This window comes from Centroberyx gerrardi, chromosome 9, assembly GCF_048128805.1.
Source record: "Centroberyx gerrardi isolate f3 chromosome 9, fCenGer3.hap1.cur.20231027, whole genome shotgun sequence".
Lineage (NCBI taxonomy): Eukaryota > Metazoa > Chordata > Actinopteri > Beryciformes > Berycidae > Centroberyx > Centroberyx gerrardi.
The window spans coordinates 5,190,483-5,262,571 of NC_136005.1; the positions used below are offsets into that span (position 1 = coordinate 5,190,483).

Consider the following 72,089-nt stretch of genomic DNA (forward strand, 5'->3'; position numbering starts at 1 on the left):
TTTTCCTTTTTGTTGTCATTTAGCTGTGTCTTATCTTTTTATCTAGATTTGTTTTAGGTATTTTTTTTCTATTTCTTGTGTGTTTCTTTTGAGGTCAGGTCTCATTTGGCATCAACTTTGGAGGACTGCTACATATTTGATATTCCGTATAAGACCTGAGTTCAAATCCTGTCTCTATGACCTACATTCATGCATTGTAGGGGATTCAAAGAGATTGAATGCTGAACATATATTTGTAGAGTAAGATGTACAATGTCCTATCCCAAGGCATGCAGTTGCGTCAAAAATCTAGCAACCACGTCTGATGGCACCCTGGAGGTCCATTTGAGAATTGGCTGTGTGCTAATAATGGCTAAATATAACAACCAGGCTACAAAAATAGAGATACTTAGAAATGATTGTGTTGTGGGTGTATAGGTCAATTTAGTAATGATAAGTAAGTATAAGTAAAAGCGAATAGTCTGATAAGGTAGATATTTTTCCAAATTTAGATTATTGTAACAGTAAACTATCTTATCTTGAGCCCTAGCCTCGACTCCAAAACACTCTGACTTACATAGTGAAGAGTTGACTCAACCGGAACAAACACCTGGTTTTTGGCTTTAATAGCTAGCTAACTAGCCAGCTAACTGTCCTAATTGAGCAAAGCAATGTTACTGTTAACATGCAACTACCAGCACTGCTAACACTATCTTCTATTAAATACATTAGCTATAGCGCTATTCAGGTGTGCTAACAACAGGACAGTGATGGTTAGCTGACCAGATACTATGGGTAGGTACGTAGCTGACTTTTAAACCAAAATTGATCAGGTGTATCGGTTGCGAAATTATCAATCAACAATCAAAAATAGCACAGAAATGAATCACGTCTATTAGGCGAAGTTCTACATTTAGAAATGTAATCAGCTGTTCTTAGCCACTGTAGCCAAAGAGCTGACGACCTCCAATATGGCCACAGAGGGTGTGTTATGTCACCTGAAGGCCCTCTGTCTGTGTCTATGCAAGCTATGTTCCCGCTGTCCTTGTACTATGTGCACCAGAATGCACTTGTGTTAAGAGGTTATATGTCTGCATAAATGCCACCAAGACAAAGTCCTTCTGAGTTCTGATTCTGGTCTACAGTGAAGGTCTGTGTCTTGGACTGTACCAAAGATGGGGTTCCCTCGGGGCGTGTTCCCACCAAAGGTGAAGACGTGGGAGTGGTCAGCGGTGACTACGGTGAGCGTATCACATTCCCTGGTTAGCCGCGAGGCTCGCTGAATGGCCCGGTCGAACATCACAGCTTCTGTCAGCGCCAGCTTGGCGATGCCGTCATGGTGGCCGTGGTCAATTCTCCCTCGTAACGGAGGACAATGGGACAGTGAATTAGACAAGGCTCAAAACATTAGACATTTCACTAGAATAATTTTAACAATGGAAAATGTTTTACAAAATTAAACCAGGCTCTCGTTAAATGAGGTGTCAGTTTTGTTCTGTTTTGTGCTTATAGAGTCATAATATAGGCTATTTGAAGATTAAAACATTTCTTGTGCTTTTGTTTTTATGTTGGCATATCGCTGCTGTTTGGTAAAATTCAAGTATCTGACTACATTTGTCAGACATCACTGAAGGAATGCCTGATTTTGCATTGATGACTACACTGTATTCTGGAAATCCTACAATGGGGTTTTAACAGGTTTCAAGGTGTCATAGCACTCACTCAGGCATAAATGACCATGTTACCTTCAAGTGAGAAAAACACCAAAATTACAGTTATGTGTTTTTGATACTGCATTATGTTTCTGATGAAGAATACGCTTAGTGAAATTCTAAGTTGCACTTTGTACAGATATTGTTGTCATTTACAATGAATGGTTAAAGGTTTGATTCTCTAAACAGTTACATATTGTCTGCCATCAGTTACTGTGGCTGTTTGCCTGAAGTCATATGGCTTTACTGTCATGGTGGTACTTATCTTCCACAAACAGGAAGTATCCTTTGGGGTTCTTGCTGAGGATCTGAATGGCCTTCTCTGTCATCTCCACGATGGACGGGTCACGTGTGCTGTTCCGAAAAACCTCAAACTTCATGTCCTTTGGCTCAAACAGGCCTGGAACCACAAGAAGGAAGGACAGAGAGATTTTGAGGTAAAGAAAAATGAAAGGAAAAAAATGTGGCAAAGCTGTTGATGTCATTTACCATTATACATGTGCTGAATACTGATGTGCTATTCAGCTGACTGGAGTTTTAGTTAGCCTGTACAAACATTTCCTGGAGGCAGAGCTTCTCTCGAGTCAGAAATAATCTCATTGGTTGAGTTAAACCTCAATGGGCGGAGCCAAAGGACCACAGTTTTTTGACTAAGATAATGTTAGACTGAAGCCCAGCGACAAAGGCGAGAGGTAAGAGAGGACGAAGCTAATATTATGAAGCCTAGCACTCTGCTACTAACTGAAAAAGTACAATCTAGTCATACGTAATTATCTACGTTAGCTAGTTAGCCTAGCTGACCTTCCAAGTTCAAACTAGCCATATAGCTATCTAGGTAAGCTGGTTAGCTAGCTGCTGACCTTCCAAGATCGTGAATGCTGTGATCATGAAGGAATTAATAAAAGTCGTTGCATGTGTTATATTTATGTTCCTAATTGGCCAAGTTTGCCAGTTAGCTAACTTGCGTTCTGATAAACTGTGGTTCTTTGGCTCCGCCCACTAAGGTTTAACTCAACCAATCAATTTAAGAGGCTGAGTGCCGACCTGATTTAGAAGTTACAAGGGGTGTAGGGACAATTGTGTGGGTATGTCAGGGTATGACTGGGATTATTAAGTGGGCAGCTTCCATCACAGAAACATAATTCTCATCTACTTACCCTGCACATTGAGAAGTTAATGTATATTTAACTGAATACCCCAAAAACCCCTTCTAATCAATATGGCATGTTTTATGCTTGTGTAGCCTATACAATGCTTAGCTTCAGTCAAGCAATCCGACTGGTCCAAGACGCCTTCTAACCTCATGATAATTCCCATGAGGCTTTATTGGCTGCAGTGCCAGTTTTTGTGGTAACCAGAGAGCTAGCTTGCAAACGCTCTTCCTTTTGCCTCTTTTTATTCAGATGTAGGAACACTTCTGTGGAGAAAAGGTTTCAGAAAGTGCACATCCATTGGTAACTGATGCATGAAAGCAATAATACCACAGTGATGATGAATCTGGAGACTTCAGTGTTGCCAACAGAAACTTGGCTGCGTCTGGTGCCTACTGCATTACTGTTGTACTCATCATCACAGCAAAGTGCTCTCAGGCTTTTACTGCTGTCGTGAGAGGTGATAATACCAGATATGTGAATCCCATGGTACATAATTCAAGTTTCGCAGCTAAGATGCCACTTTCAGAAGTTCACCCGTCTCCACCTGATAACATGTAGACACAGAGGTGTATTGTGTGTGTGTGTGTGTGTGTGTGTGTGTGTGTGCGCGTGTGTGTGTGTGTTGCGGGTCGGTCTGCGCTGTAATAGCTGCTGGTTTGTTTTGTCTGACTCCAGGCCTTTGTATTATCACAAGGAAAAAGATAAATTGCAGAAAACTAATATCTACCGACCCAACTCTTTCTTTACTGTGTACGCTGAAGAGAAAATTACATTTGATATCACTTTATAAACAAATTCCTGCCTGCGGATTATGTATGGTGTGTTGTCTTTCTGCCTGCTTATCTGCCCTACCTACTGTCTATCTCTCATGTGTATGTGTGAGTGTGTGTTTGTGTGTGTGCAGAGATACTGTATGTTCATGAGTGTTGGTCTATCTGCTCGACCCACTATCTGTCTGTGTTATGGCCTCTATATACCAATACTAACCCATGAGCCGGTCAGTAGTTTTCACATTGATCTCATCAAACTGCCTCTTGTGCCAAACATAGTGAGACCTCTTGTTCTGAAACACAAACCAGACAAATACATCTGTGACTATTTATCTCACGATATTTGCCAATAATTGACACATTAGGCCTCATTTATGGAGCCAAACCACAGTTATGATTTATGAATATTCAGTCTTGATGCCAAAATCAGCGGGTTGCATTGATTTTCTCCATTTGTCTGACTTAAAAGATAAAACTAATTTCTATCAGTAACCAGAAAAGACACTCCCACAGTCTTACTGTAGAGCAACTGTGAGTTTTCACAGTGGCTGCCTTTCATTGTACATACAAAAAAACAATATGTGGGCAACAAAATCATGCATGAGTTAATGTAAGGAATTGAAAGGAAGGAAGCATGTGTCATTTTATTTTTTTTTATCTTTGAGCAAAAGAAAATCATCCTACTGGTTTGGCCTTCAGCCACACGTCTATGAGGTTCCTCCTGTCTTTGCGATCCCCCTTGCGAGAGTTGGAGGTGGGGTACTCGGGGTCCGGGGTGCCTTTGGGTGTCATGTACATCCTCCCTCCACCCAGAATCACCTTATAGGGGCACCAGACAATGGAATCATTATATTGAACATGACAGTCAATACATTGAGGAAACCATACTACAGCAACAGTGAATAATGCAGTGGTTTTCAAGAGTGCTGCTGGTTTTCTATCCTACCAGGTAGTTAATTGCATTCACCGTGGATCCTAGGTGTGAAATCGTCTCTGATTAGAAGACTAGCATGAAAACCAGCAGGGCTCTTGGAACAGAGTGTCCATGTGCCTACAGCCTTTGTAGAAAAGGTCGAGAGTTTACAGCAGCAACGTGCACATCATCTGTGTGTGTTTGATGTGTAGATCAGCGGTTCTCAACGTGGGGTCCGGGGACCACCAGGGGACCTTGAGGGGGTTCCAGGGGGTCCCCAGCAAATTGATGAATTGTTAAAGTTCACCATTATTTCATTTAAAAGAACTTAATACAATTATTGAATGTAGAAGAATGACTATTTTGATAGTTTCACTGTTATCTCTCTACCTACAGATAGTCTTGGACAAAATCATATCTAACAATAAAAAACATTCTCAGATTTGGGTCTGAGAGACAAAATCTCATCAAATGGGGGTCCGTGGCTCTAATGTGGACTAAATTTGGGGTCCTCAATATGAAAAAGGTTGAGAATCATAAGCAAGTCTGATTTACAATCTGATTTACTTGCATTGTGCATTGAGTAAGCCAATGATATGTGTTAAACAGTGATGCAGTAGTTAAACAAAAGGTGCATAAATTATTAACTAGACTAGAGTATGTTTTACTTTCTAAAAGACAACATTTTCATGCAGCTTACATCAGTTAGATACTACTTTCTTTAATGCATCCTTTGAATCCCAAGGAGTTGTATCGAATGAAAAAGATGAATAAAGTGTGACAAATCTAATGGTGGGTAAACTGAGTTTCCCTGTTCCATGAGATCACTTCATTCTTTAGCCTTGAATGTATGTCTTGAAAGTATGTATGCACTCTACTCTGAGGTCATGTTGTTTTTTCTTCTTCACTCAGTGTGTCAGTCCTGTATTGTGCAACTGTCTTGTAATGTGCCAGCACCGTTCGACCAGGTCAAATTCCTTGTGCACCCGTTGCACTTGGCAAATAAATGTGACTCCAGGCTCTGATAAAAATCTTATTTAAATTAATCTGATTTACCTGTGAGCAACGTGTAAAGTGACACTACATAAGGGTTAATTTCCAAATTGCTCAATAACTATCTGGGGAACACAACAACAAAGGACTTTGAAACATATCATGCTTTGTTACAATGTTTGTGCTATCAGTTGTAAGAGTTAAAGGATAAGGCCGGTGTTTTTTAGTGCATTTCTTACCGTCAACAAATCCTATGAAAATAACAAAATCAGCAATGCTCTGGGCAACATATTTCATCATCACGATGCACCGGGCCAGCCGGCTTTTTCCTCAAACAACTTAATAAACCGGCTGTAAACACTTTGCGATCTCAGGAAAGTAGCTCCGTAGCACCGATAATAGTCCCCGGCGTAATGAAGAATTTGTTCCCATTTAAATTTGATTTGGTAATAACTACAACAGTCTGACTTTTCGTGGTAACAGTTAGCGATTTTTAAAATTGAAACTACGTCTTTGTGAGCTGTATTTCAAGGTTTTTAGCTTACAATTGGAGCCAATGACTTTCGGGTTGACGGCTAAAAACGGTACGTGGGAAGTCAGAAAGTAACGGGAGTAGAGCAAACGCATTGTTGATTTTGTTATTTTCATAGGATTTGTTGACGGTAAGCAATGCATTACAAAACACCGGCCTTATCCTTTAAGAGAAGGAGCCATTTTTTCAAATTGGGCATATCTCATTTTGGAATGAAAAACTTCACATTTTAACTGTCAAACGGCAGCAACGCGTTGCTTCTTACGTACATCGATGTCAACGTTGGAGACCAGCTGGGTGGCGATGTCGACGCAGCCCTGCCGGCGGGCGCTGGAGGGAACGTCGGCGTCGCTGTACCAGCTGCGGCTCACAGAGTGAGCGTAGGCAGCGGCCGGGGAGGCATGCTGGACACGGGTGGTGGTCACGATGCCTACTGATTTACCTGACCAACACACACACACACACACACACATCAGAATCACAGCTCTAATCGGCAAATAGAAGAAATGTGCAGGAATTTGTCAAATTTTTTGACAAATTGACAATTTACAGAGGACAACCTTAAATATGCAGATAGGAGTTTTAGTTATACAAACATTTCTCTGAGGCTATAACTCAAACAGTGAGATTTTTTTCTGCATCCAGAGCAGCTCTGCCTCCGAGAAATGTTTGTATAAAAACTCCAACCTGCCTTAAATACAGTATAAAGGGACAATTCAAGGCATACTGCGGCAGTCTGTGTAGTGTATATGACACAGAGACACAGAGACACAGATACTGAAAGTAAGACACACACCAAAAACAAACATCATTTTACTACACACAGTGAGTATCAGATTTCTCATAAAGATAGTATAGCTAAGTGTATAGGCTATAAATAGCACAGCGATAGACACATGTGCACAGACACCGATTCAAGCATGATCACAAACAAAAAATTGAACAGAATGCTGTTTAAAGCTATATGATCCCCTATTTGTCTAGATATAGGCCTTTTGTGAACCTTGACCCATAAGTGCTGATGATCGGGTAGCTTGGAACTTGCTTATCAAATGATTGTTTTATTCCTTTTTTATATCTTATATTAAGGCAGATAATGAGGCTGGGACATTGCATATCTTGAGATAAGAATTTATTCCAAACAAGTCAAACTTTTCCATCACACAGTACACTAAGAGATAGCAAGTGTGAGTGTGGAACATTTCTCTAATGAAGCGTAGGGGTAAAGGATGGAGCGGCGGGCGGGTTTGTGACTGGAAAGTTGGCAGGATGGGGAAGGTGAATGATTGACGTTCGCTCGTCCTTCAACAACAACCGTAGACGTGTCCTTACGCAAGGCACTGAACCCCCAATCCCCCCCCCCCGATCTGCTTAGTGACAAATAGTTCCCCTGGTTTTCCACAATTCCGGGAAGAACGTGGGCTTTGCCGCAGAATAATAGTGAAGTCACGTAATTATGCAGAAAATTATCAAAAATGTTCCTCAGTTGCTTATCACTGCCTCTAGATGTCACTAAGGACGGCTGACGGTTTTATGTCCACTTTACCTCTTTATTGGCTAAAATACCCTTTGTGCATATAAACGTGTCACACTTTATCTGTTAGCTTCGACAATAGTTCTGATTGATTAAAACATTAAACCTTTTGATTAACAGGTTATACAGGGCTTTAGCAGTTTTAGCCACAATCTAATCTATGGGTTAAAGTTCCCATATTTATGACTGTGTCCCATGCACTTTGAATTGTTTCATTTACTTTTATTTGTTTTTGCACCTTTTATTAATCAATAAGCAATTGATTTGTTAACGATGACATTTTTCTGACTGCTTATAGGCCTATTCTGCTTTTTCAATTTTAAAAGCTTCAATTCTACAGTAGTTTATGATTACTATTATTTTATTTACTAGGCAACAAGTTTGTTATATGTAAAGACAGTTTATTTCTGTAGATCGTTCTCCTCTGACCTGTGGTATTTTCATTCTCCTCTGTGAATAAATGGTACTTAATACATGACAACATGACTTCTTTCAAGAAATCATCATAAAGCAATGAAGAAAATCTTGAAACAAGAAACTTTCTCCACGACAATTTCACTTTTACCAAGTAAATGTCCTGAAACAAGTCACATTATCCTGAAAAAAAGTCAAATTTGTTGAAACCGGTAAAATTATCTGCCAGTGCAGTGAGATGATTTGATAAGCTTGATAAGTCTGGAAACAAGATAATATCTTACCAAGTTTGTCAGTTTTTGCAGTGTGGACACTATAGTGCCAAAACACCTGAATTGGAAACGGTGCATCTGCTACCAAATCAAACCACGTGCAAAGAACACAATGATAGCTATTAGCTGTATGCATAAACGGGGAGGTGTGCCTAATAAAGTGGATACTGAGTGTATGTGAAAAGGTCCCGTTCCATCAGCGGTTACCTTGTGCTTTGGCGCGCCGCAGCACTGAGTAGACCTCGTTGCCGAAGGTGGTGTTGCACTCGTAGGCCACTGCGTGAGCGCTGAGTCCTACGGTCTTAGCGTTAGCCTTCACCCCGCAGTGGTAGGCTGTAGCCGTGCTAGCGCTGTCCGCTACCTGCTTATCCACACTGTAGGTCTGCAGAGACAAACACAATGAGAGAGAGGAAGTGGGCTTGGCTATAGGTTGAATCACTTGTGTTATGTCAATTTGCGATAAGAAAAAGGACATTCATTTATATGAAAATGTCAAATTATTATTAGTTCAAATAAACACAGCTCTTGGCAACACCCAGCAGGTATTTTGCAGGTGTGTGAGAACAATGATGCGATCTCATGAAATCTGAATTTTTATAATCAGATGTCAGAAACTGCACAGAACATGTGTAACCATAGTCTTAGAGAGAGAGAAATATAGGATCCCAAAGGTCTCTTTTTTAACAAAGATAGTCAGACATAGAAATGTGGGTTTTCTATAAGTTAAAACACAGCAATACCATCGGGGTTGTGGTCCCCATAAACTGTTTTCGGGGGCCGTTCAGAACATCTTATCAGATGAACGTGAGGCAGGCCGGATCACACAGCAAACACACTGGATATTCAGACACTGTTCCAAAATGTCCAACGTTTAACCGAGTGTGAAAACAATTGAGGGATTATGCTTGGCCCCGAGGCTGGATCTAACTTTTATCTGACCGTGAGTCTATTTTCACTGTTCCCTGCTTTCACCGCAATGTCAGCGTTTTCAGTTAAAGTGTTGATTTTAGCTAAACCCTTTAAAACTCTTCTAACTCTTTGCCTGCAAAATGTTTGAGGACTTAACCACCAAGCTGGAGTGGGATGGAATGAGACAAGATGCAACATGTTAAGAGGACAAAGCATGTGAGCAATGGACACACACACACACACACACACACACCCACCCACTTCACCACTGACCCACCCATCTATATATGGGCGTATTATCTTGCAGTATCTCTCTCTCTCTCTCTCTCTCTCTCTCTCTCTCTCTCTCTCTCTCTCTGTCTCTCACCTTTTCTGCCGATGCCTACTGATTTACCAGGCAAACACACACACACACACATGTACATGACCCATATACCCACCTGTATGTCCTCTCTCTTTCTCTCTCTCTCTCTCTCTTCCTCTCTCTCTCTCTCTCTCCCTCTATCTCTCTCTCTCACACACACACACACACACACTCTAACAACACCCAGAGATGACATGAGTCCGTTCTCTGAGCCTGTCCACTGATAAGAGTGGTGACAGATGTGTGTGTGTGTGTGTGTAGGTGTGTGCACGTGTGTGTGTGTGTGTGTGTGTGTGTGTGTGACTGAAGGCAAAGAGGTCGCAGAGTGCAGTAGGGCTCCATGGTGTTAACCAAAAAATATTTCCATTTGTTTCTTGTGTAAACTTGTTTCTGTGGCTTGTTTTGTTTTTCTTAATTGTGAAGCAGTCTGTAAAATGTCTTTTGTGCTATAATAACTGCTATACTAAAGTAAATGATAATATAATGCAGTTTTTCTTTACTTTTTCGATCACTATACTGTAATTTTTGCACTTTTTTTTTGTTACCCCTTAAAAAAAATGTCTCAAATGGGCATTGTGGGAACAGAGTGGTATGTTAATGCTGTGGATTTGCTCTGTTTGAATAAAATGAAAGCTTTTCCTCACTCTATGTGATTTGTAGGCCGGGGATTCTGCGCAGCTTGCTCTATTTTTGCTCTTTATGTTCTATACACAAGCATAAATTACAGTACATCATGGATATGGGTAAGTATGCCTATTTTGCACATATTTCCTATCAAATATTGATATATGTACAGCATATATCATCCCACTAATGTCACTGAATACTAAGTTCAAGTCATTAAACTTGAAGGCGATGTTTGTAACCATGGAACGAGACAAACATGCATGCAAAATGAACATCGCTCTCACACAGAGTTGCATAGTCTACAATTCAAAATTTTAGCTATTTCACTTATTTTTTAGCTATTTAACTTATTTTTATAGGAACATTTGAGATTGCAAAGCTGCCGCAGGAATGCAATTAGAAGTTAAAATAGATATAAAAATATAAATCGGAATGTTCATTCATTGGTAAATGATGAATACGTATAATTAAAACCAAAAGGAATATGGAAAAGAAAACCATTTTTCAGGCAGTGACCATCGAGAGAGAAAGTAGACCAAATATTCTGGTAATTAAAGAGTAAAGCCTATGCAGATGGTCTGAAGTGGTGCGTTTAGGCGTGTAGGTAGAAAAAAAAATAGACTTTAAGCCTAAAAAGATGGAGCAGGTCGGAGTGATGTGTGTGTGAGGCAGAGCCAGTGCAGAAAACAGTGTTAATTATATTGAGAGTGTTTCTTTCAGAGAGAGATGGACGACTAAAAACGCAGCTGAGTCTCTTCTGGTGTGGACCGGGCTTGATGAAACACTGCTGCCTTTTGCAAACTGGAAATTGCAGTATAGTCCATGTTGGATATTTGGATATGTTGTCGACCGTGTTGTTGGCACCTTAGACAGAGCGAGGTATGGGAAGCTGTCCATGGCCAGCACCGTCTCCTCGCCGGACCCGCCCTCCATCTGACCCCGCAGGATGCGAGCCGCCGTCACCGTGGACACGCCCATCCCTGGGAGGGAGAGAGTGAGTGACAGGTGAGGGTCACCGATAAGCTCCGCCCATATTGTTTGGCTTTACCAACTTAGCCTGTTGAGACATACTGTTTGGTCTGAGGTTTTAAAGACACCATGAGGAATTTATTTGAGCATCTAAACGTTGGAGGTATTTTCACATTCATATTCTTGAAGAGTTTGACATTCTGGAAGTTTCTTGACCCCACAGAGCTCAAAATACAGCTGTGTGTCCAGTTTGGAAACATTACAAATGTGGATAAACCTTTTACAGTCTCACAATACATATTAAAATACAAAAAAAGCTCAGACTATAACATTCAGAGTGAAGAAAAAATGTCTTCAATCCAATAAATCCCTATGTAAACAAAGTCAAAAGAGGGCAAATTTGCAAATGGACTGGGTTTTCAATTCGGTGGTTTGCCAGGAGAACTACATTTTCAAACAAAATCATTACTGACTCTTGCAGAATACAAAATATATTGTAATACTCTAGACTGCTATTACACTATTCTGCTGTATGCTAGCTTCTGATATCAGTTTCTCCTGAACAATTTGGGGACCCACTCTTCTCTTCCTGTGATCCACCGCTCAGTCCCACCCCCGGGCTTAAAGAAACCCCTCTCACTTTGTTGCGCTTAACTTTCCCCTAAACACCACAGTTACGCAACTGAGAACAAGCTCTGGCCGGCGTTATTGGAGCATGATCTGGGAGATACGTGAAGAAAACTCAGCCACGACCACCCAGAAATGTAACTAAGTAGGTCTGATTAAGAGCAGAGATTCTGGCAGCTATCAGGAAACAACTCTTAAATCTCTGTGCCTTTAAACGGCTCCCCTTACAAAAACTGGTCTCATGCCTCACCAGCTGTTAATATACCGCCCGAGCGACGATTATTTGCGAGAAATTCTCCGATCAAATCCGATCCAGATGGAAACTTTCCCCTAATTGCCGTGGAAATCCTTTCGCTAGACGGTGCAGCCGCTGAGTGCCAGGCTGCTGCAGGAGACCACATCTGGAGATGGCATGTCTCTTCACCTACCGTCGCCCAGGAACAGGATGATGTTCTTGGCCCGGTGCTCCCGTGGGCGGAGCCTCAGCGCGGCGTCCAGCGTTTCCCTGGCCTGAGCGTCCCAGTAGGCCGGCTCCTTCTCCCGCTCATACTGCGCTGCTCCATGGAAACACACACACACACACACAGACAAGAGAAGGGGATGGATGTGTGTGTGTGGATGTGGGGTTGATCTCAGAGGTTTAACAGGTAGAGAAAAAGAAGTGTGTGTGATAGTGTTTGGGTATGTGTGTGTGTGTGTGTGTGTGGTGTTTGCATGTGTGGAATGGTATAAGGGCTCAGGTATAGGAGAGCTTCAAGTGCATTTAAATGTGTGTGTGTGTGTGGGGGGCTGTTTGCATGTGGGGAATGGTATAAGGGCTCAGGTATAAGAGAGCTTCAAGTTTGTTTAAGTGTGTGTGTGTCTGTGTGTGTGTCTCTGTGTGTGTGTGTGCGTGTGTGTGTGGTGTTTGCATGTGTGGAATGGTAAGGACTAAGGTATACGAGAGCTTCAAGTGTATTTCAGTGTGTGTGTGTGTGTGTGTGTGCGTGTGTGTGTGTATGTGTCAAATGGTAAGGGCTCAGGTATAGGAGAGCTTCAAATGTGTTTTAGTGTGTGTGTGTGTGTGTGTGTGTGTGTGTGTGTGTGTGTGCGCGCGCGCCTGTGCATACATGCCTCTCCCTCTGTCTTTCCCTGACACTTTGAAATATAAGCATGGCCTGGGGTGGGACAGAGGAGAGGCGAGAAGGGGGTTTCTGAAGAGGCGTCAAAATTACAAAAACAGAAACAAGAAGAAGAAGAAGAAGACGCTCTCGGTTGCTGTCCGTTCACGCCCGCTGACAGGCGGAGGGCGAGGGAGGGAAGTCGAAAAGGAACATTCCTCCGGCCACGCACCAAAACAGCGGAAAGGCAAACAGTCCGTCCAACATTTCATAACACTTTACATAAACAGGTGGACACAGACAAAAATACATACACACGTTTGTGCACGGACACTGACACAGACTCCTCCATTACACCTACACACCTGAGCTCTTACTCACAAACCAATGCAGAAGTTTAAGCCCTGAGGCAGACGCACACTCCCTCTCTCTCTCTTCTCACACACACACACACACACACTCATCCTTTCCCAGCATGCAAACCTCTCTTCACCTCTTACTCACCCACTCCCGGAGGCTGAGGTTACCTGCTCGCGCCGCTCTGTGCATCCAAATGTCCGCCCACAAAGTGCTACTAATATCCCCTCCGCGGACAACAATAATAACTCTGTCGTCTCCTCACCTTGGCTGTCCGCGACGGCCCGGTCGGCGGCCAGCAGGACGGGGCCCAGGAGGAGGAGCAGGAGCCCGGGGGTCTGCATCCCTAACCCCAGCAACCTGGAGCCTGGAGAGGTCGACACAGCCGGCTTTTCAGAACAACACACCGAGACAGAAAGACAAGAGGCACAGAGGGAGAGAGAGAGAGAGTGTGTGTGTGGCAGCGAAGCCCTCCGGCCCTGCCTTTTTAAAGCCCCGCTGGGTGTGTTGTAAGGAAGGGCCCACGCCAGCTCATAGGCTTAGAGCCACAAAAGAGAGAGAGTGTGAGAGAGAGAGAGAAAGAGAGAGAGAGAGAGAGAGAGAAGAGCCAGGAGAGCGAGAGAGAGACAGAGAAGCAAGGACCACACAGGAGCGCTGTAGCATCGCAGCCCCTCTCCTCGCTTTGATTCCTGAAAAAGCACCACCCCCCCTTTTTATTGTTTTAAAAGGTTGCTTTCATTTATTTCTGTCTCTTTTCCTGGCTGCCTCACTCTGAAGTGTGTATGATAGAAATTTGAATGGCCCTTTGATGTGGTAAATGCATAATGGGTCTTTTTATGCAGCAGTTGATTTAACGGGGAGAAAAAAAAAAAGTCTGCCCAATTTGTGTTGGCATTCATCATGATACAAATCATAACGGTTTCTCTTTCCATTTCTTTCCCCCCCATCCCCTGGAAAAACAGTCCAGGGGAGAGAGGGAACGAGGTCCAACGTATTCTCGGGAATATCATGATTGAGTCATGATGTGCTCTGCTTTTCATGTCGGGAGCACGGTCATATTTCCATTTTCCCCTCTCTGAATCTTTGCATTTAAAAGACCCCAATATTTTCCCTCTCTCACCAAGTCAACTTGGCCGGTTTTTCCGTGGGAAGTAAAGCGGGGATAGCATTTTTCCTCCGTGAGGTAGTGGAGACCGCCTGCAGAATGAAAATGTCTCTCTTTTTTTTACGCAAACACAACAGTTTATGTGTGAAATGAGGTGAGTTGGGCCAGCTTTGTTCCGTGCGGCCGGAGGAAGCGAATTCCCGGCGTGCGGCTCTCCGCCGCGCGAAACCCGGGAGGCTGAATCTCGTTACCGTTCAGCGCTCCACAAGACCTCTGCTCTCTGCCAAGCGCTCACCCATTGCCAACAGGGGTTTGCAGTTAGTCACATGTGCCTAATCAAGACTCCAATAAAATCATAGCAGCACCCTGGGTAAAGAGGCCTCACATGACGCGGCCCACACCACATGAGCTGGAATTACCAGCGGCAATGTGCGAGAGCGGGAAAACCTGTGGAGGCACGTCTGTCTGTCCATTTGTTATGGGTTCGCCCCAGAGAGAAAGGCTGACTTATGTTGGGAAAGTCGATTTAGTTCCCTCCGAGACAAGTGTAAATAGCCGGTGGCTGTTTTAGGTCTCAGCGTGGATCATCCATCCACCAAAAGGTGCTTAGGCACTTTTGTTGGTTGATTACATGGCAAGCTTGAATGCTCGTGGGAAGCCTGTGAAGTCACAGGAATTTAAAAAAACGTGAACCAACCACAGCAAAACAACAGTTTAAGAAGTCTACTCCCAAGAAATACTAGTGATTATTTTGTTAACCAAGGACTTAGCTTATCTACCATCTCTTCAAATGTACAATCATTTGTTTCAGTTTGTGCTATTTGTCATTTTTTGTTACTTTTTCCAAGAGGTAGATATCTCATTTTGAAAACAAATCTCTTCAGGATTTGTGCCATATATCATTTCTTCTTTCCCCAAAGTAAAACGGCGATGATTTAGTGACCGTGATCCATCAAAATAAATCACACACTGCATACAGGAAGGATACAGAGATACCCATCGATGAAAACAGCCCTTTCCTGGCCTCGGATGTACAGGGAGTGCATATGGGATATTTATAGTGTAGCAGATGGGAGACTTATGTACACTACAGAGATCACGAAGCACAGGAAAATGTACAGTGGGAGGCCTTTTTTTCTCTCTCTCTGTTGTCCGGTCTGTTCTTTCTGACCAAGCAAAGCACCTGTTCACCATTCAGTATCTCTAAAGATCCAGTTTGTTAAAGCATTACCATTTTGTCAAACAAGGACTTAAGTTACTGTCTACCCCTTACAACAAACTATTATTTGTTGTCATTTTGTGATATCTGTCATTTTATGAGAGTAGGTGACACTTTTCTTTCAAATGGTGAATATTTCATTTTGGAAGGAAACTCTGCAGTTCTAGTACTGTATTTATCGTTTTTCTTCTTTTCTTTTCTCTGTTATCTGGTCTGTCCCGTGAGATTTATCTTCTCTGTTTTATCTGTGGATGCTGTTTTTCGTTGAATAAAAAAAAGGCGCAGAAGACACAAAAGTCATCAATTAACGGCGAAAGAGGCTGGAGATGACCTAAGACGCTGGAAGTCTTTGTGTTATTGTATTAAACTTGCTGAACCCGGGTCCTGCAACCCCTCCTTCTCTGAATACGACAAGCACCTACACTCTAAAAACTAGGGGTTCATTGTTTTTTTTTTTCCTCAGATCCAACGGGAGCCAATAAGTTCCTTTGAGCTCCCCATATATAAGAGGTTAAACGTACCGTCAGGGTTCATGACCCTTTCTGAAGGGGTTCCTCAAGGAATCTTCTGGGGCTCTCCTGTATGATTTAAATATAAATGTTCCTGGAAGCCCTTTTATTTTTTAGAGTGTATGGAAACTCGGCCGGGTTATACACTTAAACCCCCCCCCCCCCCCCCCCCCCCCCCACTCCCCTCATTCCAGCATCTGGATCTTGTGTTAGATTCCCCTAAAAGTAAATTACAAAGGTTATAATCCCCTCTGCTCCCCTCCCCTCTGCTCTTAACTCACCAGCCTCCTTTAACCTATAGATTCTGGGAATTACAGTGGTTAGCCAGATTGTGCGTCTAGATTACAACTCGTGGAGGGAAATGTTTAGGTTCAGGTTGTCAAAGCGAGGATGTACGTGTGGGTGGCGGCGGACCACACAGCCACGGTTTCAAAGATAGGGCCAAATCCTTTTCCTCGACTTTTAGAGGATGGGTTTTAAAGAGAGTTTTTGTGAGGCAGGATAGAGATGGGGAAGGACAGATAGGCATCTACAACTCTCACCATCAATATCCTCGGCCCTCTCTGCCTGAGATGGTATGTGTGTGTGTGTGTGTGTGTGTGTGTGTGAAGGGAGAGAGTCAGACACAGGGAAAGAAAGAGGGGGAAGAGAGGGAAGAGAAAGAGAAAGACAGCCAGCTCTAAAAGAGAGAAAAAACAGAGACAGCACTGGTGGAATAATTAAGCTAAGTCGGCCAATGATGCCTGTGATCTATTTTGGCCTCGTCACAAATATGACCCCCCCCCCACCGCCACACGGACACACACACACACACACACACACACAGAGTCCCATCCACCTAAAGAGACAGACGAAGAATAAATCTAGATCAATTTAAAGGAAGGACCATAAATGACGTAACGCCGTTTATGTGCAGCGCTGCTGACTGAGATCCCATCTCACGACAGTTGGAAGGCTAGTCATAAAAGCTTTTTACTGCTGGCACGCAGCTTGATTGGGGGACGATTATAAACGAGGCACCAAGAGACCCGCGTCCCGCCTCACGACAACTCACAGCCGCTCCGGCCAGAGATTGCTACCTAAACATCAAACGGCCCGAGGGTCTGACAAGTGGCCCCACTTTAGGTTTAATTGCACTCATAAAGGAAATATGGAGGTTAGTTCATCCTAATGAGGCTACAGTGTGTGTGTGTGTGTGTGTGTGTGTGTGTGTGTGTGTGAGAGTAAATGAAAGAGAGTGAGTGAGTGAGGAGGAGAGAGAAAATGTGTGAGAGAAGACAGAGAAGAAAGGAGAAAGAGGCTATGAGTGTGAGAGAGGAAGAAAGAAAGTGTGTGTGATTGTGTGTGTGTGTGTGTGTGTGTGTGTGTGCGTGCCAGCCCGTCTGCCTGTCTGTGATGTCTTATAATTGTTCATGGTTTGTTTTGTCTGACTCCAGACCTACAGTACATGTTATGACATGGAAAAAGTAAATTGCAGAAAACCAATATCCACAAGCTTGATTTTATTTGTACTGTATACATTGAAGAATATATTACATTTGACATCACCTCATAAAAAAATGCTTTCATGGGCACAGAGTGACCGCATGAAGTCTTTGCATACGATCATTGGTGCAGCATCATTGTTAGCAAATAGGAAACTCTCACCTGAGCAGCCGCATCCAGCGAGGAAAAGCAAGCAGGTCAGCAGTATCATCTCGCCTCCCAGCCTTTAAACCTCCTCGGCTGTCAGACCCTGTTCTCTTTTCCTGACCCTATTCTGCTCCTTTTTTTTCCCCTTCTTCTTCTATTCTTGTCTCTGGACTCCAAATGCCCAGTGACTCCACGCTGCCTCTTATACCTCCTTCCACAACAATGGCTGGCAAAGTTTCTCGCCTCCAAGGTATCCAGAGAAGTAATAAATGACTGATGGAAAAAAAACAACAACTTATTTTCCTTCCACCACTTCCATTTTGTAGCCTTGGCTTGCATCTTTTGTTTCAGAGAGAGGGAGAGGAGGAGGGGGAAACACACACAGACACACACACACGCACCTCCACCACCACCACTCACCTTTTTACCAGTTTGCGTCAGAAATATCCCTCAAATCAGAGCAAGCCGGCCCATTTCCCTCCCCACGCTGCCCATCTCAAATCAAAGTGTTTTTCTCCGTCTGTTTCTTTGCGGACACATGCCTGTCAGCAGCTCACCCAGGTTCGGGGCTTTGTAGTTTGCTGCAGGAAATGTCTTTGAATGGGTTTCAGAGGAGCCGAAGTGGGACGCGAGGTTTGAGGGATACGGGGAAGTAAACAAGTGTGTAGATACATTAGAAAGACGAGCACGTGGAAATGTACATATACTAATGAGCTAAGTGCTGTATGAAAACCGAGATTATGCAGAAAAACAGAGACGGAGGTAATCCCCTATGTGGAAACATAGAGCATTCGTATGCAAGATGGTCGGGGATGGTCTGATGGGAGAAAACAGGAGTTTTGATCAGCACACGCAGTCGCGGTGTACCTGCCTCGTATTTCTCTCCTCCTACTCAGCTAAGCGCTCTGCTTACCCTAGATCTCCACTTCAAAGAGCCCTCATTACAGAAGCCATCACACATGCACAGAAAGATACAGAGAGGGAGAAAGAGAGAGCCGAGAGGGAGGGAGGGAGAGAGGGAGGGAGGGAGGTAGGGAGAGAGAGAGGCTGGGAGGAAGACAGAGGGGGTGAGACAGAGCGACCGCACTTCTACCGCATACAGAAGTATCATTCAAAACAAATCAATTCCAGCTGCAATTTGCCTCACCTGGCATGACCTTGGACAAGACCAGGCAGAAACACAAGAAATAGTCTAGCGGTTGCCAAATAATGACGTGCAAAAACGATTCCCAAAGCAGTTTTATTTTAGTCGGGGAGGCCTGAGTGCAACTCAATGAAGGAGAGGAAGATGAATGTTAATGTATCAAAGGAGTCCAAACAGTGTGTGGCGGTACAGCATAAAAATGAGGCAGTTGCTGGTCTTGCTGATGGCTTTTTGTTTTCCCTTCCAAAGGGACGCCGAAGGGAAAGGGAGTCCCCTTCTTCCTGCAGGGCCACCCAGGCGTGATGCTGCTGCTCTGGGAGGAACATTGTGTCAGGTGGTGAGGTCGAGAGACTCCGCGACTGGCGCTTGAGGTCAGACGTAGGTTTATTTTCCCAGGGAGCCTTGCTGGGGCCAGGCAGGCCTCCGTCCAAAAACATCCTGGGCAGTGACCTCCGTGTCCGGCTGGTCCGCCAGGTGCTGCCCAGACAGCCTGTTAGCAGCGTCAGGGGAGCTGCTCTCAGCCGGACTGCTTCTCTCATTCAAGGAGTAGGACACTGTTCATTCACATACATTTTGGGCATTTAGCTGGCACTCATGCATGGATTACCAGTAGGGCATGCAGGGGACTTTACCTGGGCCCACATTGGACCACCAAGGACCCTGAAAGACCCAGGGGATTGCAGGGAGAAACATTTGTAATTTAAAGCGGTATTAAGTATGACCTCTATTAGCAACCAGTAGGAAATTTTGAGTTTTGTATACCATCAAGGACTACGTTGGAAACAAGTGTTTTAGTATGCTTTCACGTGTTATCATCTGGGTCGTACTGTTGTTTGTACCTTTTTATAGCCAATACATAAATAAATCAATTACAACAACATGAGCAGAAATTGTCTCCTTCTGCCTTCTGCACAGCATCTACTCCTCTCATGCCTCCCGTCCCCTTGAGCTATGGTTGCCTGTAACTGACACAAACAATAAAGTTGAATTTTCACAATAGAGACGAGTAAGCTTGCTACTCGGAGCAGAGATCCAAACATCTAATGAAGAGGTGAACACACTTGAGTAATCCGGGCATGCTGACGCTTATCAAGAGCGAATGTGACCGAGGCAGTGTTGATGTCCCTGCACCGATTCTGGATGTCGAGCCCAACGTTCATATTCTGTTAATTCTATTAAGTTAAGTCTATTTTGTTTATGTTTGTTGTCCATATTTAATTTTTGTTTGCCCACTTTCAGCATCCATTGCATGCCTGACCGTCCCGGAAGGGGGGATCCCTCTCTCGGTAGCCCTTTCCAAAGTTTCTTCCACTTTTTTTGTCCTAATGAGGTTTTTGTGGGAGGTTTCCCTTGCTCTCATTGAGGGTCTAAGGTTGGAGGTGTCGTTTTTCATTTATTGTTTCTTAATGTTTGCATTCCACAGCCCTTTGAGACTGTAACTGTGATCAAGAAGAAGACAAACTGTATATAAACTTGAATGATGTACAGTAGATGAGTGAGCAGGTAAGGTTTCAATGTCTTGCTCAAGAACTCTTCAAAAGGAGACATGACTGTTGATGTTGTTGATGGATCCCTTAGTTGTCACAGGGATCTAAACTGTGACTTTTCACTTATGGGACAGTCTCTTTAACCTAAACCTGCCCCCACGACCCCACCCCAATTCCCTAGACTCTTGTTTCAGTGGGGATATAATGAGCTACAACAGGGCGAGGACAAAGGCTGGGTGAAAGTTCAAGGAACCGCAAGAAGCCTTTTCATGAGGCCGCTCTTTGGCGCTCCTCCCTTGACACGTGTTTAGATCACAGGGATTTGGGTAATGAATGTCCAATAAGCAGACAGTGGTGGGCAAAAGTGAAAATAAAATAAAATAGAGATGCCTGAATCTTCACACTGTCCGTATGTCTTGAAGTTTGTTGAGTGTGTCCATATCTTCTTCTTCTCATCTATACTCATGCCCTTCGTTGCCTGTAAAACACATTCCCAAATGTTTTATTAAAAGTGCTTTGCAAATAAATGTGACGTAATTTGTTGGAAAAGGTGTGTAAAAGCTGCTTTGGAATCCATAATCCATTTCAGTTGGAGAATTTCGCAAATCCAACCAAGGAACGTGAAGACTTTCAGTTTCACCTACTGTACTTTTTGTCTATTGCTTTTTTGCATTTGTTTTGCACTGTGCTCCTTTATATTTTTTGAACTGCTTACTGATATGATAGACATCGTCTTATCAAACCTCTCTCAATGTTTACATAAGCCCCCTGAGGCTTTATGGTCCCAGATGAAGACTTTCTATCTATCAAGCCCCTGCAGAACTGTTTTCCATGCAATACCAGTTCCAATATTTCAAATTTAAAACTTTTTATTTCTAACCCTAACCTAACCCTAACCCTAACCCTGAAATGAAACACAATCTAACTAAAATCAGGCCACAGTATATCAATATCCTCAACAAAAACACCCATAAACTAGAAGAAAGTAGTGCTAACATACTTACAAGCATCACTTTTCGACACCCAGCCCTAAGAATCAAATTTTAACAAGTTGTGTTTTGTTTGTTGGACCAGAAGCATCTAAAAGTTCCCCTTTTATAATTGCTTAATGACTCACAGAGGCTACACAGGAAAACGAGGAATACTCAGCGCAACCATAAAAATGTCTATTTATTCCGTTGCTAAGGATGTGTAGAAGATGTATAATAAACCCTGTGTCAGGACACACGGTTGAAGGTGTTGTGAGGTGTCAAACCTTGGTTTTTACTGGAAGCTCACAGGCATATGGGTCATTACCATTACACAAATACAAGTCTCCCTTGTTGGGTGGACCCAGTCAAACCTAACAGAAGGCAAGATCCATAAAGGACAAAGGAGTGTAGAAATGGGATTCAAATAGCGGCAGAAAATAGAGTAATTATCGGAATAATTACAAAACAGAGGCATAAACAGAACAGAGGCGTATTATCAACAAGGGCACTCTTATCATTAAAGGGAGCTGGGACAGAGATTACAATGATATTTCCAGGAAATGCAGACCAGGTTGTGAGCTGGCCTGTCAACAGCTTCCAATAAGACACGACATGCAGCAAAGCCATGAAAATGAACGGGTGAAACGGTGGAGCATTGTTCTGAAGTGGAGTTATTACATGAGACAGTGGCATGTGTGAGTAAAAGCACAAATAAAACTTGTGTGCGGACATCTGGAGTAGCAGTTACAGTAGCTCTTGCTCTAAGTCATATTTAAGTGAATGTACTAAAGTATGATATATAAATCAGAGTAGCCAGCATAAATGTCCCTCGTCATTTACAGTCTAGTCAGTCTAGTCTAGTCATGTTTATTTATATAGCTCTGTATCACATGCATGTCTCAAAGGGCTTTACATACCATCATATACAGTACATCACTATATACCATCATATATACAGTACTTACTACATCATATACATACTACATATACATCATATACTACATCACATACATATGTGGAAGTTTTATAATGCTGAATATTCATCATTATAAATAAAAAAGTATAAGGTCATATGAACAAGACTGAACAACCAATGATAATTATAGTTCTAGCACTTTAAGGAGATGCGTAATAAGAGGCGAAAACCTTCTTCTCGAAGAAAACAAGTTTTGTCAGTGTTTTCTATGAGATTTGTACATTTGCACATTCCAGGCTCACAGTTCTGTGAGAAACAAACAAGATGTTACTTTAGAGTTTAATCTTATAGTGGTGAAGCAGATTCAGCATTCAGAGTTTTAGGCACTTAAGGTGTAAATATGGGTTAAAGGTTACATATTAAGTGAGCATATAGGAATGTTGCTTTTTTCCCCATTTCTTCCTCAACTCATACTACATCATATACCTCATTTACAGACTTGAGTTGCTGCTACTAGACTGACAGGACTGATACTTTAACTGTGAATGCTGTTACCCAGTGAATGTGTTGTATGATGTCTGCTGTTGTAAGTGATGCACACTGTGTTATGTGCTGGCCTTGCAAACTGTGTCCTTGGGGACCTTCAATGGCATCGCCTCTGCATCGATTCAGCACTTATTCTCAGTTTGTATTGTAGCAGCAGCTGCAGTCAATTTCCTTTTCAATTGGTGTAATGAAGGACTGGAAATGCAGAAGCACTCTTTGCACTTTGCACCTTCTGGTGGCTGAAAGGTGAAGTAAATATTTCTCTCCAGCAAGCAGTCACAATGGTGCAGAGAGCTTGTTATAAAAGTAAGACTTCTACGTTTGTAAAATGTCAAGATTAAGCATATAATTGAAACAGTGTGCTCCAGTACTTCCTTTTTTTTAATTAACACAAAAACAAACAGCACAACAACAATTACCAAAGATACACAACATACATATAAACATTATTATTATCATCCAACTGCACACTGTGAGGCTTTGCTGACAATATAATCACAACTTTATTTTGTCTAACCCTAACCTTATAAGAAAAATAAATACATGATTATATTGTCAGCAAAGCCTCACAGTGTGCGGTTGGATAATTTCTTTATATGGACTATTTTGTATTCCTGCGACCAACCCGCACCTGATTATAAGTGGCTGTGCGCGGCGTCTTGACTCTTCAGTGATACATATAAACATATCAACACAAACGCCTGACACATGGCATTTGGCCTAACAATAGTAGAGGTAAGCAAAGCAAAATACAAGATTGTTTACCAGCATTGTAGAGACTGTGCACGTTATGATTTGGGCTTCTTAGCTATCACCTAATTCCCATAAAGAAAGAAAGAAAGAAAGAAAGAAAGAAAGAAAGAATAAACCACACCTCACCAACCCTCCGCTTCGATAAACTTCTCCCATCATTGAAGGTAACCTTGAGTGTCGTTGTTATTAAATGCAGTGTATCCTTCCCAAATAAAAAAAAGTGTTTGAGAAAGTTTTTAAACCGATTAATACTTCCCCTCCGGTTGACTTCTATGACATATCCCATTATTATATTCAAAAAAAAAATCTAGCTTAAAACGTAAATTCATATCTGAACACACCTTTTGAACTTTACTCCAAATTGCAGATACAATATGGCAGTACCTGAAAAGATGAACAGTTGACTCTTTTCTTGTAGCCTGAAAATTGTAGATGATTTTTTAACTGAAAAGACCTTGTGAACAACAGTAGTTTTATATATTAATCCAAAACCCTTGGCTCCAGTATTTCCTTTGGGTGAGTCTACACGAATCGGCTTTAAGACTCTTATTTACATGACTGTCCTATTCTGTGAAGCAACTGTTTTCCCTGTTTGGAGAGGCGTGTGAAACATCCTTTACTTTATAATATAAACTCATAGAATACAATATAATAGAGTCACAGAAATATAAAAGTTAAATAATAGTTCTGAAGAGATCATAATTTTTTTGTTTACATGGGTTTGGATGTTCAAAATATCTCGACTGCAAACTGGAGACCATAGTTCACCCACACAACAATGGCAGCCTTGACTTACAGTAGTTTAAGTCAAAGAGATAACATAAAGAAAACTCCACTTTTACAGTGTGGTGTTAAGATAAAAGCGTTTTTCACAACTTTCCGATATATACTGTCTGTTTTAATCTTTCACCAGATCTGACTGAGGTGATAAGTCAACACAGTGATACGCCAAGCCTCTTTGAACTGTAACTTAGTGTTGTTAAATAATTGATGTCCAGGTAAGTGTGAAAAGCATAACTGAAGTTCAGTTTCGATATGATGGTCAATTTTTAAGTGAGACAGTTTCCAAAGGTGAATTCACAAGGGAAACACCATGATTGCAACATCATGACTGAAAATGCAACCAGAATAAAATCAGACCTTGTTTCTTGGCTACTATTCGGCCGGTGCATCAAAGTTCCACTGATTGCATATCATCTATATTGCGTGAACAAAATGTTAGTAACAACCGCTGTTTCCCTGAAATGACACTTACCAGGTTAAACCATTTCAGTCATAAAGAGGAGATGTAACTCATATGGGCAGAGTCAAGCTAAAGAGTGGGAGTGACACCTTCTGTATCACTATAAACATGCTAAGAAATCGACAAATGCATTTGTTTTTGTCTTGCCTCGACTAGTTAAACACCCTTCTTGCTGGTTTGCCTAAAAAGACAATAGACAGACTTCAGCTTGTGCACAATGCTGCTTGCTCGGACTAAAAAAAGTGAACAAGAAGGACTTTCAAGCCCTCGTACAATTGAAACATGCATTGTGCAAAAATAGGAGCAATTCAATATGAGGATGGTGTCACTAATGTGATGTATGTGTACCTGCAGAATAGGGTGTGTGTCTGAGTAGAAACTGGTTCAGATGTTAGAGGTGGGACTGTCATTAAGGTTGTCAACTGGGCTCCTCCCATCTCAGATACTGTGTTGAATTCATGGCTGCACTCTTCCTTCACACAAAACTGTCAATATTATACATTTTGATACTTAAATATGTATATGAAAAACATTCATATTTGTATTCAAAATCAAAGTTTGTGTTTTGAAGGACAAAATATGCTGCATGTCAACAGCTGAGCAGGCACATGGCTGTCAGAGCATTGTCTACTGTTAAGAAAAATCCTCTCTCGGATACTCTTTTATTTACTTATTTTGTGATGAAGTGTTGTTATTTTTAATGTACTTCTACTTCAGTTAGTGATTTCCTATGTTTCCCAGAATGCCATTCGACAACCCCCAGAGAACGGGCCTGAACTTGTTGCTTTCAAACAAAGGTGGGCGTATGAGCATATAAATACAGAGAACAAGCCAACTAGCTAGAGAACATTGGGCCGCATCTATGTTCGCAGTGGCTGCATTGCATTCTGGTCTATTAAGGCTGCTGTCAGAGGAGAAATTGTTCTCTCTTCCTCTTCCACGATGGATTTCTCCCTGTATGATTGTTGAACGTCTCTTGGTGCAAAATGGCGGCTCTAGAAAGAAGCCCTCGCTCTTTGATTCTGAGGGACTGACACCAAAACCTGACGTTTACCGCTGATGTTTTAGATCGCTGAAACTTTTTCTGCTGTCAAACTCCATTGTAGCTGCTGCAAATATCTCAACATGATGTCATGTCATCATGGGGGCAGTAATGCATGAGAATAAGAAAAAAGTACATCACCAAAAGACAAAATGGTTTCCAGAAATTCAAAGTTCTTCACCAATAGCTGAAAGGGAGCTGGCAGGGTTACATCTGCATATCCACCTCCTACAAAAAACCTGCTCAATTTTTCAGTGGCAAACCAAAGGATGCTGATACTGTCCCGTACCCAGGGTAGGGCCCAGTACAGGTACAGCTTGTGCAATGGCTGTAACTATAAACTGCATTTCTCTTGAAAATAGAGTAGGGGTCAGCTGGTTAAAGGGTGGAGACTCTGACTGGACGAGAGAGGATGAGGTGAGATGATCAAAGTCCTCTCGCTGAGTGGAACAACAGAGTTATGAGGTCATCATGGTGTCATGGCAACGATGTTTATCACTGTCCATCATTATCATCTGATTTCATAACTCTGACCCTCGCAAACTACAACTGTCACAGAGAGAGAGAGAGAGAGAGAGAGAGAGAGAGAGAGAGAGAGAGAGAGAGAGAGAGAGAATTTGGTGACACTTTATTTGGATAGTCTAGACTATCAGATGACAAAAAGCAGATGCAACAAAGTGTCACTTGCCTATTTGCTGTATTTCTATAGACTGTTGTAACCCAAACCCTAACACAGACTACTACTTTTTCTTTTCTTTTTTTCCATTTTCTTTTCAATTCAATTCCATTTTGCCAAGGAGAGGAAGGTGTGAAATTGTCTGTAGTCACTAATCACTGAAGAGTCAAGATTACTTTTTCTTCAGTAAGGGTCTGACCATGGCTGTTTTTAGGCTTTTTGGAAAAACATGTTTATAAGGAGTAACTGACTGTGTTGAAGACATCACCTGACAGACAGCTAAGAACTTGTTTAAAAGAAAGAAAAGCAGTAGGACTGGGGTCAACAGGGCAGCTTGAAGATTTGAGGAGAGATAGAAGTGTTTGAAAAATGAGACATGTTGACTTTTGTGCCCTCGTGTGGTGGTGGTAAGATCTCAACATCTCTGTCAGGCTTTGTACTAACAATATTATGTCTAATTGCTGTAATCTTGTTGTTGAATAATGCAGCAAATTCATTGCATTTATCTGTAGAGAGAAGTTAATAAGAGATTCGAGGAGGGGGTTTACCACTCTGTCTATAGGAGAAGCCTTTCAGTTTATCTTTGTAAATATCATGATGAACATTTAACTTTGTTTGCCTCCATCTCCTTTCTGCTTTGTGTCAGTCTCTCTTTAGTTGTCACACTCCTCCAAGAAGATTTAGCTTTACCAGAGACAATCTTTGTTTTTAATGGAGCAACAATATTAACACACTCAACTAGTACACTAATACACTGTAGGCTACACTAATACACTGTAGGCTACACTAATACACTGTAGGCTACACTAATACACTGGACACAGAAGGTTGCAGTGGGGCAGACATGAGATTCATGGTGTCAGCAGCGTTTACATTGAGGTAGTGCTTGTTAATCGTCCTCTGTGTTTATCTTGATTACGGCAAATGATGCAGCGAAAAGTATACAAAAAAAGTCAAAGATTGCAACATCTAATATACGAGGGACATTAATATTGAAGCCATGTGAGATTACCAAATTTAAAGCATGGCCACGTTTATGGTTCGGTCCTGGAATTTGGAATCTGCAGGATGTGGAAGTTGAAATCTGTTATTAATCCACTGTCAAAGTCTGTTGCAAATGTGGGATAGCAGCTCTGCAAAGTCATCACAGAAAACAACACTGCATCTGGATGGCTGATAAATAAACATCAGTGCAGATGCATCACTTTTAAGAGGCACAGCAACTATGTTCAAAGGTAGTGAAATCACCAAAAGAAGAAAAAACAGTATTATTGTTTAAATTAGAGTACTTATCATAAAAGTGTTATTAGTCCAAGACCAGACATTGAATAGTGTTGGCTGCTGTATATTTGACTGTGGTTGGAGTTTAGCAAGTCACCAGAATTTCTCTGCAATGTGCGAGCATGTTGTGTAGAACGCTGATTAAGTGTAACGGGAATAGTAGAAATCTGTGATCAAAGACCAAGTGTGTGTGTGTGTGTGTGTGTGTGTGAGCCTGATGGAGTCACAGACATGATGATGAGAGCACGTCTGGGGGCCGCACATCTGTCGACAGTTTCCATCTGCCTGTCTGACTGTAGCTGCCTTCAATTAACCCTTCACACAAACCACAGCGCCGCTTTACTGGGAAAGCAATCAGGCACGGGTCAAACAGGACTCACAAACAATTCTTAGTATGTGTTAATAACCTGCTTAGAGTACTGTGATGGGAGGGGCTTAACACATCAGGACAGTTCAGGTAACACCAGGTAAGTTGTCAATTACAGAAGAGTGAACTAAATTGAAATACTCTTCCTGTGATTGTCTAAACTTTCCGGCACTGATGATGCTGTACCATGTGATAAACCCCACCCGTCTGGCACGTAGGGTAACACAAATCATAAAAAGCATTTTCAAATACTCCAACAAGGAATACATTTGTGGTGTACACTCAGACCGACTTATTCAGATGATATATGTTTTTATTCATACATGAACAACACGTTTAGCATCACTGCTTCTGCTCATCCTGGATCGATCGTTCATATAATTCTTTTCCCCATCCAGATTTGCCCAGCTGGTCCGGCTGGATTCAAAATAGCAACCTTCAAGTCACTTTAGAGGCAGTTGTAATATGAAAATATCTGAGAGGCAGTTAAATATTTTCTAATTCTGAATGCATCAAACCCGTGTGTATGCAGAACATTATGTCTGAGGGAGAAACAATCTGCTTTAGAAGTAGTTGTACTGTTGTTCAGTTAGGCCTATAATGTTCCCCTACAGTGCCAAAGACCTGGCAGCATACTGCATAAGTAGTGAATGTGAGAAAAAGTCTTCAAAATGTATATCCTGTCATGCCATAAGTATTGTAAGAAAACAAGTATTTAATTTAGTAGCACTTATGGGTATAATTTTGTGTCCAAACCCTAGTCATGATCTTTTACCTTTAACACACACAAAAACTAGTTACTATTGTTTGCCTTTGCAGCTCACAATGGATCTGCCTATAGGGCAGGAACATTTCAAATCAGCTTCAAAATTAGCAATATAATGCAGCCTGGCATGCTGTAAAATTACAACTTAATCAAACTATGAAACAGGCATCATCAGCTTACTCCTAATGTAAAGCCAGTTAAAAAGATTACTTGCAGCTGTTAGCAAGCCATAAAAAGCATAGCCAGGCAGCTGATGTTTGCTGGCTTAACATGCTGGTGTGTTGGTGAAAGAGTGAAAAGATTTGTTTTCCTCCAAACCAACTAAACAACAACCATCCAGACAAACAAACAAACAAACAAAGCTGTACACAATGGTAGCTACATAACAATACTAAAACAATTTATACTGTAGAATTCTGCCTGTCTGGAACATATGTACACAGCATCTAACTTAAGTTTGAGTAATAAAAGGCTATTCTTGAGAGAAAATACGTTTTTTCAAAGAGGAGAAAAAGAAGTGTAGTACTAGCGACGGATGTGTCCTGTAGTTCCTACAACAAATGTTTCCGGCCGACGCTATTTTGAGAGGGACCAACGTGGAAGTTTGTTCAAAGCGCGCTAGCTAACTAGCGGCTGTTTTCTGCTGATTATTTTATCGCACAGCGCAAAAATGGCTCTTCCAGGCAAGTATAATATGTTTCTAATATGTTTTTATTTTAAACTCACGGTTCAGGTAGTTTGCAATCAGAATCTATTAGCCATCAGAGTAACATTAGCAGCGTTAGCCAGACGGGTGTTAGCTCCTAGCCTAACGTTAACCTAACGTTAGCTGGTAGACCAAAGAGCGTTAGCTAGTCAGTGAACTGTCTGAATCCCACCAGTTAGTATGTTATAACACACAAATCTGTCTGTGAGACATTAACTATTGACTTTTTGATAATAGTGGCAGCAGTAATACGCGAGCAATAAGAAACACTGACAGATAAACAACATAACTAACGTTATAGTCTCTCTCTCTCTCTCTCTCTCTCTCTCTCTCAGTCTCACTCACACACACACATGTACACAGTTCCTCTGGCTTTGTATCTAGCCATAATCCTCAAGTTTCATCTTATCACGAGTTTGGTGCTGTTATGGTTTGCAGACTTTTACATGTTACAGTGTTTGACTACATATGAAAAATGGCTACTTCATCATTAGGAATGAAGGGAGTGGTTGTAATAGGGCAGCATTTCTCCAACAGCAGATGTATGCATAGTAACCTGACAGTAACCTCTCAGTTATTTTGTATGTCACATTCATGATACCTTAAACAATGTATGATGCTCCAAACACTAAAATACCTCACTTTATCTCACAGGTCCCAATAAGGACAACATCAGAGCTGGGTGCAAGAAATGTGGTTATCGTGAGTATACGCTTTGACATAATACTTCCTATCAGTATTGATTGTGAGTTGAGAGAGGATAGCGGAGTGTTTTTTGCTTCTTCTACTGTGGCACTCATTGTAAGTCGCTCTGGATAAGAGTGTCAGCTAACTGGTTTAGATGTAAAAGCAATGAAATTGTACTGCTTTCCTCTACTTGTTCATCCATTCTCTCCTGGACTGCTATTTCCCAGCGGGCCACCTGACGTTTGAGTGCCGGAACTTTGTCCGAGTCGACCCCCAGAAGGACATCGTTCTGGACGTAAGCAGCACCAGCAGTGAGGAGAGCGAGGACGACTTACCTGAGGCCCTCCGCAATGAGAAGCTGGGACGCAGTGGGCAGCATGCCAGAGGTCAGAAAATAATCAATATAATCAATAAAAATGTCTGCAGAAAAGTAAAAGGGGTAAATACAATGGGTATAAATAAAAACACAATATATATATAAAAGTCTGCCTGTAAAATCGTGTTTGAAGAAGTGATTTAAAGCTGCATGTTGGCGGCTCCAAATGGCTGCAAGAGGTAACTGTTCGAAAAATTTGAACTTCAGTACCCAGAAATCCTGTAGTAACTGCACACAGCTCGCTCATGTTTAGCAACCCGGCCGGTCTGTGATGCTTTATACCAAAGGAAACCAAAGGGATGAGAGAGGGAAAAGATCCAACATTGGTGAGTCCAGCTTTCTCTGGACGCCAGAGGAGTGACCAAAACCACTAGAATTTAATAATAGTAGCCTATAATACAGTGGTATAATGATAATACAGTGGTATAATAATAATAAATACAGCAAATCTACGGGGTCTCGCTTACTCTGTTGCAGCCCCACTTTGTAGTTTGAACTTAAAAAGAAAAAGCACAAACAGAGTGGAATACCAAGTCTTGTAGTTTTTTGATCATTACACATAGATGGGGCAGCAGTAGTAACTTTAATAGTAGTAGTTGTAGTCATGATGTTGCTACTACTAGACTTCTAGTTTCTGTGCTTTTACAGATGTCGACTTACTTGCCTGATGTCAATCCCTCTGACTTCACAGGCAGCTACTTTTCTAGTCAACTGTTCTTAACTGTTCTGTCTACAATTTTCTGCTTGTTTTAGGTTCCCATGATGACGATCAGAAAGAGAGACACAAACAGAGGAGCAGCAGAGATAGAAAATCAGAAAAGAGGTAACTTATTGTTTAATTTTAAGACTTCAATAGTTAAACCTCACAAACCTCTACTCTATGGGAATGGTGATTCACGCCTCATTGTGTCTTAAAATCTTGATATGTCTGTTCTCGTCTTTTGTATTTATGTCCTTTGTTGCTCTATAATACACTATAATGATAAATTAATGTTAAAAACTTTTCATTTTTTTAAAGAAATTTCACTTCACAAATATTTTAAATGTTGTTCATTGTGGCAGTTCAATGTGCTGGTAAGTCCTTATCTGTGAAGATAAGTTATACTGTGCGCATGAGCATATGGGCGGTTAAAAGCCTTTTTGTGGCAAGAACTATTTATCAAGAGTCTTTGCGTGAAAAAATCAATGATAAAACTTCATGGACTGTGCATTGTGTGACTACTTTCACAGACAATGGGCGATGTTCAGAAATCTAAGACAGGTTTGCTTTTATTGGTCATTTTGACTGACAGGTCAAGTGTTTGACCTGTCAGTCAAGATTAGATTAGAACACTTTCATGTCTTCAGGGCAGTTTGTTATGTACCATTAAAAATAAACAGTTACTAACAGTTGTTAGTCTTGTCAAAATACCAGAATTTTGTCTTTGATACCAATAGTTTAATATCTGAAAATTTGATACTACTATAGTACCAATGCAAACACATCAAGCAACGTCACATAACAACGGTCATTGAGTTATTTGTGTTACCACCTTTGACTTTTTTGTACAGGGGTTTTGATGTCAGTTGGGTGTCTGTTTTGTCGTCTCGGTAAGAGAAATAGTTCCATATTTTGCTCCTGGCACCAGATTTGTCAAACACTTTAGGTGGACTGGGATTCAGTTCAAGACGTGGTGGACTGTTTGACGCTGATTAACTCGCGTTTGAAACACATTAAAGAAGTATCACTTCGTAAGATAAGTGCATAGTTTTTAATAGAGCATCAGCGCTCAAAGGCATTTGATTACACTGGTGCGTTAGGGCCTGGTGTCCCTAACACACAATCAGCAGGGAGTCTTCTTTTTTCTCGCATATTTCATGACCCCAATTCGGTCTTATTTCTACTTCCTAGATCTTACTCGTCATCAAGTGACGAGGAGGCCACGAAGAAGAAAAAGAAACAAAGCAGGTCTGACTCATCGAGCGACGAAGAGGAGAGGAGGAAGAAGAAGAAGAAACTTAAAAGCCACAAGAAGAAAAGCAAAAAGAACAAAAGGGAGCATGGGAAGCATCACAAGAAGAAGCAGAAGAAGAGTAAACAGGAGTCTTCCTCCAGCAGCTCCAGTGCGTCTTCAGACAGTGACTGAGACCGTTGAACTCTGATGTCAGAGAAGAAGAAGTCCTGAGAAGAGTTCCTACACAGGTCAGGAAAAACATGGAAAATCAATTAAAAATCATAATCCATACAGACAAACATTAAGAAAATGCCCGTTGCTAAGACCAGAGAGGGAGTCAGTCAGTTGATAGAGTGCAAAAAGTGCTCATCTGTGCAGAATACAAAGTTTTTATACAGGTGCAAGAAACAACAGCTTTTTATGCAAATTCTAAAATCTAATTGCAAAGAGGTTAGACAGTTTAATAAGTTTGGAATTGACACAAAAAGTCTTGAAAAATGTGGAGATGTATTGCTGCTCAGTCTGATTAGACATTTTATGTAGTTGTGGACCCTCTGTCATTTAATTCATTCATTTAATGATGTTTGTTGTTGCATACATAATACTGAACATCAGTGCAAGTTTTTCAAATCCAATCAAGAAATTGAAGTCAGAAAAAAGCTTTGAATTTTGAACGCGTGTAGGAACCTTGTATTAGGCTTTGGGATGCTTTCCTTTAATTTTTTTCCCCCTACTTTATACTCTTTGTTGTTTTAACGCTGCCCTCAGAAATAGTACACTCGTAGCAGACATTTTCAAGGGTCAGATGTGAATGCAAACACGGCTCCAGACGCCAAAATCTATTCTGCCGGTCAGACTATAGATAACAGCTAAGATACACATCGGCTGATCTTTGCTACTGTGCGTTCACACCACAAGTAACTCAGGAAACAAGTCACTGGAAGTCCATTCACTTTATACGACCGGTGAAACGTCGGCCAACATTAACCACATTCGCCCCGTTTCTTTGTTTGTCAGTGCAGAAAAGTTGGCAGCAGTTTAACTATCGGGCGGCGTCGACCCTCAACAGCCAAGAATTTTGTTGTTAGTTATGATTTAGTATAGAATTGCATAACTGTCTCTGCTGTAGGAGAAGTGATACCACAGTGAAACCTATAATCAAAACAGTCATCCTTAGACATTATCTCACTGTGCTCAAGTGAAAGAAATACTAGTGAAATTATTCCTTGTTTTGCTGGGGACCCTGTGGGACCCTCTCAAGGCCCTTTGGAGGTCCCAAGGCCCCACTTTGGGAACCACTGACCTAGGTCAAATCGTCCATTGGACAATAACAAAGCAATGTTGTTGCTAGGGGTGTGAACGCAGAATATCAGGTAATCGGAATGAATTTCCTCCACTTTTAACCCCACCTGTTTGAAAGCCATCTGAACGTTTGAAGAGTTCATTTCCAAAATGTCCATTTTGAAAACGTCATCAACCATTCTCTAAAATATAGGAGATAAATAAAGGAAATAAAGGATCTGGGTTGTAAAATTATTTTGTCAACCAAGGATTCAACTAGAAGTTTCCTGCTCTACTTCAAAAGCTATCAGAATTTTTAAAAATGTTTTGTTTCCTGCCATTATTCATTTTGGGACCGTAGGTGTCACTTTCTGGAGTGAAACTCTTCACTGTTCATGTTTTCTTTTTTGAGATTACAAAGTTGTCATGCAGGTCTCCTCAGTATTTCCATTTTCTTGTGAGACAGGTGCTTTGGTCTATGTCACAATGTCATTTTTTTTTCCAAATAAGTTGTCTTTTACTGTAATAAAACTTATTACATTTTCGTAAAGCTGTCTCAAGTTAGTTTGTAAAATTATCTATATGTATTTATGTAAATACAAGAAATGATATTGATGGCCACTGTACTGACTTGCATGGTAATCTATTCACTGTCTGTAGAGGGCAGCAGTGCACCTAAAATGTGTCAAGCCTGCTTTAAATCTCATGAAGGAGAGAATGGCAAAGAAAGCACTTGTAATTATAAACATACACACAAGACATAGACAGCTGCATGTGTGGCTCAACCAATCAGATAGCAGACATTAGACAGGCAACAAAGACTTTTTATATGTCTAAAGTTGTTTAAAGTGTAAAAGTATAACTTTGAAGTAAAGACCTATTTGTGCTTAGTCCCTGTGTTCACAAGTCAAATACATTTATATAAAGCATTTTTAACAAAACAGGTTCATCACAAAGTGCTTGACAGAACATCAAAAGACAAACAGAAGAATGAACACATCACAATTTGAAAGCAATGAGGTCAGAACGTGTGTGTGTGTGTGTGTGTGTGTGTGTGTGTGTGTGTGTGTGTGTGTGTGTGTGTGTGTGTGTGTGTGTGTGTGTGTGTGTGTGTGTGTGTGTGTGTGTGTAAACCCATACATCAAAAATGTGTCCGGAGAAAACATCTCAGCATTTTGGCCAAAAGTTCTCACTCACAGTCACATTCAATGAATGTGACTAACTGAATGGCCTTGGGTCTTATTCTGATGAAAACCCTAAGTTTTCTTTTTTAACAGTCTTAGACACATATTTGCAACATCATGGTTTCAAATCCAAGGGTTAGGGTTCATGAAGGCCCTGATCTTTGCATTTCATCCATGCCATCCCCCATTCCCCCTCCGTCCCACCTCCAAAAACATATAATACACTTTATATAGCACTCATCAAAAAGCAAAAAGGCATACAAAAAGGAATTGTAAAATATATATTAGAAAAAAGGAGATACCTATTTGAAAACACATTCAGAAGAAACACCAAACAGCTGGGCAAAAAATCTGTAAAAGTCTGTAAAAGTTTGTTTGAAGAAGTGATTTGAAAAATGATACTTAATTAGCAGAAATGACTTGAAATAAAATGTCTTGAAACAAATTCAGAATAATGAATAACATCCCACAAAACAGTATAGAAAACCTACAATGTCTGGACTTATTGTGCCGATCAAGCAGCTCATTACTCCATCTAGTGGTCAGGCTGTGAACATACAGACTGAATTGAATCCCTTCAAAATACCAAATACTGCTGCTTCTCCCTTCACTGATATGAGAAATGAAGAGCGAGAGAGACATAAAGAGAGAGACAGACACCCAGACAGAGAGAGAGAGAGAGACTTGGAGGAGTGTTACAAAACTGCTTGACAGTTGTTTGACTTGCCAAATAATCATGAAGAGACACAAGTTGCTGAGTAACAACGCTCTTTGGCTCGGCTCCTAAATGGCACAGTCAAACATCAATCTCACTTAGTACAGTAAATGTGCTGGGGGAATTTAATAAACAGAGGGAGGCTCGCATATCACGTCCTCACAGGGCGATCGCATCCATTCACACACACACACACACACACACAGATACACAGACAGAGACACACATGCACACACACATTGATGTGTGTGCACACATTCGTATATGCATCATTTTTTGTTTAAAGTGCTTAAGTACTGAACTGAGTGCACACATACAAAACATGCATAAACAGGTGAACACACATACAAACACACTTGCATTCACAAACTGTGTCCACCCATTTCATACGCATTCTCTTTCAAATGAATTCAAAGCTCTATTGAATCCAGAGTGCGCCTACACACACACACACACACACACACACACACACACACGCTCTCCTGTTGGAGCATGTTGGAGAAATGTCACAAAGCTCCACACAGTTTCCCGCTCTCCAGCACTTCAGCATGTCACCCTGACAGACAGCAGCGTGTGAGGCGGAGCGGCTCGGTGTGAACCAGGCGGCCGAGGGAGGAACCTCCACCCGGGAGGCCGGGGCTGAGTCACCTTCTCTGGGGAGGCTGCCGCTCGTGGCCCGGGCAGGTGGCTACAGGCCGGGGCGCCGCAGCGGCCCGAGGGCAGGCGAGGGAGGCCATATGAGCCGTCAAATTAATTATCGTTCACGTCCCACCAGCTCCGCGCTGACAACGCCGTTCCCCGCCGAGCCGAGAAACTGCGAAAAAGAGCCAAAAGAGCCCCGTTCGGAGCCGACAGAGCTTTGGCGTTAAAAACCAGGGGCTTTTGGGAGCCCTTGTGCTTTGTTCGGCATGGGCTGTGTGACAGGTGTTTATAATAGCGGCATTATTTTCACTTTGCCTTGGGGAGGGGGTTATCTTATAAACATCTGCAACATCCTGACAGCTACATGCACGGCTGCTGATCAGAGCCCGCAGTATGACAAGGCGTATCTCGCTCCTTATCTTTAGAGGTCCAGAGGGCGGATTCGTCAAATTTGTCAAAAAAAACAACATTCAGCAGCCGCTGACAGCTAAACCAAGACAGTCAGCCAGTCCAGAAAGTGTCTGGTATTGGGAATGTGTGATGTCTGATTCCTCTGGGGTCAACTGAGGTGACGGAACTTATTTTGCACCAAGTTGAGTCATATGTTTACAATAGTGATATGTTTAAAGTAATAATCACATAAATAAATGTCTGTTTTGCGTCAATAGTGGTTCAACCTATAGCCAGTTCATGGAAGATTTTACATTTGCTGTTCTAAACACCCGGTGTCTGGTAGGTCTTCCTCTGGCACACTGGAAGTGATTTACGTTTCCGGAAGAAGAACTGGGTGGAGCAGTGATAGCCACCACAAAGAAAAGAGAGCGCCACCTACAGAAACTCAAACGCCATCAACAGAAAATCCAAGGAAAAAGACGTCACAGTCCCGCCCACACTGTTTGATTGACAGGTGATCTCTGGGAAGTGCAGTGCAGAAACACCACAACAATGAGCGCTGAGCATCAAAGATGTCGCTAAAATAATAATGATAAAAACCAAGAATCGTGCGGATTACCACTTTAACATTAAATTGGCCTTATTTCTATGTATAAAGCCATGTAAGTATAACTGTCATTAATAAGTAGCACAGTATTACTGTGAGCTCACTATTCTACACATTAATACACATTTTAATACGCCTGAATAAGGCCATTGTATAATATACAAGTCTATACAAGTGTTGACAAAAAAACTTGGAAAGTAGAAAACTTCATAATTGCCCAGATGGTAAGAGGACGACTAGATACAGAAGAGAAAATGAAGTCGGAAGAGTGCTTCCATGTGCAGCCACACTGAGCAAACCATATGCTGTTTGCATAAGACAACAGATAGGTTTGCCTGTTTTCACCAGCTCATTGGCTTTTATTGAGCCTGTTGGGCTGCATAGGTAAGCAGAGAGAAAATGGGACTCCACTGAGCCATTTAAATGAAAATGAGATGGTCAAAGTCATCCTTTAGAGAGTTTAGCGGCGGAGGAACGGCGATTCAGCCTCCGTGCGCACATTACAGGTCCATGAGGCATGTCAATTGATCTCCAAAGTCGGCGAAAACATTGTTGCCAAAGAATGCGGGGAAGCAAAATGGCTGGCCGGAATGACTGTACCATAGGGGTAAATGATCTCTTACTAAAAGCAGGTATATGTTTTTTCTCGATTGATTTGTTTGCATCATCTCAGCTCTCAGCTCAGCTCCAGTCTTATGAGAGCAGCATGGAAGCTTCTGCACCAAATGATGCATATTTTTAACCTTTGTTTATCCAGGGTTTTGAGCAGAAACTCTTTCTCAGCAACGCCCTGCTTCACATCCATCCAACCTGGGAGCTGCCCAGTACAACCACAGTCTTCAGCTCTTGGCCAGTGCACAGATCCACTGGAGCTCCTGAGGGTTGAATGCTTTGCTCAAAGGCACCTCAATAGCAGCTGTCGAGGGAAGGAAGAGCTTTACTCCAGTTCAGTTTCCCCGCCCACATTCTCCTCGCAATCGATCTGGGGATTCAAACACGCAACCTTCTGGTCCCAAGCCCGCTTCTCTAACCTTTAGGCCACCGCCACTACACAGCAAAGCATAATATCTTCCCAGAAATAAAATGAAAATCCCTTATGCTGCACTTTGGTGGGAACAACCCAAGCTGAGAGATGGCGCCGGTTTTGCGTCTGTAACCACTGTTGAAATATTATTTCAGAGGCAAGCCGTCCCCGCATCTTGGAGCACGGTGAGCAGAGCGCTTGAAAAACGCATTAGGGCCAAGGGGCAAGTTGGAGGCTATACATTTGCTACCAATTTAGTTCCTGCATCTTAGATTTCGTCCCTCTCTTCCTCTCCTGGCCCCGAAACGAGGCCTAACGTAGCAAATGACCTCTAGGATAAATAGACAGCAGGCTACATGACCCCGGCCATCAAGAACGGAGGCTGTAATAAATACTACATAGCTTTACAGGAAGCGTGTTCGACATTCTCCCAAAACCTGCAGGGAAAGAAAACGAGGGGGCGAACGGGGTGAGTCTCTGTTCACCGCTCTCTCTTTGGTCAAAACCTTTTTTCCAGAGGTCTGTTATTACCGGCCTAGTTCCTGGGTTCCCATTCAGAGAGGAGCTTGTTCATATAAACCTTGAGGTTTTGAGGGATCGCTGGGCCGACTGGGTGGCTTTCACCAGGGAATTAGCGCAGGGTCGCATTGGAGCACGATCAGTAGGCCCTCCTTAGCTAACCTGTGTTGGACCGGGCTTCTTGTGGAGGTGGTGATGGTGGTGTTGGTGGTGAGGACGAGTTTCCTGGCTCTGGAATATGGGTCAGTCTGAACCCAGGATGCGTACGCCTTGATCCTGTAAATCAAGGATCCTTCTGATACTTTTCTACCTCTTGTGTAACTTCTAGATCATTTTGTTTAACCATTATCTATCCAGATTAGTCTTGATGAGATCCAGGATCTCTTTTACAAGGGAAACATGGAATTATTATTAGATTTGTAGGTCATACAGTGAGCAAAGCAGTTTTACCCACATACAACACAAAGACAATAGCGAAGATATCAGTTGTGGTCAGAAATATCTTAAAAAACCAGACGAAGTGTATTAATGGTGATGGTTACTGACGCAATATATGATTCCTGCATTTCGAGAGTCTTTATCATGAAAGGATGAGTGATGTAAATGATCTTTGCTTACTTTTTATGTGCATTTTCATGCTGCAAAATCCTCTTAGCCGGATAATGCGTAGAGAAAAGGTATTGAGCCTACACAGAACATCTCAGCTTTTTGTACAGTTGCCAATGCTTATGAAACGCAGTAGCGTACCATTTCATCAACCACTGGTCTTTTGTTTTTCGTCACTTTGCCAGTTTTTTTTTTAGCACCACATACTCAGGGAGAGTACTTCCCTGTATACATTTGTAAACCTGCATTCAACGCTCGAATAAAATCCATTTGAGAAGGGGATATTTCTGGTGTGAAGTCACTCTGGAAGCGTTGAGCTGCCACAATCTCAATGCGGTCTCTTTTTTGACCAAGACAGAGAGAAAAGAGAAAAAATCTCACATCCCTCATCTCTCTGGTGTCTCTTTAAGTCATTGTCAACTTTCTCACCAACACTTTGGAAGACCGCTGTGTTCTTTGCACAAAATATCCATCTGAACCAGTGAAGTAGTGGTAAATACAAAGGAGGGTAAACTATGACCTCCAGTCAGTTACCATTATAAGGCAAACAACAACTGATATAAACAAAAATCAATTATATTTTCAGAAAAAGCATCTGGTTCTTCGTTTTTTTTTTGTTTTTTTTGTCCTTGCAATATCTTATCCTCATAAAACTTACATCAGTTTGATGCTACTTATGATGTATAATATCAATTTAAGTCATAAAGATTTATGTCAGCGTAAAAAGGTTCCACAAATTAAAAGGTGGGTATACAGAGTTTAGATGGGTTTACCCTTCATTACAGCCTTGCTCTTAACAAGTCATTAAGTTTAGTACTGAGTCCTAAAATCTTGCTTTCCAATCTACCAGTGAGGCAATTTCACTTGTTTCTAATGCAGCTTCACCTGTTTGGAGAATATTCTTGAAATAAGTGAACTTGAAACTTGAAAATAAGGTGGAACTCAAGTTGGATGAGTGTGGCGGATCTCACATGTCATCTTCTGTCTTATGTCTTCTGTCTTATCTCATTTTTTCAGTTATATTAAGAAAAATATGATTGTAAGACTCAGTACTACACAAAATTACTGGATTTTTTGCAGTGTTCTGTACATGACAATGAACTACAAAATGGGGGAACAGGAAGTGGGAGTTGGAGGTCAGCTACTGCAATGTTATTCAAAACTATAGGTGGATTTTTTAGGGGTTAGGAAACACCATCATACTGCAAGACACCGGTTCTGGTGCGGTAATGTGGTACTTCAAACAAATGCTAAGAGTCATTTGCATCTACTGTTTGGATGAGGTCTGGTACACACACACACACACACATACACACACACACTGCTGACTTCTTCTGTCTCTTCTTCCTCCTCTCAACCTCAGCAGCCACCCAATCTGTCCGTCCCACAGCGGTCCAGAAGATGGCAGGAGTGGCACTGCCGAGGACTTTGCACCGGGAAAAAAAAAAAAATCAAAAAAAAAATCACAAGAACCCTTCCCACAGCCTCAGTACCAACAGAACCTCTCGTCTCTGGTCCCCGTATGACGCTAGATGTTTTACGCGTCCCCAACATCAGACACATGTGGCTTTTTGAAAGACGAACGACATGGTGTCATCTCTGTGTCGGGCACATCTGCTCACTCTCACTCCGGTTTTAGTGTTCTTTCCACTCCACATTTATATGGAAAGTGTTGTGCGTCTCTGTTCTGTGGGGGGTTGCTGTCCCTTTGTTTGAGAAAGACATCAAGCGGCGCCGACGGGGCACATGATGGCTCGAACATGATCAAGACGGTTATTTTTTGTTCTCTTACATTGTCTCTGGTCTCGGGTCTCATTCTTCTTTTTTTTTTTCTTTTAAATGGAAAATTGCGTCAGGAGGCAGAGAGCAAACTGGTTCAGATGTCATCACTTTTTTAACAGATGTTGACCGATGTTTCAGCAAACTGTTGGTAGGTTAGTTAACTGCCAAGTGAGCACAGGTCTAAAGTGTCCCACATGCGTCTATAGTTGAGGGAAGCATGCATTTGTGATACTTTTCAGCACAACATGATCATTTTTTCTTTTATTTATTCAGGAAAAGTCGACACTTGCTCTTTTTCAGCAGCGCCCGGCTTCGCATTCACACCTGGCAGCTCCACTGGTGCAGTTGGGGGTTCAGTGCCTTGCTCAGTGGCACCTTGACAGTGGTTTCTGAGGGAGGAGAGCATGTTACTCAGTCACTTTCCCCACCCACATTTTCTCAGCGAGCATAGGGATTCAAACCTGCAAACCTGGTAACAAGCTCGCTTCTCTGTGGGCGACTGAGCAGCTCCACTGCAGCAGTTGGGGGTTAAACGCCTTGCTCAGTGACAGTGGCACCTGGGCAGTGGTTGTTGAGGGAGGGGAGAGTGTCACTTTCCCTGGAAAGCGACACCTGGAAGTTTCCCACATTTTTCCAGCCAGTCTGAGTATCTGAACCAGCGACCCTCCTGCCTCTCTAACATCCAGGCCCCCGCTGCCCCATACAAATATTGTGTGAAAATGTAATGTTATTAGCATATGTTGAGTCCGGGTTGTTTTCCTTCCTTCCTCCCAATGCATGCTGGGATAGGCTCCAGCCCCCTGTAACCCTGAATAGGAGTAATTGGGTGTAGAAAATGGATGGATGGATGGATGGAGTTAAAAGGTAACATAAATGTGTGTTACTCTTCCAAAATGATGATTAAAAAACTGTGTTACACTTTTTATGGGACTGTAGATGACAACACTTGTACAGACTGAATCCTCTGTATTTTAGAGATATTGAATCATGAATGTCAGGTACAGTAATGATCTTTTCCATATGTATTATATATCCTTATATTTCCCTTTTCCCCTTTATATACATTCTGCAGCTTTGGGTACTTTGGGGGTTACAGAGTCAGGTAAAACCACAGCGAGGCGACTAAACGCCCCCTCTCTCATTCGCCCAGCCTCAGTAGAGCGCCCTCTGGTGGCTTCAGGTGTCAAGACCCAGCTTTCATCCTCTGATCCCTCAGGTGTGTGAGCAGCACTCAATTATGTTTCCCTCTGTTTTATGGGCTCAGATGATGTTCTCTCTATTATCATCATGTAATGGGAAAAGGGGGGGGGGGGGGGTTCAGGGGGCTGATGAGGGTGAACGCTGAAGCCATTGTGAAAGGGGAAATAGACAAACAGATATTATGTATGTACGTCACACACACACACACACAAAGCACATCTCTTTTTGCCTTTCTCTCATGCTGTACCTCACACACACCATACACACTCTCACAAACACATATAAACATGCCATTACTGCTGCTCAAGAGCAATATTCACAAATGGAAAAAGGTACGAGGCCAGCCATTCACCTCAAGGTAAAGGCTTTGTGATATCTACAGCGAGTGGAGCAGCGTTTTATGGTCAGCTTTTTCTGCTCTTTCATGACTGAACCAAATTGTTTCTTCTAAAGTGCAGTATCTGGCCCATAAACTGCTGAAAGTTCCCAAGGCAAAACAAGCAGACGTCTGTAATTGTCTAGGTGGTCGGGTGTGTGTGTGTGTGTGTGTGTGTGTTTGTAAGATTGGAAAAGAGAAAAAGAGGAGGTGACGGAGAGGAGGAGGGAAGCTCTGCACATATTAGGCAGTAGGAGAAATGTAGGAGTCGGTACGAGTGTGTGTGTTTGTGTTTCAGTGTGTGTGTGTGTGTTTCAGTGTGTGTGTGTGTTTCAGTGTGTGCTCTCTTGTTTGCTCACACTCTCTTCAAAGGATCAATTATTTGTTAAGGCCTGTGACGAGCTGTAATTGCTTTCATTTCTGAGCAGCAATGCTGCATAATTTTCTAGCAATTAATACGCAAATTCTTGGGCTAATCATACTTTTCTTCCCTTGGCAATTACACAGAGAGCAGCTTTCTTGGTATTTCCCAGTGGTTCATAAAAAGAAAGGTGGTTTATCTTCAGTTGCCAGCGGGGTTCCCTTTATCAAAAATGTCTTTGGAGAATGGACAGTTGCTTGCAGGGAAGAACACGACTCAAATATTACCCAAACCTGGAGTTGTCTCACAAGTCATTGTCCTTATATGGGTAGCCTGTAAGGATAAAAAACACATTTTTAGTATAGAGGCTTTGCAATTGTTTCATAAATCTCCTAGCAACCACAGCGGGGTCCATCATGGAGGTCCAGTGGAGACTTGGCTGCACGCAAATAATGTTTAAATAACACTTGGGCTAGAAAAGAGATACCTGAACAAGATCGCTGTGGGCTTGGTGTAGATCCATTCGCTAACGTAATAAGTAAAAGTGAATATAAGACAGATTTGTTTCCAAATTTAGGCTTCTGTGACACAGTAAACTGTCTGGTCTTTAGCGCTAGCGTCTAAGCCAAACAGTCTGAGTTATCGCTGGAGAAGAATCAGCTCAGTTAACCTGAAGAAACAGTTGGTTTTTGGCTTTGTTAGCTAGCTAACTAGCCAGTAATTTAGCAAAGGAACTAAATGTTATTAACACGTAACTACTAGTCATAACGCTAGCTTCCACTAAATACGAGCTAGTATGCAAATCAGTGTTTACAAGACAGTGATAGCTGGTTGACCAGACACTACTTATGCTAACAAACTGACTTTAGCTAAACACAAAAACGATCAGATTTGTCAGGGCTAAATGAAGAAATGCAATCAGTTGACATAGTCACTGTTGCCCAAGAGCTGAGGACCTCCAATATGGCCGCCAGAAGCTGCGTTAAGTCACTTGAAGGTCCTCTATTAAGTTTTTTTAGTTTTTTTTTTTCCAAACATTACCTAATAATGTTTGTGCCACAAGTTGTGTAAAGAAAAAAAGCAAATTCACCATTTTGTGCCAATACAGCTCCTTGGAAGGCATTTGCTTCCAGGTCTCAAGCTTTCATTCCCTTGATTGTTGAGGCTTTTTTTTGGTCACAGAACTAAGAAGCAGCAGGACTGAGGACAGCCCAGCACTTGCATTCAATATCCTTGTGTGAGGTTTCTAATTGCCAGTGAATAGCTCTCACCAACCTGTTTTTTTGGGTCAGTCCTGGAGTAATGTCATTTTTCATTCATGACTTCAAACAGACCAGTCGTAAAAATCGGTAAGGAACATAGCCGCAGAGACGGTGGTAACCAGAGATGTTTTCACAGTAATTCCCTCTTGGGTTCGGGTATAACCACGCCAGCAGCGCCTGGGAAAGGCAGTTCACAGCAAGAGTGAGAAAGGGAGAGAGAGAGAGAGAGAGAGAGAGATAACAGATAGAGAGGGAGAGAAAGAGAATGAGAGAGATGATGTGGTGAATGAGAGAGAGAGTGAATGAGAGGGAGAAAGAGATGGAGAGATGGTTTAGTTCACTTCAGATGAAACAGGTTCTATGTTTCCAGGTTCAACATGTGGACAAAGAAGCAGATCCACCTTTGACCCTGTGAAAATACAGGCCTCCACTGCAAAAAAATGTCTGTCTTGACAAGTAATTTGATCACACATTAAGTCTTAAAATTTTTTTTTTTTTTTATATCTGCCAGTCGAGTGAGATAATTTCAGTTAATTTCATTAAATTCAACTTGCAATGCCTTGAAGTAAGGTACAGTATATCACTCCACTTGTTTTAAGAAGATTCAAGAAGTTAAATTATCTTGCCCCATTGGCAGTTTTTTAAATCAATATATCATTGTCAAATTAATTGTGACACCTTGGTATAATTACCGTAAACAAATAAGACCATGGTTGAGACAGTAGTCGAGGGTTTCTCAAAATCAAGACCTAATTTCCCATAAACCCATAAATACCAAGAGGATGTTGCTACTTGTCTCCCCCCCCCCCCCCCCCCCCCCCCCCCCCCGGCATCGCTCCGGGTGCGTTTGTTTTCTCTTTCACTTTAACGATGAGGACATACACATTGGAAGTGATTTTTCCATTGGCCTTTAACTCCATCCAACATCGACCACTGTGAGAAACTCTGAAAGCTTTAGCTCCTTGATATAGAGTCTCTATAGTAGTAGAGAGTAGCAGTATAGAAGTATCTCCATAAATGATACAGAGACATTCAGAACAACGATGATAGCAAACAGCAATGACCACAGAGACAGATGAAGGCTGGAGCAGCGACAGGCAAGAGACAGCGAGGATTACCAATGAAAGCTGCAGTCGCTGGAGCGTTTTGAGAGGAAACGGTTTTTATGACAGGATCATTGATGACTTTAAAGCCGGGAATTCACTAAACCTTCGGTTGCACAGAAAGACTCTTGCTAAGTCCCTGTGCGGACATGAACCACTAACCTCTGTCAACAATTGAGCGCACTGGCCAATTGCGTCACGTTTCTGATGGACATGTGAAATACACTGTTTAATCTGCAAACACTGCAGCCAATTCAGATTCCAAAAAGTAGAGAACTGAAACCATTTCCCTCTTATTCAGTTAGCGGTTGCGACTCAAACCCACGACCTTTGAATTGCTTACCCAACACACCTAGAAGTCCAACATGCTTACCACTGCTCCACAGAGTCAGTCCAGCGTTATGGAGCTCGTGATCCAATGAATTGGAAAAGTGCTATTTGCCACACATGGGATTACAGACGTTTTATTTAATAGGTTGATTTAATAGGAGATTAAATTACTTGATTTATAAGGTTTTATTCAGTGCAAAAACTGATGACTTCTGTGTAAGCCGTGCAAAATAAGCCCTAGAATAAGAACCAACAAGAAGAGGAATGGATTTGGGACAAACACTGAATCTCAAGAGGTCTGAAGAGCCTTTGTAAACCCTCGAGTGCTGAAGCTCTTTATTCACAGCGGGACGCCTCAACACTGAACAGGCTGCCGTCTCACACAACCTGAAATCCAAATGAAGAGCTGTTTTTCCAAAATGCCACATTCATTCACCAAAACGCAAAATGGTTGGCGCCATAAAATGAGAACAAATTTTGGTACTTTTTTAAAAGGTAGCGATAATTTACTTTGGACTGTCTTCATTTTAGAGACATTAAATGATGAGCATCAAGTAATGATTTTTTCCCCCAAAAAAATGGATATACAGCATGATGAAACAGAACTGTTCAAATGTAATGCAACAGGTGAAGGTCTCAGCTCATGATCCTGCCATGCAGTATAAAGGTCTACAGTAAGGCCAGCTGCCTTGAGGTTAAACATTACATGGCCCTATAACCTTTTATTGGCATACTGTACTTTTCTGTACACACAACCCACCTGTAATGATGTTGCTAACAGTGTTTATACATTGTCAAGAGTCTGTACAAGTTATTCTTACTGCACAGGACGAGCTTTAAGAGTCATATTAAGTTGCATAAGGGCCAGGAAACGGATCCTCGGTTACTGGCAGAGAAACTCTTGCTGTCAGTAAGTCATTAACAAGAGAGATGGCTCAATTATTGCTTCAGAGAATATATGCACTTTAATATTCCTGTTAAAGCAAAATAACTGAACTTATTCATATGAAATAAATCTCTTTTAACAACGCTTGCAAGAAAAGTAGCGGCGTAAAAACGTAACAACAGGTGATGAATTGTGTAAAGACAAATCAAAATGAGTGCCTTCTCAGCTTTTTGCATGCTAGCTTATATCCTGGTGAGGGAGGGATAAGCTGTTTATATCCAGCTACATTTCCCATTCACAAATTCCCCTAATGGACCTTAAATAGAAGGTCAAGAAAACAAATTGTAAATAAGATGTTTTTGTTTTTTCATGCCTTAATATCACGCCAAATATTGGCTCATCCTGACTAACGTATATTTGTTTCCTTATGCGTTTACCTGGCTGTTTGACGCTTACATGCACCAGCTCATAGGCTGTGTAACCCAATGTGTAGAGCAAGGCACTGACACTGCCAGGGTTTGGGGTTTGATTCCCTCTGGAGCCTCCCATGCTAAAAATGTGAGGCGCTTTGGATAAAAGTGTCCACCAAATGGCATACGTTCCCTTATCGGGACATTAATGTGGATATAAACACGCTCAGTGACAGAACTGTCTCTTCTCCCCCACATGCTGCATATTTCCTCTGGTAAATGATACACTGTTTAAATGCATGGGTGTGCTTGTTACAGTGGGAGACAATGTGCTGAACTCTCTCTATAATAAGGGCCAGGCCGTTCCAGTTGACCCCCGCTGGTTTGCAGCTTTACAATGAAGGTGTTTAAAGAAGATAGCGCTCAGACTGTCAAAACACTCCCACACCTGGAGAATCTATCAGGTTGCTATAAAGCTTATCAACAGCATAGAGAGAAACATTGAGATAAACTGCCTGACTTTTCAATTTAAAGTTGCAATAGCAAACTTTGCACACTGGCGGCTCCAAATGGCAGCGAAAGGTAATTGTTTTTAAACAATTTTAACCAACCCGGCTGGTCTGTGGTCGCTTTATACCAAAGGAAACCAAAGGCATAAGAGAGGCAAACGATCTAATGTCGGTGAGTCCAGCTCTCCGGATGGAGCGCTGTTCACTGCTGTTTAGGTCACATTTTGATCAAACCCCAGACCAGAATTTCATTTGGGCAAATAAGGTGAATGAATGGCGTCTGGAGATGGGACGCTCTTCTTGTTTCAGTCCCACTTTCTGATTTTGGCTAATAAGACTGGTGCATTTTTACATAATATTCTTGCCTAGTGCAGCTTTAAGATAACAAGACCAGCAACAGGTCACTGTACTTGTGGCTTGCTAACAGTTGAGATCAAAACAAATGATCAGTGATCATCTATGTGCCATTCTGTTTGTAACTAAATGTGCAGCTGCTGTGTTGCTGTCTCTCCTTTGTAAAAGAGATCCATGATCCAAACAGGACTAACTGGGATAAATAAAGGTGAAAGGTGAAAAATACAAAAATAATATATTCGCATCCCAACTTTCTGCCTTCCCAATTTTCCTAATGTTCAGAAGGTGCTAAGTTTAGAGTTTGCATCAGGGTGAGACTTCAGTTATCTGGCTGTGGTTTTTATGTCTGGTTTTTATGTCAAAAATGGAAAAAGAAAAGCTTAAAGCTGAATCAGTGCATCCTTGACATTTAGTTCCTACTGTCTCATTTCAAGTTGGGCAGATTATAATCAAGTCTATTGTCAAAATACTTCCCTAAAATGCGAAGTCCTGTTGTCTCTGTACCACATGTGCCTCTGTGCACTTATAATAGCAGGAAGTTGTTGATATGCTCCCGACCAATGCCACCAAGCCTTGTTCCTGTGTGTTTATTGTACCTGGCAGATAAAGTGTGTGTCATTCTGATTCTGTTTCCATCCTGCTCCAGAAGGAGGATGCATCATACAGTATGGTCTGATCAGAAAATCTGCAATCAACGTCTTATCTGACAAGGTATTGGCTTTTATGAGATTGTTTCAACATAACTGATGTCCCAAAAGTTAATCAGCTTAATCATAAAATATTGCGTAACATGACCTTTTGACTTTTGAGTATTAGAAGAAGAAGTTCTACAGGAAGCTGTTTCTTCTGATGGTCCACTGTTTAAACTATGAGGTTTGGAGGCAAACTATTTGGGCTTGTTTGCTTGGAAGCAGTGAACAACTGTATATAGTAAACCACTGATCCTACATCCTACATTTATCAAATTAGTATTTTAATTCAATTTAGCATAGTTGTGAACACACATTGGCTGCTGATCAACAAGGTTATTATAATAAACTAAAACTTAAACTGAGACGAAAATTAGGTGTTAATATTGTTGAAAACTGAAATAAAAATTAAAATGGGAAAACAAATTAAAACTGAACTAAAACTACAGTATCTTACAAGGTAAAACTAAGGTAAAACTAATTGAAAAATTAACGTATGAAGAATTTATGACATTGTACCTTTAAAAGATACCAGGCCTACCAAAAAAAAACTAAAACTAGAACTGAAACGAAATAAAAACCAAACTAAAACTCAAACAGCCGTGAAAAATAAAAACTGAACTAAAACTACCAAACCCACACTGAAAACTAGCTGAAATTGAAATAAAAATTGAAAATTATATAAAAATAAGAACCCTGGTGATGAAAACCTGTGGCTTTTTAGTTACAGGATGATTTCTCTAACTGCTTCTCCAACCTGCCACCAAATTAGATTAAAACATTTCAGTTAATTCCAGATTGGACATTATTATCTTCTAGTTGTGACAGAAGGTCACAGGATCAAAATCTTACTGGTCATGCTTCTGAATCATGTGAGACCTTCATGAAGACTGAGAGGAGAAAACGCTGCCATATTTATGTTCCGCTCTTTTACCAAGTCAAAATATCCACTTCCAACTGCCAAAGTCTTCGTCTCTTTTTTTTTCCTTTCTCGAGGGCGATTGTGGGGAAAATTGCTGTGAATTGAACGCGACCCAAGAAACCTTCATTATGATTCAGCTTCTGACTTTTCCACTTCATATGTTACCTGTCAGGAAAATTAAGAAAAAAGAATAACACAAGTATCAGATTATCTGGCAAACGGTGCAGAGGGGAAAAAATATATAAACATCTCCTTGTCTCACGTCAATCTCCGCCGACTCTTTGTTTGTGCTAATAGCTATAAAGCGATTGCAGTAGTGTCTAACATGTTACTACGAGAGCTTAGAGTAGATGCTTAAGAGGTGCCAGTTCAGTGTGAATGTGGAGTTAATGTGGGTTTACTGCTGACAAAGGGCCCCTTGCATTGGGCCAATTTGATGACCCACTTTGAAAAACGCAGTATATCTTACTGTTGATAAAACGATTACTTTAGGAGGGAGTTGAGAAAAAAAGGGCTGGGGCAAAGGAGACAGATCAGGTGAGTGAATGATGGATTTGACTCTGGTGGTCTTTGATTTTGGTGCAACGAGACTCATTAAGACAAAAGGGGTTCATTTCAGTCCCGTGGACCTCAACGGGTGGAGCTTTGCACAAACAGGCCCGGGGTTAACAGTCCCATTCCTGCATGTCATTTTGTCTCATTCAGTATTAAAATCATATTTTTCTTTAAACAAGTGAAAAATTCTGAGATGATTCCACTTGTTTCCAATGCAGTTTCACATGTTTGACAAATATTCTAGAAATATATAGGCAGATTATTCCACTAATATCAAGAAAATGATAGTTGATTCAAGAAGATTTTAAGACAAAATATTAAACTTAATAACTTGTTAAGACATTTCTGCATTGTGGCGCTTTCACTGCCAGAGTTAGGGGTTCAACTCTCTGTGTAGCTAAACAGGTACAGCATGGCTCCACGTTTTTACATTTTATACTTTATTTTGACACTTTTATCCAGAGTGACTTCCAATGACTGATAAGCTCAAATGGCTAGATTACCAAAATTACAAGAAACCAATAGTAAGGGGTGCAAGGTTCTTGATAAAGTTTCTGTGAACCTAGAATGATCATGTTCAAGAGAAGTGCTGGGAAATAAAATAAGAGTTGAGGAGAGAGATAGAGGGGACTTTTCTGGGAGCAATTTGAATGAGTAGAAGAGAGAGAGAGAGAGAGAGAGAGAGAGAGAGAGAGAGAGATGAATGAGGAGAAATTGGCATGAGGTACTTCCTGAAAAGATGAGTTTTCAGCTTGTGACGGAGGAACGGGAGTGACTGTGCTGTTCTGACTGCAGCAGGAAGGTTGTTCCAACCTTGTGGGGACGCTGCCGGTGCCAGGAGGTTCATTCCCTGCGTGGCTCTGTGAGTTGAGCTTTTAGGGGTTAAAGTGATGTTGAACTTTGGTAGTACCTTGGGTTGTGTAGCTTCCTGGCCATGATATAACCCCAAAATCAGCAATTCTCTGTTATCTGTGATCTCCTGGGCTCCATGAGAGACGATAGAATAGATAGACGAGAGAATAAACATAAAGAAAGCGATTCACTTAACCATACGTGAGTGACAGTGCTAGTTTTATCATGTATTGTCAGAATCTGCTTTGTTCATGTTTATGTGCTAGAAGTGTGATTTTCAGACCTGTTCCTCCATACAATGGCAATGAATGGAGACAGAAAAAAATGCAATTCTCAAATCTCGTCTACCGGAGCAACAGATAACAGAGATTTTGGGGTTATATCATGTCCAGGAAGCTACACATCCTAGCACTCCACTAAATGGCAAAATGGCCTCGTACTTTGTTCACTTCTAAAACTACATTGCAAAAAGTCTCCATCTTAACAAGTCATTTAGTCAATTATTGAGTCCTAAAATCGTCATTTTCTTAAAATAAGTGAAAAGATCTGCCAATGGCATAAGATCATTTCACTTGTTTCCAATGCAAATCAACTTGTTTCAAGAATGATGTAAAATCAAGTCATTTTCATGACAGTAGTGCAGTGATCTGCCTTATTCTGACTCAAGATACTGACTCTCATTTCTAGAGAATTCCTGAAACAAGTTAAACTGCATTGGAAACAAGTGGAGTTATCTCACCTCATTTTTTTCTCTTGGTTTACGAAAAATAAGAGTTGAAGGCTGAATATGCGACTAAATGACTCGTTAAGATGGACTTTTTTTGCAGTGTAGACATGTTGTGGATAAGGCTGAAGGTGGGTGGGCAGCGTCAGGTATTTTTCACGGCAGCCCCACTGCTACAGGAGCCACATGTTTGCATCAGGTGGTGGTGGTGGGGGGGGTGAGGGGTGGGGTGGGGGGGTACTGTAGCAGGCCGGGGCCATTCATCAGTGCAGGGTGGGCCTGGCGCTGAAAGGACCTGTGTTGTGCTGCTTTGATTGATCTATGGAGGAGATTGGTCATGGCCTGGGAGAGGGGCGTGTCGCTCCCCGCTCCGGCTGGGACAGGCGTATCGGTGGGGGTTTGAACTCATGCAGCAGTGCAAAATACAGCCTGCTTTTCTCTGCCTGGGAAAGAAGGACCACTGCAAAAAAAAACAGTCCATCTTAACGAGTCATTTAGCCTCATATTCAGCCTTCAAATCGTATTTTTCATAAATGAAGAGAAAAATTCTGCCAGTGAGGTGAGATAACTCCACTTGTTTCCAATGCAGCTTCACTTGTTTCGGGAATCTTCTAGAAATGAGTGAGAAACAAGTCAGAAAAAGGCAAAATCACTGCACTACTATCAAGAAAATGACACAAATTATCGAACCCCACTGGCAGATTTTTTCACTTATTTTAAGAAAATTATGATTTTAGAACTCAACAATAGACTAAATTACTTGTTAAGATGGAGATTTTTTTGCAGTGCATTATTACACTTATTATTATTACATTATTACACGCTTTTTTGGTAGGTTTCTTATAGATTGTGTAGTGATTTCAATTATTGCCACTGGAATAATACTGCATCTAGTACTGCTGGCCTGGGATCAAATTCTGCCAGACTTTTCATTAACGTCCTTGCTGTTCCATATCTATCTAATCATTTCCACTGAGGTTATTGGTGGGCTGCCCACTGTGCTTTTACAATAAATCCTCAATGATGGGGAAGCAAATTTGCTAAATCTCTCAGTCAAAACAGCATAATTTTGCAGTCCAGCAGAACTTCTATAGTTGAACATTTGACCCAGACAGGATGAACCAAATGAAAATCGGTTGCCCCAACAACGATACCATCTGCCCCTGTTAGAAATCTGTGTTAAATCTTGACTTGACTTTGTTCGATGTACTTGAATGGGGCGCGAGAGACCGGAACACCTATTACTCTGCGGTGTGAAATGCCGATTCCAAGTCTCGACTCAAAGGGCCTTATCGACTGGCTGCATGTACTTTTTCAGCGCTTTGGTTTTATGCGTGGCAGCTGTTGTTTATGTAATGTCTGATTAACAATATGAACTGACGTAATTCTCCTTCTCCATTCTGGTCCTGTCGCCATAAAAACAGGAGCTGCAGCAGAGTACAAGAAAGCGTGAGAAATGGGAGAAAAGGGGCAGGCGAGGTTGAATGGGAGGGGGGTAATGGATGGCTGGTGTGTGTGTGTGTGTGTGTGTGTGTGTGTGCGCCGCGTGCATATGTGCCCTCCATTGAGGTTACTTAGTACTTAGTTGGTTTAAATGCACATGCACTTGCCTGAAGTTTGAGTATGTGTGTGTGTGCGTGCATGCGTGCGTGTGTGTGTGTGTGTGTGTGTGTGTGTGCCTCCCATTAAGGTTGCATATTTGGGCACAATACACATGCACTTGCCTGTTTTGTGTATGTGTGTGTTTGTGTTCATGCATATGTGTGCGTGTGTGTGTGTGTGTGTGTGTGTGTGTGTGTGCATACATGCCCTCCAGAATGGTTATGTATTAGGGCACAATGCACTTGCCTGAATGTTTTGTGTGTGTGTGTGTGTGTGTGTGTGTGTGTGTGTGTGTGTGTGTGTGTGTGTGTGGCACTGTGTTGGCTTTTCCCCCGCTGGGCTGGCATTGTGCTGGAGGTCTGAGCTGTGAGGGTCACTGCCAGAATGGACACACTCCTACACAATCCATTCCTCCTCAGCTTGACGCTTGCCCTTTAGGCCACATTGGATGAAAACAAAAAAAAACAAAAAACAAAAACACAGTAAGTGAATTATGTTTTGGGTTGAGGTTGATCCAAAAGCAGAATACATTTATCGCTGATTCATCTTCTGAGACGTCAGCGGCGTTTGGAAAAGGTCGGTTCGTCACGGTAATTGGAAACCAAAGCAGTCAACCTTGAGTTTTTTTTCCTCCATATTCCTCTCCTCCTCTCTTCCCAAAATCAATTTAAATAATTTTAGATCGATGATGTCACTATCCGGACCACCGCAGCGGTTTGATCTTCAGAAGTGACGCCCGCCAACTCGTACTTTAAAGAGATTTTCATACTCACCGATGGGCACTTCAACCACAAGATCAAACCTGTTTCCTCCGGACCTCCAGTTGGACAGATGAAAGTGGATTTCAAAGCGGTTGGGTGAGACAGAGTGAGAGTCTGGGTTACCGGTTCCCCTCTGACAGGATCTTTGATCTCAGCCTGGGCGCTGGGTACCGTTGTCACCTCTCATCCGATCAGCTGCAAACAAAACAGGTCAAACGGAGGACATGGAAATCTTGTAATTGCAATCTGTAATTGCAGAATGGCGCCCCCTGTTGAAACACAGCTGCCCCACTGCTGGCTTTGCTCATGTAGTTATTGGCATTTTTTTTTCATTCTGAAATGTATTGTTTGAGTTGTTGATACAAGGGCTGACCAGATGTGACAGCTAAATATGGGCTTGGCATGCAGTTTTTGACATTTACTGCTTACATTTGTAAAGAATCTCTCAAGAATATTAAATTTAGTCAAATAAATTAGATGACATGCTTAGCATTACGACATTAGGAGGGTCTTAAGGAATTGTAGTAATTTGTTTCCAGATTCCCAAGCTGAGTTGTAGTATTTAGTTGCAGTTTAAGAGTTCTTTTGATGGATTATTTTAGATGAACCTTTACTAATCCCAGGGTCAAATGTGGAGGTAAGTAAATTCTTCAAGGAAAAAAGAGGCAGCAAAACGTAGACTCCCATATAGAGTGCAAGTCCTCAGCCAACATATGGACAGTGATCTGATCGATACTTTTTAATGAAACGAATGAATCAGCCATCAGATATTTTCACTAAAGGAGACCAACTGACTGAGAATAATGACAACTGAGACTTTGGGCTGCTGAAATGTTCTGACTGATTATGGGCGGCTGTCCTGACATTGTATTTTGGCCATATTAAAAATGCTTGTCCCGTCTACTCTCTGCTCAACACAGTCTTCCCCATGAGCAGGAAATTCTCAGTGGTTCCCAAAACTCCCGCTTCACGTTGCTTCCTGTGAGCGACCTGCAGAACAGAGACGGGAAGCTCATCTTAACTTCTGCCTCCCGCCCAGTAAAGATCTTTGTTATGGTGCTGCAGGGCGTGGGGGGGTTTGGCAGAGGTCAAGGTCTTCCTCTAACCTGTGATCCGCCCTCCTCCAACAAAGACTGCTGAGTCACAGCTGAGGATATTTTGACTGACAGAAGGATGGGTCGGGGACTAAAGGCTACACTAAACACTGACTGTAACCTCAAACAATGACTTCACCAAAGGGAGGAGGTGGTTGGCTGGTTCTCTATGATTCATTACCGTGTCGAAGGGCCTAATTCAATTCAGAATATTTTTTGTCCTGTAAGGAAACTTGACTTGCAGACAAGATTTAAATTAAAAACGTACAACAACTCATCACATCATACACCACACAAACAGTTGATAAGACTAGAGAGGAAGTCAGTAACAAAAAAAAAAGCTTCTCATGCATTTTTACAGGAAAAATCTAGTAATAACACACAAAAAATCCCTTCTACAAAACCACAAGGCAGTGATACACAATAGTGTGAGCCTGCGGTTCACACTACTGTTTATTGCCCATCTACATTGCCCAAAAAGTTGCCAATCCTTAGACAGAAACATGTGAAAGTGACACAGAAGGTGAGGCAGATTGTGTTGCATGGAGCCCTGGTGCTGAAGGACAGCTCCCACACCGGCCACCGGCCTCCAGTATGACAAACTGGGCCGGTCAAATCCTTCATTCATGAGTTCACTCAACATCCAATACCAAATAGTAATCATGATGCAACTATGGCATAAACATCAGATGCTGCTGAATAGTTATAATGGCTTATAAATCATAGTTACATAAGTCATATACAATTAAAATAGCCATACACCAGCACACAACCGCTGTAAGTGGTTCCAAACACATTACACAGAAAACCTACAGTTTGTCTTTGTGGGACTTATGATGGGAAAGTCTCTCTCTTAAAGGAAGAATCCACCCTCAAATACTTTTGAGGGTGGATTTACACTGTTAGATATCATCAATCTGTGTCATTTATTTTTTTGGTGTACCCACTTTCCTTCAACCTGCCTCCTCTACTTCAGTTAGCGATGCCAGAATGCGTTTCCCAGAATGACTTTCGACAACCCAGAGAACTGGTGTGAACTTGTTGCTTTCAATCCAGCTAACCAACTAGTGTGAACATTATGGCATGTGTATGTGTATCACAGCTCTGCGTCACCTACTCAAAACACAAACTGACTTGTGGCTGCATTGCATTCTGGTCTATTGAGGCTGCTGCCGATGGAGAAATTGGTCTCTCTGCTTCTTCTACGATAGATTTCTCCCTGTTTGATTGTTGAACTTCGGTGCAAAACGGAGGCTCTAGAAAGAAGCCCTCGCTCTTTGATTCTGAGGGACTGACACCAAAACCTGACGTTTGTTCATGTTTTAGATTGCTGGAAAAAAGTTTCTGCTATCAAACTCTATTGAAGCTGCACTTTAAATATCTCGATGTGATATTGCATCATCTACGTTTGGCCAGTTACCTGCAGGAATGAGAAAAATACACCATCAAACAACAACATGGGCCCAGAAATCCAAAGAACACCAATAGCTGTTTTGAAGAGTGTTAAAGTGTTTTAGGGTGTTTTTTTCCTTTAATTCTCCAAAGCGAAGCACTGTTTTGGCCCACACACTATTACTGTAGTTGGGTCAAAGTCTTTTCACAAGCGCCTGGGCTGGCGTCCAAGGCAAAAGCGCCCCTCCCCCTTGTTTGCAGAGGCAATTGTTATGCGCAGGAGTCTTTTAACGAAGCTCTTGGAATATATTTTCACACAGGGTTATGCTCTTTAATTGCCTTTCCTGGACGGCTGCTCCTTGATTTTTTGGTTTCCAAACAGTAACAGGCGTGTTCAATATGATTACATTTGTATACCAATGATGAGTTAATTGCATCGCTCTCTCTCCCACGCTCCCTCAACCTTTTAAAGAAGCCTCCGCGTCAAAGGCAAGTAAAATCCCTGATTTACAGATCTTCAAGACGGCTGCTGAAGTGTGCTGTGATTATGTTCCTGTATACTGTACCAACAAGACGACAAAGTAGCTTTGCCCCCCACTTTCTGCTACACATACCTCCTTCCGCCCCTTCAGACAGACTGGACCACATGAGTTATGGTGATAAACTAAGATGTGATGAACAGTCTACTGGGTTTTGGCTTCAATAATGAGTCAGACACGTTGACCACACAGTGATGTTGTGGTTAGAACAGCAAAAAAGCATTAATGCACTGCCGTGTGTTTAAAACCTCAAATGAGACATTAACCATCTCAACGTCTCTGCTGTCACCAGACTGTAAAATGGTAAGAATTAACAGCCTTATAACGCTATCAGTCATAAAGAAAGACTGGTCACATCACTAGTTAAACCCTATTTGCATGGAACTAATATCACCTGGTGAGGTCCAGTTACATATCCTGTGAGAATCAAACTTTCAATAATTTTAGCTGTAATGCCATAATGTTTTGCCATGTGATTTCTCTTCCTTCTTTTTCTAGATGGACAATTTCTATCTTCCTTCTGTCATGAAAAATGGAGGCGGTAGTGGAATCTATAGAGGAAGGTTTTGCAAAGATCAAGTTCTGCTTTGCTAAATCAAGAAATGATGAATTATAAAATCTTGACCTTATACAATTGTATCCAGGGCACCGGTGATTTCAGCAAATTTCATGGATCTGTGCAAAGGTGTTTGACGAAACACAGAGGTTGGGGGGTAATTCATTATAATTACATGATGTCCCCACATGATACTAGTCCTGTGCGAACAGGGCTTTAGTTGCACTCCACTAGTACTTGGATAGTCTGTGTATATCTGTTGCAGGAGAGTTTCTTGGTGAAAAATATTGCCACGTCTCCCCCCTTTGAGCTGTGTCATAACAAATACCCAATCTTACCATCCTTTCTTTAAGGAGCACCTCTTCCCTTCCACCTCCCTCTCTTCCACAGGTGTTTCCCAGAGTATCTTCCCAGTTTGGCTGATTAATCCGGTACTGGATCCAGCCGCCTCCCCCCTCTCCCCCCTTCCCATTAGCCCAGGGCCTCCCTGTTCAGTGTGAAACCAACCGCTGTCCAGCTTTCCGCCTGTAGTGCCAAACAACAAAGGCTTTTCCACTGCTGCCCTGGGAAAGTGAATCATTATCTGGGCATAAGCAACACAAAATGCTTGCGCAATCTTCAAGATTCTTGGGGCTTTGGGAATGTTTTTCATTCAATTTATATCTCTGTGGCCTTTGACTTGCATGTAAACTTGAGATTACGTAGGATTTCATGATTCTCCTGGAATCACTGAATCACAAAGCTAGTGAAAGTTGTTGGACTCTACTGCTGGATGAACAGGCTGCAGGATAAGGAAGAGGCACACAAACTGACGATGACCAGGGGTTTCCGTCTTGGTGGGGAGATGACATTGACGCCGCTGTGAAATCCCCTTGCGTGACAAGTGACATCATCGGCCACAGAGGAGTGTGGGTGACAAGGACAGCGGCCCCTGCCATGTGACTACATCAGTCTGACAGATGTAGTCATATAGCATCACACTCATTAAGGGTTCACAGTCTAATTATAGCACTCTATTACCCATCTGACTATCATCGGGAGACGATGGGTGATTCCCAAGTGCTATCCCACCATTAACAGCCTCAGATTAGCCTGCTAGCTCTTGGCCAAACATAAATCCCAGGTTGAGAATGAGAAGGGAAACCATTCCTCAAGGCTTCTGTACAACGTGCCGGTGTCAGCTGCTTTCCAACCTCCCTGGGACCCCTAATAAATGTCCAGGCAAAACTTTGACTGAACTCTAATAATCCAACATGAAAAGAGAAGGAAGAATTATGTCATTTGAAACAGACTCAAAGTTGTTGATGGGGAAGCCTCAGTGGCCCTTTACAGCCGGGGGGGGGGGTACCAGCCAAAAGGCAGACGGGCCGGCCCGCAGTGCCTCGGCTTCTCTGCTTCCTGAACTGTGGGAAACCCCAACACAGCAGAATATCCTTAGGATTCCCCGCTCGCGTTTACCTGCCCATCACTCCACCGCTTCAGGGAGCTGTTTTTATTGTGAGATCCCATGCTAAAGCTACTACACCGGTTTCTATTTTTGGGGGGCCCAAATTGGGCCGGGCATTGCGATGTTGCAACCAAAATAACTCAATAAACTTTTAGTGGGAAAGTTTAATACCTATGGGGCTCTTGTGTGGTCTCACTTTCATTATAAAGGCCTCATTTTCCACTCGAGCTCTGGAAACTAGTTTCATGGTAACATCGGAGGAGTTCCTGGTTCCTGGGTCTCACTCAGAGGCCCGAGGTTGGGCTTCTGCCTGGAGAGGGCCGGCTACTGGAGAGCGCAAGGAGAATCCCTCTTCTGGCAGAAGTCCTAACTATACTCAGGGAGGGTCCTTCCCTCTCTCCCAAGGCCTCACTATACTGTGGTAATAGATGTGGAGTCATAACATGCAGCTTGTGATCTAGAGTAAAATAACAGAACTTCTGAACCTTTCACATTTGCATGTGCTTTTTCAAATAAACTCTTAAATCTGCAATAAGCGATTTTTCTGACCACTAGAGGGCGACAGAAACTGCACCACATTTGTAAATAGCTCACAGCAAAGCCACTGCACTACAGAGGCCTACGAAGGACAAATGGAATGATAAATGCTAATAGCTAAGCTAAACGTTCCTGCTGAGTAGTGTTGCCGGTTACCAGACTCGCTTTGCCAGATGTTTCTCCCGCTGAAGGTTGCATGTCCCACAATGACAAGAGAAGAGGTAGGTAGCAAGTTTGCTAGTTTAACAAGTTTACTCGCTTCGCCATCGATTCCACCACTACGAGACTTTTTTTCAGGAATGGGAGGGGGTGAGTGCTGCTGTTAAACAGCGCAGGAGGAGACAAGCTAGTTTAAGAGAGTGAAAAGCTACTGCATGGAGCGAAATTTGACAACAAGCTTTAGAAAAGAGGTGTAAACAGCAAATCTCCACATAGCACACGTTAGTTTCAGGATTGGTTATAAGGTCTGATATCGCTTATTGCAGGTTTAAAGTACACAGTCAATATTAATGCATTTTACCACTTCTCATTCATTCTCAATCAATTTTTTGGTATAGTTAAACATGTGATGAATACATGATGCATACACAAATTTGCAGAATTCCACCTTTCAATCAGGTTCATGTCTAAAAGTGGCTTACTGTACCTGGTTCTACTCTTCTTTTGCAAGCGACAAGCTTTTACCAGCACATCGTTGAGCAAGAGAAATGAAAATACAAGAACAAAGGCGATATTGTAAAGAAAATAAGTGGATTTGATGTTCCATATCACACAAAAGCCGTAAAAGGCTCCTGACAAGAGCTGCTCAGTACAGAACGAGGACTGTGGAATCTCATCTTGATTACAGAGGCAATGATTTATAAAGCGACAGATTAAAGATTTACCACCAAGATGCTGCGATAAGGGGTTGTAGCACTGTTTACTTTACATATAAACATGAAATCTGTCAGACTTGTCTTCACCTGCTTAGTATAACAGCGGATTAGAGGGAGAAGTTGGAAAAATGCAACTGAGGTCTCTTAGCCTCAAAGAGATAGGCCACTTATCACCGACCGCATCTTGGCAGAACCCAGACGCAGAGGACAAACTCGTCCTTTGTACTATTTCTCTGACAGGTATAATTGCATTACAGTGCATTTACCTATCCCAAAATAAACCAATGTATGTGGATTGCAAGGTAACTTTTTTAATGACATCTCTCTTCCCTTGTGGATGTAAATAATGCCAAGAAATTGCCACAGGAAATAAGAGACCTTGACATTAAAGCAAACATGTCCCTGCAAGGTGAAAATAACACCATACATCCTCCATTAGCGCAGTAAACAGCTATTTCTTTTCATTGCGCAATATTGTGCGGTACTCATACTGTACTTACTATGGGCATGGTACAGTATAAGCACCCTTGGGTTTCTATAGTTGTACTGGGCTGTTGTGTATGTTCTTGCAGAATGAAGATTTCCCTGCCAACACCTCTAGAAAGTAACAAATATGTTTGCATACCTTACCAGCATGTTTCCAGTGTATTGAGCAGAGCTGGGCACAAAACATAATGGAAAAACATACCGAGCTGTATGGTCATGGTACAGTACACTTATGAGTTGGAAAAACCATACTAGTTATTTTAAGGAAGAGTCTGCAGGCCAAGCCCTCACTGTAAAGCTTAGTATCGCCTGCACCAAGATGGTTCCAGAAAGTACGGGTCAGAAAAACAGAAATCTCAGCAACTGGTGAAGTAATCATTGAGTCACTGGCATTGATCAACAATCCTATCAATCTGCTCCGCAGATGTATTATGGTCATTTTGTACTATAGGGCAGTGAAAACTTGGTTATTTCAGCTTTAATTAGTATACTTATACATAAATACTAACACCTTGTACAACAGGACAGTGCAGAATATAATGGGTCTATAAGCTAAGGCGACATTTACAGGTTACAGGTCATACTCAATTCCAAATTTCTGCTCATATCTGTTTTTGTTTTTTTTTGGACGACTGTTAATATCTATTCTAGGATGTAACCCAAATCTGATACCAAATATGAACTGACAGTGATGTTGAAAAGACGCACATTCACAGAGTAACAGTAACAAAAGATGTCACATCTGTTTCTCCGCCTATGCTTCTCCTGCTTGTTTCAAAAACATTTCAGTTACAAATTTTGCCGTCTCCCCAAATACCAAACAAGTCGGCTGTTTGGCTTTCTCTGCAATATTGTGTCTCATTGTCCTCCATGTTAACACTGTTGTCTCAGGTGAATGATGTAAGATTTACTTATTGTCATGTCAAAGCTGACCAACTCCGATTTCAGAGTTCAAATACAAGTCACATGTAGGCTCACATGCCTCTGGATCCAATTGTGTAGCACATATCCATGTGGTTCAGATTGGAAGTGAAAAGCTGAGACTCCATGCAGCTTTTTGCTGTTCACACTGATTAGAAAACGTCAGATCTGAGTCACTTGTGAGGAATAAAGTCACAGTCGGGACACTTTCAGCTGCAGTGTGAACGGAGCCTAAGACCCCCATGAGCCGGAAGCCTCCACTCCACTGAGCGTCTGTCACATCTGTGCAGATGAGAATAAGGCAGGAAGCCAGTCCCTGTTAAAGAGCTCTGCTGCCACTAATGGGCTTCCTGTCTATGGCCTTGATGTGTCATTGTCTACAATGTCTTATTCATACAGACAAGTTAACCTCTGGTGGTACAATTTGCCAATTAGGCTGGTGAAATGAAACAGCTGATTTGTTAAGTTTAACACTGAGTAAGATGTGTAAATTCACTATATAGATAGGTATAAAAGCATTTCAGTGGTATGATGTGGGCTGTCATAATAATAGCAATAATAGGCATAAAATATGTCTTTATTGAGACAATTGATCACTGACATTATTTTCTGAAACAACGCCTACATCGTGTGTGGTATATTGAATTAAACCACTGATGATATTCATCTATATTGAATTGCAATATAAAGCTATGAGCTCAGTTCTCCCACACTGTATCCATCACAGGAGATATCTGAGTCAGAGAAAAATAGCCCTAACACTAGAACAGACCTGTGCCTCATACATTCCGGCCATCAGCATGCATTTGTTTTGATCGCCTTCATTAAAAAAAAACACAGGCCGCGTTCTATTTTAGAGCCGGGTCCTTTTCCGTTTAGCGATGCTAACTACTGCCACAAGCCTGATTTGTAAAACAGTCCTGCAAACTTCAACCTTGAATAGACCACAGGCGCACACACACACACACACACACACACACACACACAGACACACACACACACACACAGCTAAACCATTGCGATTATGATGCACAATAATGGCAATGTTATATTTAGGGCGACTTATCAAACTGTGATGCACACGGATCGGGCATTTGCTGCATTTTTCTTACAACTTTTTGTTGACAGCAGTATTAACGCTGCTCGTTACTGAAATACAGTATATGCAATGGCAGGATTTTCTCTGTGGTTTCTTCGAAAACTCGAAAATTTCCAGTTACCCGATGGATTGTGAGCGCTGCCTGCAGCTTCTCTGTCCTGCTGCCGCCTGTGGGGGATGTTGATAGGCTGCACAAGAAGACCAGCACACGTTTCCACTCTTGTTATCGTCAAAGCTTTCCTGTGCCAGTCGTACCCCAGTTGATTGTCAGGCTTCATAAAATCATTCCTTCATTCGAGCATGTACCTGGATACGGATAAGCATATGGAATAGGAAGGAATATTCAAAATACTCCTAGGGGAGGACGATTCATGACATGCCAAGAATATTTGCTCCAAAACGCTCAGAGGGGTGAAATCTTGGCTCGGTACCTGGACCTGAGCTTAGGTTGCAATAATTACTATACATATATTCAGAAAGGGTTTGGGAGCCGGGCTATATGCTTTGAGTCACAGACTTATTGGACGGCGTTCAACTCCTGGTTTCCTCCACTGCCTGGGGGTTCGGGGTGCCAAGGAAATTAGCATTCTCTGCTGTTAATGCCTTTTGGTGTGAAATATGCAGTGGAGTGCACCCCAGATTTCCTCATCTGAACAGGGGGTAAAAACACACACACACACACACACACACACACACACACACACACACACACATACACACAGACAACTCTCTCACTACCAGAATGACTCTACAATTGAAAATGAGGGAGGGAAAGTTCCAGATTGCTTCCATGTCGATTTAAGTCTTTCAAAGGTTGCCTTCTCCTTAGTGTAGTGCGTTAACAAGTGAACTACGGAAAGCGTATTCAGGAGATACGGTGTGTGAAAAACTTTGATGCGGAAATACACTGACAACCCACCCCAACCCCCAAAACCCTGATAACCCCATAAAGTCAGGTTTCAGTACAATATGGAGAAGAATATAGGCACACAAAACAATAAATGATGCTTATCTTCTTTATTTTCTTATTTTCTTCTGTATAACGTTTCGGGCTGACTGCCTTCTTCAGTGTGTCTCGGGTCACCACCTATCTCCTGGGTTCTGCTGATGCATGAATATATTGCACAGTTTAGGGCGAATGCATTTCTGCATTCCGATTGCGTCATGTGACAGGAAGAGGACGGTTTAGCAGCGATCGCCCACACTGTTTACACTTCAGGACGACAGAGTCCAGGATTACGTCTGAAATTCCCGAGGGACCGACACCTGAATTCATTACTTCGAGGAAAGGCTCTTTGAAGTGACGCCACAGGCCCGGTTACCTTGTATGGGAGTTGTTAAAGTCGGTGAGTCACTCAGCGAAAACAAAACGTAACACACACACACACACACACACGCTCTCAGGTGAGTAACCAGAGGCAAGCGATTAACAGGAAGTGAGGTCGCTAGGTTTACGTGTTCGCCTGCACGCTTTGGAAGAATGCGATCGAGGATTGCAAGGGTACCAGAATTGCAAACGCTTTTTTGGCATTGCCATGTGTAAAGCTGATTTGTGAGGCAAGGAGGAGACAGGTTTATCTGTTTATCTTTAAGCTGCGTGACGGACTTGTTACAGGATGCAGAGAGATGATTGGGTGGAGATGGAGGGTTTGGTCCTGGTGCCTCAGCTCAAATCTGACTCACGGCCTTTGTTGCATGTCTTTCTCATCATAATAATGAGATTTTTTTATTGATTGATTGATTGATTGATTGAACCTTTATTTATTCAGGTAGTCTCATTGAGAGAACCCTAACCCTAAGCCTGAGAGTCAGCATTCAGTGAACGTACATGGACAAATCATCAGAAACAATCACAAACATCATTAAATAAGACTTAATAAGAATTGTAAACCATCTAACGGGATAAGATGTACTAGAGTCAAAGTCCTTTGTAATTGGTTCCATTTATAAGGTGTATTAGTACTGGAAAACAATCTTTCTGAGTTCAGTATATCTAAGGTTAGCCACTCCTGAGATCTGGTGCAGTATTATGGTTTTACAAGCAAAGAGAGATGAGATGTACTGGGGAAGTTTTAGGAGAAGAGCCTTATAGATGAACAGGATAGAACCTAATTATTTTCTTCTTATTAAGGAGCTCCATCCTACTTTCTCATACAACTCACAGTGATGAGTGGGAAAGTTGTTTTAGGGTAGAATGGGCAGATACCTGCTTTCTCTTGCCCCCTCCACAGAGAGGTCAGAGGTCAAACTACAGAACAGCGACCCTGGAGCTGACAGGGATTCTTGCTCAAGGACACTTCGGCAGGGTTGCCGACAGAAGGGCTTGAGCCTGAGTCCTGGTCTCCTCACTGTGCCACCCTGCTGCTCTCTGATAGAATACACAATAGAGCACAAATACCATAACAATAATCTTTATAAAACAATAAATGAGATGGTACAGACACTCAGACAGGCTGGATCTGACATGTATGTGGAATAGAAAGCTATGCACACAGTGGCTCCTTTGTATCTCAGATTGATGACCCTCCTCCTACAACTGCACCCACTCTGTCAGGTGTGGCAACACTGGGCATTCCTGAGGCCCGCCAATCAGATAAATATGCTTACCGCTTGTTGCTACATGTCGCCATCTCTCTAAATTTGATAATCGGATGATGCCATTCCCCGAACACAAGACACAACACCCCGGAGCGTTCAGGAGTGACTCGGCATTTCTTGACCAATTAAAACATCAAAGAGAACAGAAGAGGGTTTGTCACTGTTCTCAGTCGGTTGAGAGAGGAAACCACAGCGCTGTCTCGCTTTGTGGTCTAGCAAATATAAAAAAAAAAGCTGTGGTAACACTTTAATTTACAATGGCCTTATTTCAGTGTGTTAACCTGTGTATTAACCTTTGGAGAAGTACTGAAAGTACACAATATTACTGTGTAGGTACATGAAAATGTCCCCTAATACATAATGTACTTAATGTACTTTAATGAAGCCACTCTCTGGGTGTATCTGGGAGAAGAGAAGATACAGCATGAGTTGATGATATAGCATCTAAGGCTTCTTAATTATACGACTTTTAATGATTATTTCAATTTCCAAGTAAATCTTGGAAAATGAAAAACATGATACATTTCGAAATGTATTTTGTGTATGTGAAATATGTTAGTGTGGGAGTATGCATGTCAGTGCATGCTCCAAAATTTATTATCTCAGTCTTGTTGCACCTTAACACAGCTTTTCAGCTTTTCAGTTTTTGTCACATTCAACACTTAACAAGATCTTCAAATACAAGAAATTTAATTCTGGAAATCTGAAAGGAAAATGTGTGTGAGCCCAGCTGTTGTGAGGAAAACCGATATGATGTTCTGTATAGAGGTTTTTTACGATGCCACTTTTATGGGGCTGACCAAATCAAATGTCTTTACGGTCAAAACAAAACCATTTCACTGTATAAAAACCCAAAGCACAATGAAATAAAGGCAGAGAGAAAAATGCTTTGTCAAATATATGAGAAAGTAACATTTCAGTGGCTTTCAGTGCTTCCTCTCTCTTCGAGCCCCTGAGCGGTTCTATAAAGTTATGGTTTGCTTGTAGATAAGGGGCCGGCCATAATTGGAGGTGGAAGTTTTTTCTTGCACCTTTTTTCACATGCCCAAAGTGAGTGAAATGCTGCACACAAAAACTAGTTTAGCCTCCTCGATTAAATTAGTCGCTGCATGATTGAGTCACAATGTTCCACATCACTCAGCCTCGACACAAAGAAAAATGCCAAAACCCACATGGTCTAAAAGGCAGGGTTTACATGACCTCTGATATGATTAGCCATAGATATTCCCGGCACGCACCTCTTCACAAAAGGAAAAGGGGGGAAAAAAGAATCCCAGCTTTTTTTTTTTGCTGGGGACCACTGGGCACTGGGTACGAAACAAGGAGCGGCGACCAATAAAAATGAATGCCAAAAGGGAAGGAAAAAGGGGGAAAATGCAGAGAATGGAGGAAAATAGCCATTGACATGTTGCCCCAGACTGAGAGAAAGTAGCATTGTTTGGGGCTTTTTGGTTGCAACAGCAGGGGTAGGCTTCCAGCGAGGCCTGAGGCGCGTCACGTGCTTCGCCTCAACCACTGAAAGAGCAAAGAGAGGGCCAAAACCCGGGCTAAACGGCCTTCGAGGTCTTTGAAGTCAAAGAAAGCCACCTCATCGATCATTGATTTAAAGGCCCTTTTTCCTTCTCCTTTCTCCTTCACTCTCTTTTCACTGTTTGGGGAGCTTTTGTTTTTATTGTCCAAATGAACCTGTTATAAGGCTCCTTCACTTCCCCTGGAAAAGGCCAAAACACAGATTCTCAGATGGACTGGAGTGCTTTAATTTGGCATTTCAGTGTGAAAGCACTGCAAGTCAACACACATGATTTTCACATAATAACACATATCCAACTACAGTATATCTATTTCAACATTTCGCTAACTTCTGTAAAGCCAGTCACCTTGGACACATCTGACTTAAAGTCCCAATCTGTGATTATATGACGCCTCCAGTTGAAAGACTGTTGTGCCATTACTAGCTTTGTTTACATGGTGGTTTATTGGATTGAGGACATTGCTTTGACTTTGACATTTATTGCCTTAGCTTTACATACAGGGACAGACCGTGTATGAAGCTGAACATGTATTTTTAGGCTGTAAAAGGTTTGTTTACATGTATATGTTTGTATAGGCTAGAGTAAAACTGACCTGATAGGCTAAGAAACTGCTTTTCAATCTACACATCGAACTCTCCTAAACCTAAAATACACCACTGTATCTTTAAAGGCTTATAAAAATCACATTGAGATTCAGGCAACATCAACCATGTACACACCATACACATCCAAGTGTTTAATACACTTAACACCTCCGTTTCATGATGACAACTTACTAGATATGCGAGCCAAGCTTCTTTTTGTATTTTTAGCAACAAGGAAACCCATTAAACGTTATGACGACATTAAAAGTGGGTTTAACATGGAAAGATGTCAGTTGTGAGCGAAGGTGGTAGCTGGGAACATCGGAGCGTCAGGTTTTTTTTTACGGGGAGTGCTTTAATGATGTGTTAAATGATTTACAAAGCCATCCCATCATAATGGTGCACAGCTGTACTACTGCAGGAACATGACAAGTCTGTCGGTAGAGCTACTGTGCAACACCTTTTAAATCCGCTGCCTCCTCCAGGATGAGAAGAAAATAATTGAAGATGTGAGCTTCAAAAGAATCATAATCAGTGAGCCACCTCAAGATAGGTGTTCGGTGTTTGAACATAAATCTGGACGTCTTCCACCTGGGAGCAAATGATGCAAAAACACCTTGTGTGCCGATAAATTCTTAGAAAAGCATTCAATGGGGATGAATCCAGAGAACCTTGAAAGGCAGATGTGATGAAATAGACGTTGGCATTTGGAAATAGCGTAGGGTTTCGTAGAGTCTTTGATGTTTTATCAATGATCTATGGTCTATTTGTTGGTTATATATAATTTAGAGAAAGCAAGGAAGGCTTTTTCTTGTATCATGTACTTTCTTGTATTATGTACAGGGTATAAATGAGTGAAATTCCTTTTGCGTGGAATTCCTTACACATCCAAATCACACAAATACAACATATATATGCAGGCATAAAGCATCTGAAATGGTACATACATATTGTCTAATCTTGTATCCTCCATGCTCAATCCTTATCAATGGTAGATCACCATTAAGGGAGGTTGTACTACTTGAAATGTTTAAGTTGTAATATCTATGAATGTTTATCATGTTGTACTGTCTGTCTGGTGATGTCAACTGTGTTTTAAATCTTGTTAAAGCCCAGGAACATTAGCAGTCACTGAGGTGTCAGCTAATGGGAATCCTGATACAGAATGAATGAATAAATATAATCAGTACAATCAAAAATTGGACAAACATAGCACGTTAAAGACCATGTGAGAGCTGCCAGTGTTATTGGATCAGACTCTCGGCTTATCGCTTCAGCTCTGCACTAAGAGTTCTTAGGGACTGAAGGAAAATTCATTCATGCTGCCGTTGAGAGGAAAGATGGGGATACTGGGCCATGATCTAATACTTTCCATACTTCCTCTTTCAGAATAGTCTTGCAGGGCTGCCGCCAAGAAGGATTTGCCCATTTTTAGAAAGGCAAAAGTGGCACCTAAAAACACACGATGAGCCGATCGGATGCAGCGGCTTAAATTCATTTAGGCTGGCTTTCGCTCCAGGAACCGCTCCTCAGCCCTCTGTCGATGACCTCGACTGGGCTGTTCACAGTTAATTGCTTAGGTCATGTTTTGGTAAACCTGAACCCCTAATCGCTCTCTCGCTCGCTCCGTCTCGTTCTCTCCGTTGCCACCCCTCCCCTCCGCTTCTATTCCCCCCCCCCCGCTTGTGGCTTCCCGCTCTCTTTCACTCTCTTCCCCTTTCAGTATTACTGCACTTTTTTTGTGAGCGCTCCCCCCCACCCTCCCCCCTTTCCGCTTTGGTGCAAGTTGTGGCGAGGAGAGCTCAGCCAAGGGTCACCGGCGGACTCTTGCTAGCTCCGTTCCTGTGCACTGCTTTGCTCTCTCTTCATCTTTCACCGCAATCGTCCTCAAAGATCTGAGCGATTTCACTCTCAATCACCAGCAGCCGAGCTTCCAAGAACACACACCGTCCTGCTGCTTGTGCAACACATCATACAGGTGACAAAAGCACTTTGGGAACGCCGCCTGATCATTTTTAGACTGGAATGATACCAATACCCAATCTTCTCAAGTGTCCAAAAGGTGCCACATCAAACCTCTCATGTCGGAGAACAAAGTGGTTTCGGTAATAGTTGTAGAACTCAAAGACCAATGTTGGGCTTCATTTTTCAAGGAAAACCACTTAAGGTTAGAGCTCTTGAGAGCTTTTATTTCAGTCCATCCTTGGGGAGGCCAGGTGCTGACACAATGGTTTGGACAGGAAACTCTGATAAAGACCTCTATCTACTTACTGTATCTCACAATTAACAAATATTTTTTTGGCTACTAGAACATATTTGGAATGAGTACAATGTCCTTGCATTGTCTAAAGATAGCAGACACTATAGTGGCAATCTAAAATAGATAGAGCACCGTTTTATATTTGGAAAGGAAACTCATACTTTTAACCAGATGGAAGTTGTATTTTGGTGACACTAAAGCATTTCCATAACAAACATGAGTGACACTTCACTTTACAGCCTTTGGCCTTGTTCTAGTTATTTTAACATATGAAAAAGAAAGTACACAATAACACATGGCCATTACTTGAAAATCATTCAGAAACAGATTCAGATTTTTAGATGTACTTATTTTAGTAAATTACATTTACATTTTGTTGTTATACACACTAATAAGTGCATTATGTGCTGTATTAGGGAGAATTTCATTAAGTACTTGGCAATGATAATTATTGTCTTTCCACTTACCCAATTCCAGAGGGAGGTCAGAGGTCAGGGTGAGCGACAGAGCAGCAGCCCTGGAGCTGGCAGGGATTCAGTGTCTTGCTCAAGGACACTTCAGCAGATGGGATGCTGATACTTGCTGATATGGGTGCTTGAAATTATTATTGTATACTTTCTCCATAGGTTACTACACAGGTTAATACAATGGAATAAAACCAAAGTAAAGTGTTAACCAAATCCCCATTCTGGTGACTGTCGCCTGAGCCCTTGTCTAAGAATGTTTAATGAAAAAGTACATCAGACTTATTGTAAAACAGTTTGTAAATGGATGCAGTTGATTGTTGATGTTTGAAGCAGTTTTTTCTTCTATTTATCAAGCTGATTACTGCACTTGTATAGGTTATAACAGGGTTGCAATTCCCCTCTATCTATCTATCTATCTATCTATCTATCTATCTATCTATCTATCTATCTGTCTAGCCCCAGTTTCCCAGTTCATTCCAGACTCTGTGGGCATTGATAAACTGATTGAGAGAATTAAGTTTTAATGTTTGTCAAATGTATTAAGCTCTTTTAACAAATCAGGCTTAAAGTGATTTCCAAAGCAACAATGTTACTACCAGACCTCAGGTCAAATAGTGTCTGCCAGTACAATTTATGGTTTGATTTAGCCCACTTTGGTGCCAGATGGGTGGGGTTTGCCACATGGGTGAATACAATGAGAACCAGAAAGTTTAGACAACCATAGAGAAGTGTTTAAAGGTCAATTTAGCATACTTTTCCATGACTGGCAATTTACCTGGGGCTATCTGACTTCTCCTTATGCTCCAAATATCACCCATCTGGTATTCTAAGTAAGTTAAACCAAATGTTAAGAGAAGAAAATGTTGTTTCCTATTATTCATGGTTTTGAAGGGTTTCATTCCCATTACAAAAAAAAAGTTGTTGCCTGATGTTCAGTGCAATTTTAATTTCATGCCGACAATTATTTTCTAAGAGTTTGATGTCACATTTTAACACGGTAGATATCTCAATTTGGGATGAAAGTCTTCAGTTATGCATCAAATCATGTTGGGATGGAAAAAAGAAAATGCTCTCCCAAAATGAATAACGTTGACTAACCTCCAAAGTGTCTGAGTAGAGCGCCACCAATGAGAGGTCACTTTTTTTTCCATTGCATCAGTTCGGCCCTTATTAACGTAGGTTACATAGACTTTCATTAGCAGCGGGCTAACTAGCACATGGGGGTTCTGTGTGCGTAATCTCAGTTAGTTAGCTAACTGGCAAAGAAGGAAGTCTGGTCAAATTATAAATAAAATATGGCATTCCTGAGCTTGGAAGGTAAGTCAGTAGGCTAGCTAACTAGCTTATCTACCTAGCTTACCTACTATGGATAGTTTTGAACTTGGAAGGTCAGCTAGGCTAACTAGCTAACCTAGAGAATTTAGTATGGCTAATCCGCATATTTTCAGTTAGCCTACCAACAGCGCT

At 41.9% G+C, this 72,089-nt stretch overlaps 2 protein-coding genes across 2 annotated transcripts in view; one reads left to right on the forward strand and one right to left on the reverse strand.

Annotated features, from left to right (window-relative positions):
* The window catches only part of alpi.1 (alkaline phosphatase, intestinal, tandem duplicate 1), a 15,879-nt gene extending 2,245 nt beyond the window's left edge, over positions 1 to 13,634 (reverse strand). Inside the window, exons 1-9 of the mRNA XM_071925569.2 lie at positions 13,492 to 13,634; positions 12,198 to 12,323; positions 11,038 to 11,153; positions 8,481 to 8,655; positions 6,323 to 6,495; positions 4,300 to 4,434; positions 3,833 to 3,908; positions 1,957 to 2,091; positions 1,150 to 1,341 (exon numbers count right to left, since the gene is read on the reverse strand). Of these exons, the coding sequence (XP_071781670.1) occupies positions 1,150 to 1,341; positions 1,957 to 2,091; positions 3,833 to 3,908; positions 4,300 to 4,434; positions 6,323 to 6,495; positions 8,481 to 8,655; positions 11,038 to 11,153; positions 12,198 to 12,323; positions 13,492 to 13,570 (1,207 nt within the window). The 5' untranslated portion in view covers positions 13,571 to 13,634. The remainder of the gene's footprint in view (positions 1 to 1,149; positions 1,342 to 1,956; positions 2,092 to 3,832; positions 3,909 to 4,299; positions 4,435 to 6,322; positions 6,496 to 8,480; positions 8,656 to 11,037; positions 11,154 to 12,197; positions 12,324 to 13,491) is intronic.
* A 15,837-nt stretch (positions 13,635 to 29,471) lies between these two features.
* srek1ip1 (SREK1-interacting protein 1) lies at positions 29,472 to 34,417 on the forward strand. The gene is made up of 5 exons (XM_071925578.2): positions 29,472 to 29,566; positions 30,244 to 30,291; positions 30,504 to 30,662; positions 31,406 to 31,475; positions 32,544 to 34,417. The coding sequence occupies exons 1-5, from the start codon at positions 29,554 to 29,556 to the stop codon at positions 32,776 to 32,778; spliced, it is 525 nt and encodes a 174-aa protein (XP_071781679.2). The 5' UTR covers positions 29,472 to 29,553; the 3' UTR covers positions 32,779 to 34,417.
* The last annotated feature ends 37,672 nt before the right edge of the window (positions 34,418 to 72,089 follow it).

What these genes read in the sequence shown, in the direction of transcription:
- srek1ip1 (XM_071925578.2), top strand. An exon ending in GTGCAAGAAATGTGGTTATC is followed by an intron (nt 30,292 to 30,503) that starts GTGAGTATACGC and finishes GCTATTTCCCAG; the next exon opens with CGGGCCACCTGACGTTTGAG. An exon ending in GATAGAAAATCAGAAAAGAG is followed by an intron (nt 31,476 to 32,543) that starts GTAACTTATTGT and finishes TCTACTTCCTAG; the next exon opens with ATCTTACTCGTCATCAAGTG.